This window comes from Camponotus vicinus, unplaced genomic scaffold, assembly GCF_025532165.1.
Source record: "Camponotus vicinus isolate PSW18456_S1 unplaced genomic scaffold, iyCamVici1.0 SCAF_8, whole genome shotgun sequence".
NCBI lineage: Eukaryota > Metazoa > Arthropoda > Insecta > Hymenoptera > Formicidae > Camponotus > Camponotus vicinus.
In genome coordinates, this window is record NW_028141980.1 from 1,212,228 (window position 1) to 1,284,316 (window position 72,089).

At 41.5% G+C, this 72,089-nt stretch overlaps 7 protein-coding genes across 7 annotated transcripts; 3 read left to right on the forward strand and 4 right to left on the reverse strand.

Annotated features, from left to right (window-relative positions):
* Positions 1–12,914: 12,914 nt before the first annotated feature.
* Positions 12,915–13,334, forward strand: LOC145975948 (uncharacterized). Its single transcript, XM_083106713.1, has one exon. The coding sequence runs from the start codon at positions 12,915–12,917 to the stop codon at positions 13,332–13,334; it is 420 nt and encodes a 139-aa protein (XP_082962839.1).
* A 2,009-nt stretch (positions 13,335–15,343) lies between these two features.
* On the forward strand, positions 15,344–16,063 carry LOC145975949 (uncharacterized). Its single transcript, XM_083106714.1, has one exon. The coding sequence runs from the start codon at positions 15,344–15,346 to the stop codon at positions 16,061–16,063; it is 720 nt and encodes a 239-aa protein (XP_082962840.1).
* A 3,619-nt stretch (positions 16,064–19,682) lies between these two features.
* Positions 19,683–20,688, reverse strand: LOC145975950 (histone-lysine N-methyltransferase SETMAR-like). The gene is made up of 2 exons (XM_083106715.1): positions 20,200–20,688; positions 19,683–19,967 (listed from the first exon to the last, which is right to left on the reverse strand). Exons 1-2 carry the CDS (start codon positions 20,686–20,688, stop codon positions 19,683–19,685), a joined length of 774 nt encoding a protein of 257 aa, XP_082962841.1.
* Positions 20,689–21,032: 344 nt separating this feature from the next.
* On the forward strand, positions 21,033–21,905 carry LOC145975951 (uncharacterized). Its single transcript, XM_083106717.1, has 2 exons — positions 21,033–21,188; positions 21,684–21,905. Exons 1-2 carry the CDS (start codon positions 21,033–21,035, stop codon positions 21,903–21,905), a joined length of 378 nt encoding a protein of 125 aa, XP_082962843.1.
* A 1,729-nt stretch (positions 21,906–23,634) lies between these two features.
* LOC145975952 (uncharacterized) lies at positions 23,635–24,453 on the reverse strand. Its single transcript, XM_083106718.1, has one exon. It carries the CDS (start codon positions 24,451–24,453, stop codon positions 23,635–23,637), a length of 819 nt encoding a protein of 272 aa, XP_082962844.1.
* Positions 24,454–24,565: 112 nt separating this feature from the next.
* Positions 24,566–26,294, reverse strand: LOC145975954 (uncharacterized). The gene is made up of 2 exons (XM_083106719.1): positions 25,569–26,294; positions 24,566–25,486 (listed from the first exon to the last, which is right to left on the reverse strand). The coding sequence occupies exons 1-2, from the start codon at positions 26,292–26,294 to the stop codon at positions 24,566–24,568; spliced, it is 1,647 nt and encodes a 548-aa protein (XP_082962845.1).
* A 76-nt stretch (positions 26,295–26,370) lies between these two features.
* LOC145975955 (uncharacterized) lies at positions 26,371–27,756 on the reverse strand. The gene has a single exon (XM_083106720.1). The coding sequence runs from the start codon at positions 27,754–27,756 to the stop codon at positions 26,371–26,373; it is 1,386 nt and encodes a 461-aa protein (XP_082962846.1).
* Positions 27,757–72,089: the final 44,333 nt, after the last annotated feature.

The window sequence follows — 72,089 nt, forward strand, 5'->3', positions numbered from 1 at the left end:
TACCGCCATCACCGCCGCCGCTGCGTACGCTACCGTACGATACGCACGAGCGGCCCTAAGGATGATGGGCCGATGCGCCCTCCTTAGCAGCCCCCTGATGCTATTGGACCTCGAGGCCGCACCCGCCCAGATCGGTGCCCCGTAAAGGGCCACCGAGGCGACCGTGCCCACATACAATTTGCGGACACGGCCGTCCGGTCCTCCGAGGTTGGGCAGCAGCCTCGACAGTGAGGCCGCCATCCCTCCTATCGTGAAGGCCAACCGGGCGAAGTGCTCCTCGAAGTCCCATCTGTCGTCCAGGTGGAGACCCAGATACTTCATCCGGGTCCCCACCTGGATGTCACATCCGTCTACCCTGAAGGTGAGCCCGGGGGGGGCCCCCGGGTGCCGTCATGGAAAAAGATGGCTTCCGTCTTCCGGGGGGCCACCCCCAGGCCCAACGCCTTTATACCTCGCACCACCCCGGCCACCGCGATACTCCCTTTCGCGGTCGCGTCCCTCCAGTCCCTCCCCCCGACTACCACCAACGTGTCATCTACATAACAGATGACACGGCAGCCGGGGGGGAAGGACCCTCCCCAATACCTCGTCGTACGCAATGTTCCACAGGAGGGGGTCCAATACGGACCCCTGTGGAACACCGCGCACGATGGGTGTCCTTCTGCGGACACCCCTCGCGTCGCGGTAGGTAATGCTCCTCCCAACGAAGTAGTCCCGGATTACCCTTATCAGGTAATCCGAGATCCCGTGCCCCGCCCCTATCCTGTCCCACGGGAGGGTGTTGAATGCGTTGGCTATGTCCAGGGACACAGCCAACGCCACCCTCCCGTCTTGGACAATCTGCTCCGAGCAGGCCCGCAGACCATCGATCGCGTCAATGGTCGACCGGCCCGCCCGAAACCCGAACTGGCTCTCACTGAGCCCCGTGCCCTGTCGCAGGTGCTCAGTGAGACCCCTCACCAGTACCCTCTCCATCAGCTTCCCGACCTCGTCCAGCAAACAGAGAGGTCGGTAAGCCGATGTATCCCCGGGGTCCCTCCCGCCCTTAGGAAGGAGGACTAGCTTTGCCTCCCTCCATAGGGAAGGAAAGATCCCCTCCTTGAGGCACCTCGTAAAGAGGTATCTCAAGGCCCCGCCAGCCTCCTCCCATCACCAGGGCCCAAACCTTGCCAGGGATGCCGTCCGGCCCAGGAGCCTTGTTGGGCTTCATTTTCCGGACAGCATCCCTCATCTCCTCAGCTGTCACCTCCCAGCCCTCCCTCCACTCGGGCATACCCGAGAGGGGGAAGGGCATTGCGCCCCCGGCTTCCCCGGGGAAGAGGGTCTCAACCACCTCCCCGAGGAAGCCGGGGGCCAAGGACTCCGTGGTCGGAGGCGCCCGCGGCCTCAATTTCTTGAGAACCATCTTATACGGGCGCCCCCACGGATCCTCGTTCAGGGAGGCGATCAGCTCCTCCCAGGCCCTGGTTTTGGACCTCCCAATGGCAGCGCCGAGGGAGTGCCGTGCGTCTCGGTACTCCCCCCGCGCCTGCTCGATGTACGTCACACTAGCGCTCCTCCTACGGAGACACCGTTGGAGCCGGCGCCTGGCCCGGACCGAGGCATCGCGGAGACCCGCGATTTCCTCGGTCCACCAGTACGCCGACCTCCTCCCGCATCCCTTCCTTACCCTTGGCATCGAAGCATCACAGGCCCCCCAGAGCGCCTTGCGAAGCCTCGACGCCAAGTCCTCCACACTGAGCCCTTTCCATGTTTGGGGCTCCTCCCCCCATGCCCACAGCGTGGCGTGCATCGACGCCATCAGGAGGTCCGGGTTCAGCTTTGTGAGGGACCACCTGCGCTCCTCCTCTGTGCCCGAACCGGTAGGCGACTGGCGGGCGGCCAAACTGAGCTCGATATACCTGTGGTCCGACAGAGTCTCAAGCTCAGCGGCCACCCTCCAGCCTCCCACCATGCGCAAGGCCGCAGGGGAGGCCCACGTCAAATCGACGATGGATTCCCCCTGCGTCCTCACGCACGTGGCTACGGACCCCTCATTGAGCAGGGTCAGCCCCAGTGACCCTGCCCAATCCCTCAGCACCTCCCCACGCCGGTCCTCGTACGGGCAGCCCCAGCTCCTGGATTTGGAGTTGAAGTCGCCCATCACGAGGACCGGCCCAGGGAGGCCGTTCCTCACCACCTCCTCCACCTCACCGAGCACGACCTCGAACTGGGCCATGCTCAGCGAGGGGGGAGGTATACCTCTACCACGCAGAGGGTCCCCCACTCCACCGCTGCGTAATGCCGGCCCCCAGCCACCATCTTGCAGGAGGGCGTCCTATCGTCGCCCCCCCCGCACGATGGCCACTAGGGGGGCCGCCCCCCCAAGCACCCGCCCGGGAACCAGGACGGGTGGTCGGGGGGGACAGCATACGGCTCCGCAACCGCGCCCAACCAACAACCACGCTCCGCCATTGTGTGCAAGAAAAGATCCTGCGCACGGCGGGCGTGGTTGAGGTTGGCCTGCAGAATTAGTAGGACGGACTCACCCCTAATCATCTGCTTCTTCCAGGTCCATCTTCTGCGGGTTCCTCCTTACAGTCCGCTCTCTCAGTGGGGGTTCCGGTCGCGGCTGCTGCGGCGCCTCCTGCAGCTGTTGCTGTGGCTGCTGCTGTTGCTGCTGCCTCTGCCGCTGCCGTGGGGCAGACGGGGCGGGCGAGGCCCGTCCCAGAGGCCGCCCACAGTCGGCTCCTCCCATCCTGTGGTCCGCCCTCCTCCCCGCCTCTGCACAAGGCAAACAGCGAGGGACCGCACGGCACGAGGAGGCAGTATGTCCCGCCACACCGCATCTATAGCAGACGCGGGACTTGTCCTCAATGCTGCTGCATCTGGCCGCGACATGCCCCCCCCAGCACTTGAAGCAGTGGAAGGGACGCGCCACGGCCAACTCCACCCTGGCAAAGGTCCAACCAATCCGGATGCGGCCCACTCCGGCCAGGTCGTCCGCAGCTCTCACCAGGCATCGGACCCAGGCTACTCCCATGCCGTTAGTGGGTCTGCTGATAGTGACCCTGATCTCCTCAGGGCCAGCAACGCCCCTGTCCACAATCGCCGTTATGACCTCCGCCACCGTTACCGCTTCATCGATTCCACTAACTCGGATCGCTGCCGTCGGTCTCCCAATCTTAACAGTGGGATCCTCGGCGAAGACCCTCCGCATCTCAGCGGCCAAGGCCTCCGCCTTGGACTCCTTTTCCTCTTTAACAGGGCCCGGGATCTCGAGGACATAAGAGCCCGTCAGCCCGCGACGGGCCCGCATGTCCCCGATCTCCAGGCTGCTAAGCTTCTCCGTTCCGATCTCCTGTCTCGCCGTGCGCAGGACTTCCGCGTACGATCCATCGGGGGGCGTGACGGTGATCGCAGCAATGGAGGGGGCCCTTCTCCCCCTTACAAGGGGAGAAGGATCCCCCACCGCCGCCCCGTCCGGCTCCCGAGTTCTGGCTCGGGCCCCCCGACGGTTGAGAGGAGCGGGGGAGAGTCCGCTGACCTCCCCCCTCCTCCCGGCCACCGTGGTCCACATGGGTCCTGACTCTTCCTTCTTCTTCGCCACCTCTTGGCGCTGCTCCGCCCCCGGCTCCCGCCCGGGGTATTCGATGGCGAGGGTTGTAGACTCCTTCTTCTTTTTCTTCTTCTTTTTCTTCTCCGACGCCCTTTCGGCGTCAGAGGCCCTCGGTATGGGGGCCTCAGGCACCGGGAGGTCATCAAAAGCCGCGGGTCGCCCAGTAGCCGGGAGGTCGTCAAAGACCACGGGGGGCCCAGCAACCGGGGTCATGGGGGGGACCAAGGAACCGAGTGATCCCCGGATACCCAGCCTCCCCACCACTTCGTCCACTATCCGGCCTATCACCCCCTCCATCCGCTGGAGGAGGGACAAGCTCGGATCAAGCAACCCAGCAGCCCCCTCCGCGGGTGGGGGGAGGGGCGCGGGCCGACTCCCGCAACTGAGGGGGGACGCCCGCATCCTCCCCCCAGCGGGGGGTGACAGCTGCAGGAGGGGTGGTGACGTGCGTGTCTGGGAGGGAGCTCTACCTCCCTGGCCCGCCGACTCCCCCCGTCCATCTCCACGATATACCTGTCCTTAACCTCCTGGAGTTCGTCCTCCAGTCTTCCTATCTTCTTCCTCAACTCCTCGCTCTCACGCAGAGCCTTCTCTCCCTCCTTTCGCGTTATGGCCGCCTGGTCCACCTCCCTCTGCAGACGCTCATTCTCCATTCTCATGCCCCTAATTTTCCTTCTAAGTTTGGCAGCGATCTCCTCATCCCGATCGCTCTGCTCCGCTTGGGACCTGTGCGCTAGGATATTAAGGCCGGCGTGGACTGTTAGGGCTGTGGACCTCAACAGTCTCACGTACTGGCCATTCAGGTTCTTCGCCGTCGTGGCCACCTTTTCTATCACTCGCACCGCCTGCATGATCTCGGACGTGATGTCAGGAGTCGGTTGATTATCCAACTGCTCCATCACGTCCTCCACAGCAGGCAGGCTGGCGGACGGTGGATCACGAGGTTGGGATCCGCCATCCTTCTCTCCTCCCATTCGTCTCTCTCCCTTTTTTTCTCCTCCTCCCTTTCCCTTTCTCTCTCCCGGATAGTATCTATAATGTTCGTGGTTCTAGGTCTATCACGCTTCCTTCTGTGCCTCGGTTCTGCGTCCCCCGCTGATCCCTCGTCCCCAGCCGAGAGAGCCGAACCATCCGATCTAAGAGGGTCCTCCCTACTTCTTTTGGGCGCCTTGGAGGGGGCGAAAACTGATGAGGAAGCCTCGCTGGTCTCTCCCCCTCCTGGATCAGGGTGGGCTCATCCACGCAGATGGTCGGGTCCACCTCCGACCCGGTAACATCCAACGGTGTGGAGGCCCGTCTGGCCCTGGTTTGTACTGTAGAGGATGTCTCCATCTTCTCCAGCTGGACGACGGGCAGCAGATTGCCGCCCTCCAGAAGACCTCCTATCCCCGGGGGCTCCGGAAGCGAGCCCGCCCTCTCCAATCTTCCGCCAGGAGGGGAGCGCATCGTAATGTTGCTCCTTCTGAAGACAGCATCCTCGTCCTTGCCGCGGACAGCCTCCACGACTTCAGCGAACACCGCCTGTGGGATGTCCCCGGTCGAACTAGACTTCCGCATGCCTGGAGGATCCAAGTACGTAGACGCCCTAGGGTCCAAGGTGCCCCTGGCTCCTTTCACCGGTGGCGACGCCACCGCTTCCTCTCCTCTTCCAATCGACATAAGTGTGAAGAATTCATCCATGATATCTATAACAATAAAACCGGTTCGGCCATCATGGCAGCCCCACCGCGGTGTGGCTCCTTCCCCGGTGAATATTAGTCCCTATTTAAGGGAAGGGAAACAGAGAAGCTGCTTTCGGTTAGCCAGGCCTATCCCTCCCTATGACTCTACAAAATAAAAGGGTTCCTGGAGAGGGCCAGGTCCAAAATGATGCTACAGGTTTTACGTCACCCCTATCGAGTGAGCCCCGTGAATCCGAACCACGGGTAACCCAAACCTCGGTCTAGACGGCGCCGGGAATTACCCTGCCCAGCTTCAGGTATGAGGAAATACTGGCCAAGTAATCCTCCATACACCCGCCCGGTTACCCGGCTTCAACCCCGTCATAGGCTCCACCAGCTGGGAGGGAGCGGTTTTTCCACATTAAACGTGGCCATTCAGGCCGGCTTTGCCCGCACAAGTCCGGGACTTACATTCCGACGTCTTCCAGGCCAGAGGTCAGGTACCGACGTCACCTCTCCACCGCGGTCGGCCGTGTCTCAACCACGCACCCACTCATTCATCCACACACTCACGCACACCCCGTGTGTGTCACAGGCCAAGATAATCCCGCCTCTAGCCCGGTCAGGTGACTAATTCACCCAACCACTCCTTCGGGCGGGGTCCCAGCCGGCACCCACTTTCCCAATTGGGGGACGCCTCACGGTAGGAGCATCTACCGCTCGGCACCCTCCTCCTACGGGATCACCCGTAAGTCAAGGACAGAGAGCAATCCTCCCCATACGGTGCCTTGCCACCGGGCGATTGAAGTCAGGGCCGCCAACCCCTATGCGCATCAGGCCATAATGCCCGGAGGGAGCGCAATCCCCCTTCCCGACTCCCGCCGGCCAGCGCCAACGAGCGACGAGGAAGTGCAATGGTGTACTCTTAGACCCATTCTCCAAGGAGAATGGGAGCCCTTCCACCACGACAAGGTGGTACACCACGCAGAGGGACCTGCGAGTCCTCTCTCTGTCTGTCTGTCTGTCTGTCTCTCTCTCTCTCTCTCTCTCTCTCTCTCTCTCTCTCTCTCTCTCTCTCTCTCATTCGCTCACTCACCTGTAATTTTTTTTTTTTTTTTACGAGAGGGGAAAATGCATTTTATGCATACCCACCGGTCGATCCAGTGAGTTATGTGGGACTCGAGTACCAAGTCGAATTACCAACTCGGTACTCCCTACCCACTAAAAACACCTCTCTTTTCACGAATTTCCTTTGACACACTGTCCCTCTGACTTCCCGAGATCTGTTTTCACATAACGTCAAAAAATAGTTATTATTACCTTGTTCGATGACTTTTGGTGTATTGCTGTAATTGCTTGAAGGAGAAATGAATTTTCCGATATGTCGTACGTTCTCAAATTTAACGTAGATATCACATTGCAAAAGACAAGAAATACACACTAAATTATTAACTGAAAGTTTTTCTTCTTTTATGAACTGTATTCTTTTATAAACTTTAACGTAATCACATTTATTTACTCACTCGATGAGACGAGAAATTTAATGATGAACTAATGACTCTAACCTTAACCTACCGCAACCTACCATGACAAAAAACTGCTTGCAGTCGCCGAGTAATTATCGTCGCGTCGTCGCGTCGTGTAGTAACGTGTCCGCGCGTGTTTCTTTCATCGAGTGATTTTTAATCGCCAACAGTTATTATTCGACAGTGATTAATAGTGATTAGTGATAGAGTCATTACTCGAGTCCCACATAACTCACTGGATCGACCGGTGTGTATGCATAAAATGTATTTTCCCCTCTCTCGTAAAAAAAAAAAAAATTACAGGTGAGTGAGCGAATGAGAGGGAGAGAGAGAGAGAGAGAGAGAGAGAGAGAGACAGACAGACAGCCCTTCCGATGGGCGCCACCTTGATGTGGTGGAAGGGCTTACGGGGTCCCGGTCGTCTGGGGCGGTTCAGTTGGCCACTGGCTGCTGTTCCGACCTGGGCGGGTGGGGCTCTACTAAGAGCGTCCATTGCACTTCCTCTCCTCGAAAAGGGAGAGAAGGGGGGTTGCGCACCCTCCGGGCACCTTGGCCTGATGCGCAGGGGTAGGCGGCCCTGACTTCAATCGCCCGGTTGACTCCGACCGTTAGGGACGACCTCGCTGCTTGCGGCGGGGCCTACCGTCCCGGGGTTCGGTGGGTGCTCCCACTTGAGGGGTGGCGGCGTATGCTGCGAGGGGGGATGGGGTGAAGGGGGGCCTTGAGTCTGGGGATGGCGTCCTTCTCGGGGCGTGCATCCTGGCTTGGGGTCTTCCGGATCCCCAGTGTGGGGGATGTGGTGGACGGGAGTCGTCCCTGTGTCCGGGGGGGCACCCTTGCGGTGTCGACTCGGGTGCAGGGCGGCTCTTTGACGTCCCACAGTGGGCAGGTGGAGGCCGTCCGGGCTTGCCCGGCGGATGGGCCCTCTGTCCTGGAGGATGTGGGTGCTGGTCCTCCCTGCGTATGGGTGGCGTCCATAGCTGGGCGTCCCCCTGCGCGAGGTGGATGCAGCGTCCCACAGTAGAGAGGTGCCTCTACCACCCGGCAAACGGCCTGGGGTGTGACCCCAGGATACGCGCCGGATAGGGGAGGCGACGGGTCGGTAGCTTAAGTCCGGAGATATCCGGACAACCGAGCTTGCCCGGGCTACCGACCTGGGTCGCACCGGGCCACTCGGACGTATTCCGAGCCCGGGTCGGTGCGACGGAGGACGCAACGGCTGGGTGTCCTTGGGGGGGGAACTTCCCTCCTCGGTGGTCGCCCGCCGCTGCCTGCCGCCAGAGCCGCTTAGGCATATTCCAAGGTCTGGGTCTGGCGGCGAGTTGGGTACCCGGTGGTTGCCGTGACCGTCTCCCTTTCCGAAACGGCAGTCACCGGGACGGCGCAGTGTCCCGGGTCTCGAGGACCCGGGACTGGACTTTAAGCTAGTCGCCGCGGCGGGTAAGGCGGGGTAGGGGAGCGGCTGCCCCGTCCCAACCGTCCGTGGGGCCCCCTGGGTGGCGCCACTTATCGCTGGTACCCCAGAGGTCGGAGGCTGGGGACCCCTGAAAGCCTGTGGGGGTGTCACAATCCCCACAGGGGAGTAGGGGGCTGGAGCTCCGTGTCGGGAATGTTCTTTCTCTCGACCTGAAGCATATGTTGACCCCCCGGGGGAACTTAGGGCCCGATCGGGGGGGTGTGTCCGGTCATGTTTCGGAGCACCCCCCCGGCCGGTGAGGGTACACCCGGTCAACGGAGCCGCGATAAGGAACGGGATTGATTTAAGATGAATATTGATACTACCCAACAAATTCAAAAAAATAATAATAAGAATGATGATGGTGACCATGAACCCATGGAACATGAGTATATGGAGGTTTATGAGGATTCCTCGGAACATCATGAGGAGTCTAATTTGGCTGGGCCTTCCTCAAAACACTATGAGGAAGTCTGAGGGGTCTTGCTGGACCTTCAATTGAGGGTCTACGAGAGGAGAAGTGGCGAGGAAGAGTGACACGCAATGTTGCGCTCAAAGAAAGGGGGCTTAGACGCCTCTCGGTCTCTCTGGTTAGATTACCAAAGAGAAACTACTCTTCCCCGAATCTTGCCATACTTGGGGAGAAGACGAAGGTTGACTCTGATATAGAGTTGATAGAGGGGGATGTTGATAGCATTCTCCCTCCCAAAAGAGGCCGCGGAAGACCGGAAACAACAGGAGAATTCCGCAAAAAACAAGAAAGGGAGGCCAAACTTCGTCTTCTCCAACAGGAGCAGGAAGAAAGGGAATTATTGGGAATGATGGAGGGATCCATCGATGTCCCCAATCCTGCCCGGATAAAGGCTGCCCAGAAATGGGCAGATGCGGAGGAGAAGCGGACTGAATATTTCCAGTCTGTCTCCACCGAAGAGGCAGTGAGTACAGTTCTCTCGAGAATGAAAGGAATGTATGCTCTAGCAGATCGTTCCAAGGGCCTCAATGGGATCTTTCAGAAACAGATAAAGGAGACCACTGCTACTGTAATAGGTGCTATAACAGTGTTGCACCAGAGACTTGCTGGCATGGAGGTTAATGATCAATTGGAAAGTTTCTCGAGACAGATTCGCCGGTTAGAGGAAGAAAACAGGCGAATGCGGGAAACAATGGAAAACATCCAGGCGAGGGAAAGTACTAGGACGGGGGAACGACTCTTAAATACTACCAGCCCGTGGGGAGAGGAACTTAAGGAGCAAAGGATCCCACGCAGGATCCCGCAGCCACCCAGGGGGGGGAGACCTTGCATGAGGTAGAGATGGGAGACCCGAGCAGCTCTCCTCCACCTAAAGGTGGGGAGCCGCTCGAGGGGAGGAGGAAACAGAAGAACTCACCTCCACCAAGTGGTGGGGAGCCCTTGAGTCTCCAGAAGGGAAAAAACCTGGAGGAGGAGAAGAGGAAGAAGGGAGAGAAAGCTGTTGTTTCAACAGCAACCTCAAAGGCTAAGCCATCTCCCAAGAAGTCCGTAGTAACCAGCAATGTTATGATTGTTGGTCCTACGCAGATGAGCAAGACGCAGGCCAAGAAAGTGCAGCGTATCGAAAAGGAGATGTCCCAGCTATAGGAACAGCTGAGGGAAAAGACCCAAACACTGAGGGACATGCGAGGGGGGAAACAAGTATCCTCAATCCCCAATGAGAGTAGAGCTCAAATGCGAGCCCAGCAACCAATGAAGACCGCTGGTAAAAAGAAGGATAAGGCTCCGACAAGCTCTAGTACCTCTACCCCCAAAGAGGCAATTCAAACTGGAGCTGAAAAACACGCTCCTGTTTCCTCGGAGACACTTGTTGCCTCCGGGGAGACCTATGTAACGGTCGTCAGGAAGAGACGGTCAAAGGGTGCTAAACCCGCACCCCCAGTATCGGGAGACACCGCCAGTGCTGGAAGTAACCCGAAGACTCAGGCTGCTCCTTTGGAGAAAAAGATAAAGAGGCGTAAACCGCCAAGAGTGGGTATAATTTGGCCACGTTCGAAATGGCCACGGATAAATTTGACCACGTTCAAAATGGCCACGGATAAATTTGACCACGTTCGGAACGGCCACGAACGGAACGGCCACGTTCGAAATGGCCACGGATAAATTTGACCACGTTCGAAATGGCCACGTTCGAAACGGCCACGTTCGTAATGACCACTCGTTCGTAATGGCCACGTTCGAAACGGCCACGTTCGGAACGGCCACGTTCGAAATGGCCACGGATAAATTTAACCACGTTCGAAATGGCCACGTTCGAAACGGCCACGTTCGAAACGGGCACGTTCGTAATGGCCACTCGTTCGTAATGGCCACGTTCGAAACGGCTACGTTCGTAATGACCACTCGTTCGTAATGGCCACGTTCGAAACGGCCACGTTCGGAACGGCCACGTTCGAAATGGCCACGGATAAATTTAACCACGTTCGAAATGGCCACGTTCGAAACGGGCACGTTCGTAATGGCCACTCGTTCGTAATGGCCACGTTCGAAATGGCCACGGATAAATTTGACCACGTTCGAAATGGCCACGTTCGAAACGGCCAGGTTCGTAATGGCCACTCGTTCATAATGGCCACGTTTGAAACGGCCACGTTCGGAACGGCCACGTTCGAAATGGCCACGGATAAATTTAACCACGTTCGAAATGGCCACGTTCGAAACGGCCACGTTCGAAACGGGCACGTTCGTAATGGCCACTCGTTCGTAATGGCCACGTTCGAAACGGCTACGTTCGTAATGGCCACTCGTTCGTAATGGCCACGTTCGGAACGGCCACGTTCGAAACGGCCACGTTCGAAACGGCCACGTTCGAAACAGCCACGTTCGGAATGGCCACGGAATGGCCACGAAATGTTGGAAGCACTACCCCTCACACACGCACTCACACACACACACACACACACACGGGGGGGTGCAAGGGGGGGCCTTCGGCCCCACCCTGTCCCCCTCGCTTCGCGTGAAAAGTTGCAAAGTGAACCCGTGCGCTATCGGGTTGGTGCGCTATCGGGATTGTGCGCGATTTACTTTGTGTGCTATCGGGTTGGTGCGCTATCGGGAATTGTGTCAATTTTTCGTGTGCTATCGGGTTGGTGCGCTATCGCACCGTGCGCTAACGGGACCCTCCCGGTCGTTTCGAACGTGTGGCCGTTTCGAACGTGTGGCCGTTTCGAACGTGGCCGTTCCGAACGTGGCCGTTACGAACGTGATCAAATCGAAATTTATTTAATATTTCCCGTGGCCATTCCGAACGTGGCCGTTTCGAACGTAGCCGTTTCGAACGTGGCCATTCCGAACGTGGCTGTTTCGAACGTGGCCGTTTCGAACGTGGCCGTTTCGAACGTGGCCGTTCCGAACGTGGCCATTACGAACGAGTGGCCATTACGAACGTAGCCGTTTCGAACGTGGCCATTACGAACGAGTGGCCATTACGAACGTGCCCGTTTCGAACGTGGCCGTTTCGAACGTGGCCATTTCGAACGTGGTTAAATTTATCCGTGGCCATTTCGAACGTGGCCGTTCCGAACGTGGCCGTTTCAAACGTGGCCATTATGAACGAGTGGCCATTACGAACGTGGCCGTTTCGAACGTGGCCATTTCGAACGTGGTCAAATTTATCCGTGGCCATTTCGGACGCTCCCAACCGCCAAAGACGGCGGCTGTTATTGTCACCTGCAATAATGGCGGGTATAAGGATCTCATGCAGGAGATTAGAGCTAAAATTAAGCTGACTGATCTTGCCATAGATGATACCAAGATAAGGCCGGCTATGAATGGCGGCCAGATGATAGAGGTCGCTGGCACTGAGAAAGATTCCAAGGCTGACCGATTGGCGTCTAAGTTCCGATGGTCATAAGACAGGAAGGAGTGAAAATCTCCAGATCGACAATGAGGGCAGAGTTACGGGTACGTGATATCGATGTATCCGTGACTGCTGACGAAATACGGGATGCACTGGCGGCTAAGGGCCAGTGTAGCCCTGACGCGATACACATGGGTCCCATCCGTAGAGCATTTAATGGAATGGGTACCATGTGGTTCCAGTGTCCACTCGCTTCAGCCAACAGGATGACTGAAGCCAGGCGAATACGAGTCGGTTGGACGGCATTAAGGGTGGAAAGGCTACCCGCGCGCCCCCTCCAGTGCTTTAAATGCCTGGAGGGTGGCCATGTTCAAGGCAGATGCCCCAATAATGTCGACCATAGGGGTCGATGTCATCGATGTGGTGAACCGGGCTATATCTCGAGCGCTTGTACTCGAGAAGTCCACTGTATTGCTTGTGCTGAGAACAATTTCCCGGCCAAGCACCGACATGGGAAGGCTGCTTGTCAGTCAGCAAAAAGGAAGAGGCGGGGGGAACCGGTGGCTGTTACACCTACTCCGGACCCCCCACCTACCATCTCTACGAGAAAAGAATCGGTCACGTCCATCTCGACAGCAATGTCGGATGGAAAGAAAGTGGCCGAAAAAAGGAAGTTGCCACTAGAGCAAACTACAGATACGGAAGTATCGGACAAAGAGAAGACGCCGAAACGCACCCTCAGCCAAAACAGAAGGGTAGGTAGGAAGGCCCACAGCGATCTGGGACTGAAGACTATCAGGACGCCTGATCCTGAATTCGAGGCGGATGTAGAAAGCCCGTAGGATGACAGGCATCCTACAGGCCAATTTAAACCACGCCTGCCAGGCACAGGATCTTTTCCTTCACAGTCTGGCAGAACGTGGTTGCGGAATCGGGATAATTGCGGACCCGTATAGATTTCCGCCCAATCACCCTTTATGGGCGGTATCTCAGTGCGGCAGAGCCGCGATTACGTGGAGGACAGTCACGAATTACCCCCCCTGCACCCCTCTCATGGCAGGGGAGGGTTACGTGGCTGTTCGTTGGGGGCTCATCGTTGTGATCAGTATATATCTGACACCGGCGCTGATCCTCGCCCAATTTCGGAGAGGGCTGGACGAAATCGGCGAATGTATCAGGAGATACATGCCGAGTCCAGTCCTTGCCGCGGGGGACTTCAATGCGAAGTCCCCTACTTGGGGACCCGAAGGGTGGGGCCCTTGAAGCATGGGCGGCGGGGCTCAATTTATGCCTCGTTAACACCGGGGCAACGAACACCTGTGTCAGGTCGCGGGGGGAGTCCATTGTGGATCTCACATGGGCTACCCCCTCGGCCTGGCATCTGGTGGATGAATGGGGGGTGGTGGTGGACGGCGAAACATTGTCGGACCACCGATACATTTTCATGACCGCCACCCCCACCCCCAGAGAGGTGTTGGCCCGCCGCCGCGCGGCTAGGTGTGGATCACGACGATGGGCCCTAAAGAGGCTCGATGAGGAGACTTTTTTCTTCTCGATCTTCGGAGCATTGTGGGCGAGGGGTAAACGAGAGGAGGACGGCGATACTGACCTGGGGGAGGAAGTTGGGTGGATCCGGCGTACCATCACAGAGGCGTGTGATGCCTCAATGCCCCGAGTCCGCCCCTCCCCCAGTAGAGCCGCGTATTGGTGGACGGAGGAGATTGCCGAGCTACGGCGCTCCTCCGTCCACGCTAGCAGGACCCTCGCTCGGACTCGCAGGTCCAGAAATACCCGAAACCTGGCTGCGAGGATCGAGGAGAAGCTTAATGCGTATAATAACGCACGAGTGGCCCTCCGACAGGCCATCAAAAGGGAGAAGGCCAGGGCCTGGGATGAGCTCTTGCACACCCTGGACGATGACCATTGGGGTCGCCCCTATAAGATCGTTTTCAAGAAGATGAAGGGGGGGAGGACCCCGGTCACAGAGATATTGGATCCCCAGTTCGTCAATACTGTGGTAGAGACTCTCTTCCCCGATGGGGAAGGAATCCAGAGTTTGCCCCCTCTGAGAGAAATCCCGGAGTGGGATGAAGACGAGCTGGGGGTTACCCAGGGTGAGCTCAAGGACGCCGTCGATAGAATTAAGTCTAGGAAGGCTCCTGGACCGGACGGCGTCCACGGCAGGGCCTGGGTCCTGGCCTTCAGCGAGATGGCGGAGGACATGAGGCATGTCTTTGGGAAATGCCTGAAGAAGGGCAGCTTCCCTCTAGCGTGGAGGAGGGCAAAACTTGTCCTCCTCCCAAAGAAGGGTAAACCGGGGGACTCACCATCGTCCTACCGGCCCATCTGCTTGCTGGACGAGGCTGGCAAAATCCTTGAAAGGATAATTGCCAATCGCCTCGTCCGGCACCTATCCCGGGAGGGTCCCAATCTAAGTGCGGACCAGTATGGCTTCCGAGACGGACGTTCGACTATCGACGCAATTCTGCGCGTAAGGTCCGTCTCGGAGGCCACGATTGAGGACGGCGGGGTGTTGCTGGCTGTATCCCTAGATATTAGGAATGCCTTCAACACCCTGCCGTGGAGATGGATAGCGGCGACCCTCGGACACCATGGGGCCCCGCGCTATCTGTCCGCGATAATACGGGACTACTTCCGGTACAGGATACTGGAGTACATAGATAGAGATGGGTTGGTACAGGAGAGAGGCGTTGGCTGCGGGGTTCCACAGGGCTCAGTATTGGGTTCGCTCCTGTGGAACCTCGCATATGGCCACGTCCTCCGGTGCGCCCTCCCCCCCGGCAGCACGGTCGTCTGCTATGCAGACGACACGTTAGTGCTTGCCGGGGGAAAGAGCTGGGGGGAGGCTGTTGCCACGGCAAACATGGCCGTGGCAAACGTGGTGCGCTCTATCCGCGCCCTGGGGCTGGAAGTGGCGGCTCAGAAGACCGAAGCGGTCTTCTTCCATGATGGTTCTCATGGCCCGCCGCCTCCGGCTTTCATCCGTGTAGGTGAGGCTCGTGTCCAGCTGAGCGAAAGTATTCAATACTTGGGGCTACAGCTGGATGCGACCTGGTCCTTTGGCGAACACTTCCGCCGTCTGGCCCCGAGAGTCTCTATGGCTCTCTACCGACTACTCCCAAACCTCGGGGGACCGGGCGGGAGGGTTCGCCGCGTATACGCCGCGGTGGTTGGCTCGGTGTCTCTATGGTGCCCCAGTCTGGACTGAGGATGTGACCGCTACCCGCCGTCTGCGCGATCTCCTTAGGAAAATGCAGCAGCGGGTGGCAATACGAGCGGCGAGAGGCTATCGAACCGTTAGCCACGCGGCGGCGACGGTCCTATCCGGGATGCCCCCGTTCGACCTCGCGGCCCAAATGTACCAACAAATGTACAGGAGGGTTCGCGAGGTTCGAGAAGCGTGGGTGCCGATAACCGGCAGAGTCCGTCGCATTATTAAGGACCAGGCTCGACAGTCGCTTCTCCTCGAGTGGCAACAATCGCTCGAGGACCCGCATGTTGCGGGGAAGCGAACTGTCGAGGCCATTCGACCCCATCTGCCAGCTTGGGTGAATGGGGTTCGACGCGAGGGGATCACCTATCGGGTGACACAGGTGCTCACTGGACATGGCTGCTTCGGTGAGTACCTGTGCAGGATAGGGAAAGAGCGCACCGAGAGGTGCCACCATTGCGCCTGTCCGTGCGACTCGGCGCAGCACACGCTGGAGACTTGCCCAGCGTGGGCGGCCGAGCGCGCGGACCTGGTGGCTATTGTAGGGGTGGATCTCACCCTCTCGGCCATAATTGCGGCCATGGTCGAGAGGGCTGAGGCATGGAGGGCCATGTCCTCCTTCTGCGGGAAAGTTATAACGCAGAAGGAGGACGCAGAGAGGGCCCGGCGAGGTGAGGGTGGCCGCCGCACCGTCACCCAAGACCCGCCACGAGATGGAGGAGATATGCCTTCGCCCCTGGGGGGGCCCTCTCCCACGTAGGAGGAGGCGCCATAACCCCCACCCTCCTCCCCAGATGGGAGGAGGATGACCTCGACTGGGGGGAGGGGGTCGATAATTGACCCATCCACCCCCCATCTTGCCGAGGAGAGATGGAGGTGCCACTGATAAGAGTCTCGACTCATAAAGGTGGCACCGCCGTTGACGGAGCAAGGTACTCCCCCGGGGGTGTTGCAGGAGCACACCCCCCGGAGGGATATAAAGAAGAAGAACCCGGGGTAAAACATCAACTCCCCCTCAAATTAGGGGAGGGGGGGTTTACCCTGGGCTCGGGAGGTCGGGGCCGAGCGGGCGACTCGGACCCTGACCTTGCCCCCCGAAGCACCACGGGAGGACGCGGCGCTGAGGAGGTGCCCCTCAGTGCCGCATACAAGAGAAGGGCCGCCACTACACACTCAAAGTGGCGGTGTGTGCGACGCTCTCCATCATTCCGGGGAGCGCGCACACAGAGTAGGTCGGGTGGTAGGGGGAGGATGTCCGGACGAATGCCTCAAGGCGATTGCCGGTCCTCCCCCATATACCCGAGAGGCATCCGGTGGGGTTTTAGTGGGTATACCCGTTAAATAGGGGAGTCCCACATAACCCGCGGTCCTTCCCCGAGAGCCGCGGGTATGCATTAAGCATTTCCCCATCGTGAACAAAAAAAAAAAAAAAAGACAGACAGACAGACAGAGAGAGAATGTATGTGTTCGCATGTGTGTCTGTATGTGTATAGCGACCAGCTGATCGCAGCAGGCGCCCCGCGTAAGCACCCGCGTCTGACGGTGAATCGCGCCACCCTTGCCTGCCTCTTGTATTCGACCCGTCATACGTTAACTACTTCCTTTAATAATTCAAAAACTAAGCTTCGGACGAAATTTTGCCAAAGGAAAAATTGTCTTAGAATGGTGTCAGGAATACGTCATTTTACAGACGGACGGTTTTTCGGGATCACCCTGTATATATATATAATAAAAAATTGATTTTAATATTTACAGTTATTTATCACATCTTGTGCACAAGTTGGACTACATAAGATTCTTATTGAACAAATATCTGGTATTACAAGTCGTATAATGTCGAAAAATAATTCAAAGCAGATTCAAGGTAAATATGTTGAATAAATATATTAAAATATTATATTTATATAAAATAATATATTATGAATATATTAACCCTCCAACTGAATAAAAAGAAAAGATAAAGATCACCTTCAATTTTTTGTAAATGAAATCTATTTTTTATTACATATATGTAGAATAATAAAACAAATCCATTGGTGTACAGAAAATACATTACTTTTAAGAAAAAATATAAGACTGCATGTTGCGAGTTTTATACTTTTTCTTAAAAGCAATTATATATGTTTTCTTTATACCAATAAATTTGTCTTATTATTCTATACATAAAAGTATTAAAATAACATTATTGAAAACTGAATGTTTTATAAGATATTTTTTTTTTGTCAAAATACTGTAATTTTGAAGCTCTTGTAACTCGAAAAATAGTAAAAAAAAATATTTTATTATGTTTTGGAAAACTCACGAGGAAGCTACAAGTATATGTAATGAAAAATAGGTTTTATTTTAAAAAATTGAAAGTGATCTTTGTATGACTTTCAAACGACTATGCAAAGTTACACTAACAACATTATCTTATGTGCCCTTTGAAACTCTACAATTTTTATCTAAAACATTTTTTTCTAAAACCTCATCATTTCGAGATATTAACCTATTCTAATTAAAATGGGAACTCCTATATATATAATTATATGAATATTATTATACAAATATTATCATTAATAGCTTATAAATATGCAAATTATAAACTTGGGTTTAAATTACATAATAAAATGTGTGTGATCTTTATTCTTACTCTATAAATATCATGAACAGAGATATCGTGTAAAATCCTGATGTCAGAATTTTTCATTAAGAAACGACATAAAAATTTACAACTAAACCATTTGACAAGAGATGACATCAGTGACACTCGCGTATCGATTTTATGAATCGCGACCGTAATTCAATAACCTTTTTATTGTGTGAAAATGATGACAGATGCTTCACAGATGACAATGTGCTGTAGATTTTAAAATTACGTCTACATGAATTGTTTACGTATTGTAAACAAATATTAATAATAAATATAAATAATATATATTAAAAATATATTAATATTAATCTGTAAAATTAATATTTATATTAATATATTATTAATATACATATTTATGTTTATTATTAATATTTGTTTACAATACGTAAACAATTCATGTAGACGTAATTTTAAAATCTACAGCACTATGTCATCTGTGAAGCATCTGTTATCAATTTCACACAATAAAAAGATTATTGTGAATTACGGTCGTGATTCGATACGCGAGTGTCACTGATGTCATCTTTTGTCAAACGGTTTAGTTGTAAATTTTTCCTACGTTTCTTAATGAAAAATTCTGACATCAGGGCAGCTATTATGTAGCTTTTATGATTTCGATCGGAATCTTACGTTTCCGATCGGCTATATTCCGATCACAATTCCGTTCACGTCTTTCAGCTATTATGAATCTTGTCGAAATCGGAACGGAATCGGGTTTCCGTACGTTTTGGTAGATGCGAAATGAGAATTAATGAAACAAGCGGAATGGGCGAAACGGACAGTTTCAGCCAATCACGGTGCAAGAAAAACGCGTCATTTTTAAGTGTCACGCTGATTCCGCTCAAAATAAAGTTACACAAGCCATCAAATATTAACATTGACAGCCGTTGATAGCCTTTTTATTAATTTTTAAAAGTTTTATTTGTTTACAAAGTATAAAAAATTAAATAAAATTTAAATTTAAATTGAAGTGTTAAGTTATATTTTGTAGAAACATGCATCAAACAAAACGTGCTGCAGAAACGTGCTGCAGAAACACAACAGAAAATGTAAGTAAAATATTTATCTTTATAATAATTTTTTACAAAAAATATAATAAATATAAATAAAAATAATACACTAATCATATAATAATAATATTACACATACACACACACACACACACACACACATATATATACAGGGTGAGTCAAAAGTATGTTTTAAAAATTTGTGAGCGTGTTCCTGGATAAAAAGGAAGAACAAATGTTCATATGAACATATGGTCGCAAATGCTTTGTTGTCGAGATAATGGACATAAATCAGCAGTATCAAATAATGCTTTATTTGAACGTTTACAATTTTGTTATTGTTACGAATGCGCCACCCACCACCCCCTACCCCCCCCACCCAACCAAACCAAACCACACTACCAACCAAAAAAAACAAACAAAAAAAACAAAAAAAAAACAAATAACAATAACAAAATTGTAAACGTTCAAATAAAGCATTATTTGATACTGCTGATTTATGTCCATTATCTCGACAACAAAGCATTTGCGACCATATGTTCATATGAACATTTGTTCTTCCTTTTTATCCAGGAACACGCTCACAAATTTTTAAAACATACTTTTGACTCACCCTGTATATATATACAAAATGTATATATATAATTGCCATATATATTTGTCATATAAATGTCATGTATTAAATACGAGGTCTGTCCCAAAAGTATCCGACCTTCCTTCATATTTCCCCGCTGGTGTTATTCTGCGTCATCGGGCTGGTGGCATCCTTCGAAGTAGTCCCCATTTGATTGAAGAATACGCTCCCAACGGCCTTTCCACTTTTGGAAGCAGTCCTGGAACTCGTTTTTTGGTATCGCCTTTAGAGCGTTCGTCGTATTAGTTTCGACTGTTTCTTTGTCGTCGAATCGGTGTCCTATGAGCGGCATTTTTAATCTTGGGAACAGCCAAAAGTCGCAGGGAGCTACGTCAGGACTGTACGGAGGCTGATGGAGCTGTACGACTTTGTGCTTTGTCAAATATTGCTGCACGAGGTTCGATGCATGCGCTGGCGCGTTATCGTGATGAAGAACCACCACCAGTCACCGCTTGACCAAAGCTGATGCCGTTTTCTTCTAATTGCGTCACGCAATCTTTTCAAAACTTCAAGATAATATTCTTTGTTGATCGTCTGACCTCTAGGAGCATATTCGTGGTGCACAACACCCTCATAATAAAAAAAAACAATCAGCAACGACAACTTGACATTGCTCCGACTTTGGCACGCTTTTTCGGTCGTGGCTCCGACGACAGCTTCCACTGCGAAGACTGTCGTTTTGTTTCAGGATCATAACCATAAACCCACGATTCATCACCAGTTATAATCTTTTTAAGCAGATTTTCATCATTATTGACCATTTCCAAATTGTCCTGAGCGATTTCAAGGCGAAGGTTTTTCTGCTGCACCGTTAGCAATTTCGGAATGAATTTCGCACACATACGAACCATTTGCAAATTTTCAGTTAAAATCTTCCAAACACTAGTTTTCGGTATTCCAAGATCACATTCTAGTTCTCGCACAGTCAATCGACGATCTTCATTGATCGCAAGTCGCACACGTTCAATATTATCCGGTGTTTTTGTCGTCGAAGGCCGCCCAGAGCGTGGGTTACTATCAACAGATGTGCGGCCATCTTTGAACCGCTTATACCACTCTTTTATTTGTGTTTTGCTCATACACTCGTCCCCAAATGCCGTCTTCATCATTTTGATGGTCTCCGCACAACTCTTTTCGAGTTTTAAGCAAAATTTAATGCAAATTCGTTGCTCCGATCTTTCCGTCATTTTTTACAATAGCAAAATGCGACGAACGTAAAAAACACTTTGTAAACAAACGCACGCTGCACGTGAACTAAGGCGTCCAGACGAAAACTGCGGCATCTAGGGAGTTCGTGAAGCTTTACAGTTGACACTCGTACCCGGCAAAGGGCGCTAAAATTGTCAGGCGCGAAGATATGAAGGAAGGTCGGATACTTTTGGGACACACCTCGTATATCATATATTTTTATAAATAGAAACGGAAAAAGACTTCTTCTGAGCAACGTCTATTAATGTTGCAATATATGGAGGAACATCCAGATTTTGCGCAGAATCGAATGCAAGCTACGGATGGAAAGAAAAGAAGCAAGATGCTGTGGGAGAAACTTTCAAATAGTCTCAATAGTTGCGGAAATGGAACTACAAAGACCGTTGATAAATGGATCAAAGTAAAGATTATAATTGTAACATTAGAACATATAGAACATTATTAAAGTTCCCAACAGAGTTGAGAAGTAACGCGTTACTTGCAACGCCGTTACTTTACATTACTTTTTTTCGAAAACAAATATTCATAACGGCGCTTAAATATTATTATAATTATTATAACATCATAAATCTCTGTGTATCTTAGCTTGATTTGTTAAAATATAAATTTTACGATATTATATTAATAAATAATCAATAAATTAAAATACATAAATATATAAATAAATAAAATTAAAAAATTAAAAATAATAAATAATAAAAAATAAATAATAAAATAAATAAATGATAAATAAATAAATAAATAATAAATAATAATAAATAAATAAATAAATATATAAATAATAAATAATTTATATAAATGAATTAATAATATATAATAATATAAATAAAAATAATAAATAATAATAATAATAAATAAATAATTATTATTTTTATTTTAATAATGTTCTATATAGTCATGGCGAGATTGGCGCGTTGATGTTAAAGCGAAAGCAGCAAAATTAAAAAGTTATCAAAGAGGTACAGGAGGAGGAGGCACAAGCACAACTCCTTTGTTAGAAATAGAGGAACGATTATTATCGTTAATAGGTATAGAAGCAGCAATTGGCCATGAAAGTGTTATAGATCCAGCAGAGGTAGCTATATTTAAATTTATTTACTATTTATTATTAAATTAAAATGTTATAATTATTTTTATTTTTTATCTTTATTGTTTTATTTATTCATCCTTTTTATTATTCCTTTTTTTTATTTACAGCCAGAAGTTTGGAGAAAACACGTATTACCGTGAATTAATTTAACGGAATCCTCGAGAAAAAATACTCGAAATGATTTTACTTCATCCAGACGACAGACGACACAGACACACAGACACATTTCAGATACACAGACAGATACACATCGATCTTCTCATTCACCTGTGTTCGATAGTTTAGCGGACGCGGGAGTGAGACAGGTAGCGAGGAGTCGAATCGAACGAAAAGGATAGTCAGATAAGTCGCGCTTGATTTTAACAGTGCAGACTGTACACTTTTAATCAAATAAATTACACAAATAATTATCACAATGTTTATTGAATTAGAGATAAGAGTTTAGAGCCACCGCCGGCAAAAGATATCCGCGAGCAACGGAAACAAAGAAATCGGTTTAAAGCAGTAACGTGTTAGAAGCGAAGTACTTTCAAACAAGAAGCGGACGAGTTTCTCGGCGTCGGTTTATATATGCTCTGTCCTTCGAGAATGATCTAGGTTTTTGCAGAAAGCAACGTATTTCCGTTGACATTTTTTCATAGCATGATTTGAGATTTTGGATTACTCTCAAAGGACAAATTTTATTATCGCGGGCCCCTTTTGGGCATTGTCGCGATGGCCGCCCGTGATTGGGCGCCAGTGGCGTCGAAACCGCGTGTCGCGATAGGCGCGAGGTGACGACAATTATTGAGCTTGCTATTTGCCGCTAACACTCGCTCTGAGTACGTCACTGACGCGCCAAATACGATTGCGAATTTAATTGCAGGTTTTACTTGACTCGATTTTCAGACATTCCGCCCGCCTCGTCAACGACTGTTGTCGAAATTGTTCGGATGACTCGGGCGCATTTCCGCAGGGTACGCTCCTGCAGCCTATCAATGAAGCGCGTAAAGCTGCACGCGATTACGTGAGTGCGCGGGGGCATTGTTTAGTTTACTATGCAGTGTTACGCAGAGTGATAGCGTTTATCCGCTAGTTCCCAGGGTGCAGGCAAAGTGCGCGAGGGGAGTCGGAAGCGAATGTCGTGTGTTAATTACGGCGGGAGAGCGGAGTCCAAACCCGTAGCTACAGATCGAGAATCTCGTGCAATTTCTCAGTGGACAATCCGCCTAACTTGATGCAGCGAGCATGCGAGCAGCCGGATAAGCCGGCGTGAGGCGGGGACGGACGTCGCGCCGAAAAGGGTAAATAACAGCTGTGCGATTCCTTTTATAGCATATTCACTTATTTGATTGAGCGGAATCGTGACTTCGAGCTGTCGTTTATGAATAAGCAATAATGTGAGCTATGACGCGATCATTTCGCAATTGCCTTATCGTAATCATTAAGCTATAATTAGAGAAAACAATCGACACAGGAAAAAAAAAGTACAAAAAAAAAAATTGAATATATATAAGGGAATTATTAACGGCAAAGGAATAGCAGCTGGAAGTGATAAATTCCGTTCTGATAACTAGCGCAAAATTAAAGCGAGTATAATTCACCGGCAATATTAAGGTGAATTATTGTAAGATATTCTTTTCCTCCCTTTACGGTGTTTTTGATGGCTTAGGCGTAAACGTAAGGTAACTGGTAATCTAATTTCCCTTTTTCCTTTGCAGGGTTTTTACAATATATACAACGGAGTTCTTCGGTACCGCAACGAACCCGACCAAGTTTATCGGTGAGTTTCAGCATCGTCTACGTTGCCGTTCGGTAGCAGGACGATCTTGACGACGGGACGCTTGAGCTCGGAGGCCGCTGTGCGGACGGTGACGACGCGGACGAGGCCATCGTTTCCTGGGTGGACTTCGACGATCCGGGCGAGAGGCCAGCGTGTGGGCGGCGTGGTCTCATTGCGGATGAGACAAAGGCGGCCCGGCTGAATCTCGTCCGTAGAGGCCTTCCACTTTGGTCGAGACAAGAGGGAGTGGATGTACTCTTGCGACCATCTCTCCCAGAAATGATCGCGCATCCTCTGGAGCATCTGCCACCTCGCCAGGCGGTTGCTGGGCACTGGAGCGAGGCTGGCCTCGGGCACGGCATTAAGCGCAGTCCCGATAAGGAAGTGGCCCGGAGTCAACGCCGCAGTGTCGTCCGATAAGGCCTGGAGTGGCCTTGAATTTAAGCACGCTTCCACTTGTGCAAGCAGCGTGCTTAGTTCCTCGTATGTTAACGAGGTTTCGCCTAGTACTCGGCGAAGATGGTGCTTCACCGATTTCACTGCCGCCTCCCAGAGCCTGCCGAAGTGCGGAGCGGAGGGAGGGTTGAAACGCCAAACGATCCGATCATTGGCTAGTTGATCGGCGATGCGTCGTAGCTCTGGATTCCCAGTGGAGAAAAACTCTCGAAGCTGCCTGTCCGCTCCTACAAAGGTAGTGCCGCAATCGCTTGTGATGCTGTGGCACAGACCTCGGCGAGCCGTGAACCGCCGCAAAGCGGCGAGAAAGGCATCTGTAGAGTAGTCCGAGACTGCTTCAAGATGGACGGCCCTCATGCTCATACAGACGAAGATTGCGAGGTAGCCCTTGTATGCGCGATGGCCGCGCCCTTTCGAGGTCCTCAGCATTAGCGGTCCGGCGTAGTCGACGCCAGTATTGAGGAACGGTCTAGCTGGAGTGATCCGACGCGAAGGCAAGTCGCCCATCAGCTGCTGTGGGGTTGCCGCCCGCCATCGCACACAGGTGGTGCACCGATGCAGAACGGCCTTGACCAAGGCCCGACCGCGAGGCACCCAATAAAGCTGTCGGATGGAGCCGAGGGTTAACTGCACGCCATGCAGTCTTTCGGTGGAAAGCCTCAATGATGAGCTTCGTCAGGTGTGAGCGGCTCGGCAAGATCACAGGGTGTTTCGCATCGTAAGCCAGCAATGAATGTCTCAGCCGCCCTCTGACTCTGAGATTGCCTTGAGGATCTATAAAGGGAGTAAGTTTTAAAAGAGAGCTCCTTCTTGCTATGGGTTCCCCTTTGGCTAAAGATTTTAATTCGTTGCTCCAATGTTTAGCCTGGACCATGCGGATTAGAGACTGGCGAGCGTCATCCAATTCGTCAGCGGAGAGGGCAACAGCAAGACGTGGTGCAGCTGCAGGAGCTGGTGGTGCCTGGCCTCTACGGCGCCAGCGGAGACACCCGGCGATTACCCGGGTCAGACGAGTGAAAGAGGAGAATCTGGTGATCTCCTCGGGTTCAATGGGTTGCGGTCTGACGGCGGCGGCTTGAATTCGGACTCGCCTCTCCGGCAGCTCGTCATCCTCTGGGTTGAGGACTTCCGTGGACCGCGGTGGAGCTCCGAGCCGCAACCAGGAAGGACCTTGCCACCAGAGTGGATGAGCGATCAGTTCGCTCGGCGAGATACCCCGCGACGCAGTCAGCGGGGTTGTCCGTTCGAGGAAGATGATGCCATGAGGCGCCTGGGAGAGCCGTCTGAATCTCTGAGACTCGGTTGGCCACGTATGTTTGCCACCGCGAAGGATGCCCCTGGATCCAGCTGAGAGCGACGGTGGAGTCCGTCCAGAGGTGAACTGGCGCTTCTTCCGCAATCATAGGGCAAACATGGCCTACCAGGCGGACTAGCAGAGTGGCGGCACATAATTCCAGTCGAGGTAGAGTTACCTGTTTAATAGGCGCCACTTTAGTCTTAGCTGCGACTAAGCTCACCTGTTTTTCCTTGTCTCCAGTGTTCGTCAACAAGTAAACCACATCCGCAAAAGCCCGCTCTGATGCATCGGCGAATCCGTGCAATTCGACGGAGGCGGCTAGAGGTCCGACAGGCAAGTGACGTGGCACTCGAATCTCCGCTAATCTCGGCAAGTCTCCTTTGAAGTCGTCCCAGAGTTGAGACTGGCGATTATCCAGAGGAGTATCCCAATCGACACCCATGAGCCAAGTGGATTGAAAGAAGATTTTCGCACGCGCCACTACTGGAGCCAACCACCTTAGAGGATCGAACAGGCGAGTTGTAAGCGACAGGACGGACCGTTTCGTGGCTGTTGGCATGTCGACCATGGGAATCGCATACGAGAAGGAGTCGATGCTGGGATGCCATTGGAGTCCCAGCGTGGCATGGCTCTCGTTAGATTGCCAATGGCGCAGGTCGCGCTGCAACCGATGTTCCGCCGGACCGCCCTCAAGAAGCTCGGCGTGATTCGCGGACCACTTGCGCAGGGGGAAGCCGCCCGCCCTGCACAACTCTGTTAGCTGCCGTCGGAGCTCCTGAGCTGCCTCGAGGGAATCGGCCCCGGTGAGGATGTCATCCATATATGTGTCGCGGCGCAAGGACACGACGCCTTCCGGATAGTTACTCTCCTCGTCGATGGTGAGCTGCTGCAGAGTTCGCATGGCAAGGAACGGTGCACAGGCTAATCCGTACGAAACGGTGTTCAGCTCATAGTCTGTGACCTCTTCGACCTTGTCGTTACGCCAGACTATCTTTTGCATCCTCCGGGCTAACCAAGATCTGACGGTACATTTTCTCTATGTCCGTAGCTAGGACATAGAGATGACGGCGCCAGCGTAGAAGTACGTCCCCCAGGGCAGGCAGTAAGTTCCGACCAACCAGTAGATTTTGATTGAGGCTGTCTCCCTGAGCAGTGGTAGCAGAGCCATTGAAGATAACCCGTAATTTTGTTGTAGCGCTTGCTTCGCGCAGCACGCCATGATGTGGGAGGAAGCTTCGATCTCTTTCTTCGGCTGCCCTGGGCGTCGCGGACATGTGTTCGAGCTCTTCGTACTGCCTCATAAAGTCAGTATACAACTGCTGAAGACGGCTGTCGTGCCTGAAACGGCGCTCCATGTTCATTAGAAGACGCATGGCGGTGCGTCTTGTCCCCGTGAAATTTGATAGAGGCTTGATCAACAGGAGGCGCACCACGTAGCGACCGTCAGCGTTTCTTTTGTGTGTGTCAACGAAGATTTCTTCGCAAGTCTGCTCGTCGATGGACAGTGGAGCACGGGTGGGCTCTACTTCTTCTTGCTGCCAAAACCGCTGCACCAGACCCGTGAGTTGCTCATCCCCTTGGCACACGTAAGATTGAGACTTCCCTGTTACCTTCGATTGCCGTCCGACGGTTCCCGATAATATCCATCCCCATATGGTTTTTTGTGCGACAGACTCCTGAGGTCCTCCTCGACAAAGTCCATGGAGGAGGATGGAGGCGTAGACATCAGCGCCGAGAAGTAAGTCCACCGGGCCGGTGGACAGGAAGTCAGGATCGGCTAGATCCAATCCCGTAAGGTGACTCCAAAATTGCTTCTTAGCCCGGCTGCAGCCGTTATAGATAGTGAGCTGCGGGAGGATCAAGGCCGACACCGTCATCGGCGACCTTCCCTCCTTCGAAGACACCTCCAGTTGCACCAAGCCGCGAGCGACGCTTGTCATTTTGCCTCCGACGCCGAAGACCGAAATCGAGATATGTTTCCGCGGTAATCTAAGTCGCTGAGCCAACGACTCGGAGACCAGAGAAGATTCGGAACCCTGGTCGATTAGCGCGCGCGCAGCGTGTAGTTTCCCGTGCCGGTCGGTAACGCAAACGCGAGCGGTGACGAGGAGTACTGTCGTAGGAGGTTTGGCTGGGTGATGCGAAACGTGTGTTGTCTTCACGGTGCCTACTTCTAGACAAGCATCGTGCAGAGACGTGTGGTGCCGGGCGTTGCAGACAGAGCAAGTCTTCTTGGACGAGCAGTCGACCAGAGGCGACTCCCATCCTGCGGTGGGGCCTCGGGATCCTCCACCTCGCAACAGGAAGCGAATCCTGGGAGTCAGCGTTCCCACGCCTGCCGTCAGGAGCGTCAGGAAGGTCATTTACGACCCTTCCCTGACACCGAGCATAAGGCGTGTAGGAGGACGATCCCAGTCTTTCCGCCGCTCAGTAAGCATAGTCCGGCCTCACATCAAAAGGAGGCCTAGCGGGCCCAGGAGCGTCATCCTGCCAACGGAGCCGACGAGTTTGCCACTATCGACCCCGGCCCCTGTACACTTCGTGGAGGCCATCCAGTGGTATACGCCACCACGTCTGTCTCCAGTACCGTCTTCGCCGGAGGTTGCCTGCGCGCCCAACTCTATAACCACGCAGACCCTTGCGGAAACCAAGGTCGCGATGACACAGACCTCACTAGAAGTTAAGTCAGTGGGGACTCAAAAGGGCTCCAGTAGGAGCAGGATCCGGAACGCCAGTACGCAGACCGAGCCCCCAGGAGCACGATTTTACTACGCCAACAGAAACTCTCCTTACAGACGTTCTCGCTACCAATGTTAAAAATACTTGACATATTTATGCACAACGTAAAATAAATGCTCTTTTACCTATTCTACCGTGTGATCAATAAGTAAGAACCAGACATATTCCCAGCGGTTCCCTGCAGCTGTACTGCTTCGTGTTCATTATTATCTTCCAAAGCCATGATGGCTTCCGCAGGCTCCGGAGGATCAGGCAACCTAGCCTGTATGCACATGTTGTGCAATACTGCACAAGCATTTATAATTTGTGCTGCTTTCTCAGGTGCATATTCCAAAGTTCTATATCTTAAAAGGCATCTAAATCTTTTTTTTAAAATACCTATGCAACGTTTTACAGCATTTCGTGAACTGCTGTGACGTTGATTAAAATGATCCTCTGGTGTACCAGGTTGCGCTTCAGCAAATGGTGCTATTAACCATGGTTCTAATGGATATCCAGAATCTCCTTGAATTGAAATAAAAATGATTTAGTAATTTAAAAACTGTAATTAGCAAAATTAAACAATTACCAAATATCCAACACTGATTGCCAGCTTCATATTGCGCTTGTACAAGACGCCTTACATAGCAATGCCTCCACACAAATGAATCATGAGTGGAGCCAGGATATCTTGCCACTATATTTATTATTTTTAGATCTGTGTCGCATATCTAAGACAATATTATATGATAGTAAGTTTAAAATATTTTTATCTTATTAAATATTGATTGTATTAAAAATTAAAGATATATTTACGATTTGTACATGTTGTGCATGATAACCTTTCCTATTAACGTATAATCCTTCATGCAAAACAGGAATTTTTATCGCTATATTAGTTCCGTCTACAAATCCCAATAATCCCGGAATTCTGGAATTGTTGTAATTCCTATACGAAAAACATAACTTATTAAAAATTATTTTATCTTTTATGATTTTTGCAGATGCAGAACAGTTTAATAAATACAGAAAGAAATAATGACTAATATGAAGATGTAAAGAAGAACATTAATTGTGCTATTAATGTAATGATGCAATAATGTGTTATTAGTGTGACTTAAACAAGAATGTGTTATTAATTTATATTTATGTGTTGTTAATGTTGTTTATGTGTTATTATGTTACACTAGAAGAAAAATGTTAATGTGTTATTAATATAATGTTTATGTATTGTTAATATGTTGTTTGTGTGTATTATTATATATTAGACTTGAAGAAGAATGTTAAGGTGTTATTTAACTAATTATATTATGTTAATTTAATTCATTATTAATTTCTTGAATAAATTTTTTAAATATGTTGCACATTAATAATTATAATATATTTTTCGCAATGCATTTTCTATAGTGTTTTTTAATAAACACTTGCCAGTTAGGTCGAATTAATAAATTATTTCGTGTTTAATAATTATATATTATTATATATTATATATTATAATAATATATATATTATAATAATCATAATAATTATTATCATAATAATTATATATTATTTTACTCTTGCAATTTCCTGAATCTCTTGTTGAGTTGTAGGAAAATGTATCCATCGTCTCAACATGTATTCGTTTATAGCAGATGTAACTTCTTTTAAGATTACACTAACTGTAGACTGTGCTATACTTAATCTACTGTCGACTCCAACAGATTTTTGATAACTGCCTTGACCATAAAAATTCAGAGCACACAATACCTAATATTAATAAAAAATTTACATTATTATATTATTACATTACATTATATTATTACATTATTATTTTTTTATTGCCACTTAAATAATTGTTTCTTTTATATAATTTATTAAATATTAACTTTAATATGTATGTATAAAGATTTACATATATTAATTATATAAAATATTATATTGTTACGTCCAAGGGACTTCACGATTCTTTTCTTTCCCATAACTGGCGCACACGTGCATGACTTCCAAAAAATCGTTAATGTCAGTTAAATTGGAATAGGATTCTCAGTAAGTGCTCCAAAAACGACAGACAGATATTAACGGGCTATAAAATCATAAAGAGTAGCATCACAGTCAAGGCGCCAGCCAGTTAGCCGAATTTGATATTTTCCGATCACTTGAAAACTCATAAAATCTAAGAAGCTATAGAAAGTAAAAGAAACTATTCATGAAAACGCGAGTGACCGGATGTCGCGACGCGACACATGTACCCATTTTAATTTCAAGGGGGTAGTAAAAGTCATCCCTTGTCTTTAGCAGACGCATCCTGCAAGACATAAATTACTACCACCTCCGATACTGAGAGGTCCTCCGATACTGAGAGGTCTCCCCGTTTTGGAAGATGCTCTCCTATTCGCGAACGAATGTAATAAAATTCTGATTTGTTACATTTGTTCTAAACGCTCATAAGAGGGGGCAGGGAAGAGACGATGGAAATCTAATGAGAGTTTCTATTCGTTAACTTCCCTGGGTCCTCACTCTAGGAGAGGGTAATCCAAAAACGATATATAAGCGCGAACTTCGAACAAATGATGACTTCTTAAGTATTCTTCATCCTTAAGTCTTCATTAATCAGTTATTCATTTAATCGGCTATTCATTCAGTATCTCAGCATTTTTGCATTACTCAGTCACTATTCTCAAAAATCTCAGGGTTATTTGTATTAACAAAAACAGTCAGTAACCCCATCGAGTCTGTGCGCGTTTGCTAAATAACAGTGCAACTATCCTGTCATTCTCGACGCCAAGAGGCCCAGCAACAACCACCAGCTAGCGCTAACCGCAATCGCGTTCTCTGAAACAAATAGTAAGTCTTTTCTTTTGTTTATGATCTACCTCCGCTTTCTTCTCTTTACTTATTATAATCGCTTCCCTAGTGGAACCCGTTTCGAGGAAATCCACTAGAGCCAAAGCAAAGCGACTCCGATACCGTCGCAATCGCCGAACCCGCAGACTACTGGCTCGGGCTGTGGCCGACCCTTCTTTTACATTAGATTTAAACGAAATAAATACGAATCTTCCTATCACCCGAATCTTCTTGAGTAACATCCAAGAAGATATGCGAGACTCCTCATATCTCCCCCCTCAAACCTCTCCTCCCAATTACTTCCCGTATCTGTCTCCTGGAACCCTTGCTCCTAGTTACTCTCCCGTGTACGACACGGAACCCGACCATCCGCCTGAATTTCCGCAATTGTCGCCCTTTCCTTCTCCAGCCCACGAAACAACTCCTGATTCTCATCTCTTCTGTCCTCCCGCTCTTCCTCCCCCTATTTTCTCCTGGATCAATTTTAGTGATCGAACCGTCGCAACAATTCTCTCCTTAACCTACCCTGAATACACAGATCCCATTCTACCAGGTTCTTTTACCTTGGGACCTGGCCCCATACACATTCCTAGCCTTAAGGCTTTTACCGATAAGCCCATAGCCTTTCCTATAGAATACTTTCGGGAAAGGTATCCTCCTGATTTTGATTAGATCCTCTTCGTCTCGCATACACACACACACTCACGTACATACACATACTCACTTAATATTGTTACAGAATCATGTACTAGACCGTATCGATTTATGATTAAAATTTTTATATAACCTTTCTTTATAATGTATAATAAATTCATTTAAATTTATTCTTTCGCGTTCAACTCAATTGATCCCTCACTTCTCCCACGCTCCTTGTCGCACTTGGTCCCGTCCCGGGTAAAAAGGATTAAATTCCTTTACCAAAAAGGGGACCGTCGAACGATCATTTGGACCAGAAATAGCGTAAGATCGACCCTTGCGGTCATTGACCTATCTTTGGCTCTCCCGCAGGCTCGCTCGACCCGAGACATCTGCCCTTAAGGCATCTGTTCTCGGGATACGAGTGTCACGTCCTTCCTTCGGCCCATTCTTCCTCGGGCCTGGACGTAACAATATTATATTATATTATATTATATATTATATTATTATTTAAGATATTTTTTAATATAATTTTTTAACTTTTTACTTTAATGTGATTCGGGATTGCGACAGCTCTTTCTCGTAAAGGAAGATATGGCTCTAAATATTGTATTAGATTGTGTGCCAAAGGTTTGGACAATCTGTATATTTCCCATAAATTCTTTGTCAGGAAGAATAAATGGATTATACATGTCCCTAATAATTCTTCTCATAAGACGACTTTGTCGAATTGCTGCAAGACGTTGTCTTTCTCTCTCGCGAAGTATTACAGCTAACTGTAATTAATATCAAAAAAAGGAAAATATAATATGAATAATTAAATAATATGTATGCAGTAAATAATATGTAAAGTAATAATATAATATATTGTTATGTCCCTGATGTTCGTGATCGTCAAATCGGCATCGCAAACGATGAACATCTGGTTGTCGAGGATTGTTGATAGAAGAAGAACAGCTGAGTCGGAAAATAGCTATCAAGCTTATACGGACGCGTTCTCGCTTACGTGCGATAATTGTGTTATAAGACCCGTTGTGTTAATCTGTTGTTCGAGTGTGTTCTGTGTTCCTGATTAAAGTTCTTTGTTCCCCTTTAAAGTGTCTCGTCATTTAACGCGATCCGCGACGGCCGTTCTTTGGTAACGCGCGCGTTCGATATATATCGCGAAGTCGTCGCCCGCGGGCGTAACATTTTGGGGGCTCGTCCGGGATCGACCGGACTGTGATCTTGTTGACGCTCTGAGCTGGGACGAAAGTTTATTTTGTGTGGTAATGGCGACGACGACGACAGATTTGCAAGATTTGGCGACGGGCGTTTCGACCAGGAAGAGAGTCCGGATGGCGACTCCGCTTCCGGCTGCGGCTCCAGGGGCGACGATGGAGTCGGCCACGCTTCAGGCGGCGATGAGGGAGATACAGCAGTTGCGCGGAGAGCGGCTGCACGAGCGAGACGAATTTGAAGCGCAACTTCGCCAACGCGATGAGATGCTCCGCGCCATGGAGGAGAGACTTCGGCTTCATTCGAATATACAGTTAAGTCCCCCCAATAATAGAGCGCGAGATGCAAATTCTAATTTACCTGAACTCGGTTATAAATTAAAACCCGACAATTACGACGGAGGTGTCCCCTTGCGCGAATATCTTACTCAATTCGAGCTGATAGCGCGGGCTAACGGATGGAACAACTCCCACAAGACGATAGCGCTAGCAGCTTGTTTAAGGGATAAAGCGCGTTCGGTTTTGGATGGGGTATTTGAAATCGAGAATTTGAGATTCGAAGATTTAAAGTCGAAATTAGAATTACGATTTGGGGAGGGGCATTTGGCCCAGACTTATTATTCCCAGTTCACTAATAGGAAACAGAAAATTTCGGAAGATTTGGCAACATTGGGCGCGAATTTGGAAAGGCTTTCGCGTCTAGCTTACCCCGAATGTTCCCATGAGGTGAGAGATAAAATTGCTTGCGCGCAGTTTATAGCCGCGCTAACGGACGGTTTTCTTAAGAGAATTTTACAATTAAAAAACATTACTTCCTTAAAAATTGCGGTAGAAAGAGCGATGGCTGTGAAAGTCATCCAAGAAAATAGTTTTCCGAAAAATAGATTTAACCAAAATGATAATAATAATTAATATTACAAATTTAATAAATTTAACAAATTTAACAAACAAAAGAATGAGGAGGATAAAACAAATGAAAAGGAAAGTAAAAAAGGGAAATTTGAAAATAATAGGAATAATAAGAATGATAGATTTCAAAGAAATAAATTTGACTCTAAGAAAGAATGTTGGCAATGCGGCGCTGAGGGACACTTCCGATCGGAATGTCCGTCTTTGGCGAAAAACAAGAATTAGTCTAGCTTTTCGGGGCGGGTTCGACTGGAAGAATAAATACCCCGGAAAATTGTTGTTTAAATAAAAAATGTTTTAATTTAAGTAGGATTAAGGAAAACTTGTTTTATTATAAAGGATTAATTGACAGTAACAATTGTAATTTTAAAATTGACACGGGCTCCGATATCTCAGTTTTAAATAAAAGTCTGGTTAGAGTGCCAAGACGGCAGTATGAGATTAAAGAAAGCTATATAAAATATCCAACGGGAGAGATTGTTCCGGTTCAGTTTAAAGTCATTGTTCGAGTTGAGTTAGGAAAGTATTCTTTAGATGTTCCGATGCTAGTTGCAGACATTTCCGATGAATGTATATTGGGTGCTGATTTTCTTTTAATGATAAATTTGGAAAAAATTTTCGACCCTATTTTCGGAAATTCGGTAAATGCTATTGAGTTTCCATGTAAACGAATAGTTTCGGAAGTTCCTTGTTCTTTGAAAACATTATTTGAAGAAAATTCTGAAGACTTGAATTCTTTTCAAAAAAATCATTTTGCTGAATTCCTGAAGGAATTTCAGGATATATTTTCGGAAGATTTAATTTCGAGAAATTGCGGAATTTTGGAACATGTTATTAAATTAAAAAATTCTAATCCCATCAAACAGGCTCCTCGCAGGGTCCCTTTACATCTTAAAGAAGAGGTGAATCGAATCATTCGAGAAATGAAATCTCAGGGTGTTATCGAAGAGTCGCAAAGCCCATGGGCGTCCCCTGTAGTACTTGTAAAGAAAAAGGATGGATCATTGAGATTTTGTGTGGATTATCGGAAGTTGAATGCTGTTACCATCAAGGATTCTTTTCCATTACCATGCATCGAGGATATTTTGGATCAGATATCAGGAAATTCATGGTTTTCCACCCTAGACCTGAAAAGTGGATATTGGTAGGTTAAAGTTTATCCAGAGGATAGGGAGAAGACGGCGTTTTCCGTAGGAAATGGATTATGGCAATTCAAAGTAATGCCATTCGGTTTATGTAATGCTCCAGCTACCTTTGAGCGTCTTATGGAAAAAGTATTACAGAACATCCTGTCAAAAATTTGTTTGGTATATTTAGACGATGTTATTGTTTTCAGCAAATCTTTTGAGGAGATGTTATCAAATTTAAGGGAAGTTTTTCTTCGCTTTCGTTCGGCGGGCCTGAAAATCAATTCTAAAAAGTGTTCCCTCTTTGGAAGAAAAGTAAAATATTTGGGACATATTGGACAAGGTATTACTACTGACCCGGAGAAAATTTCGGCGGTAGAAAATTGGCCTATTCCTCGGAATAAGAAGCAAGTTCGAAGTTTTCTGGGATTTTGTTCCTACTATAGGAAATTCGTAAAGGGTTTTTCTTTAATAGCAAAATCTCTGTTTTTGCTTACTGAAAATCAGTATAAATTTGAATGGACCCTGGCATGTCAAGAAGCATTCCAAAAGCTGAAGCATAAGTTGATCTCTTCTCCGATTCTTTCTTTTCCCACTCAGCTTGGGGAATTTATTCTGGATACCGATGCTTCGAATCATGGAATCGGGGCGGTTTTATCACAGATTCAGGACGGCTCCGAAAAGGTGATTGCGTATTATAGCCGAGTTCTTAATAAAGCTGAGAGGAATTATTGTGTGACCCGACGAGAACTATTGGCCATTGTGGAATCGCTTAAATCTTTTCATCATTATTTATATGGAAGGAAATTCCTGATTCGCACAGATCATATTTCTCTTCGCTGGTTGATGTCATTTAGAGATTTAGAGGGTCAATTAGCCCGGTGGCTTGAGAGAATACAACAATTTGAGTTTGAGATAATCCAACGGAAAGGTCAGCTACATCAAAATGCTGATGGATTGTCGAGACGTCCTTGTACAAAAAAGGGTTGTACTTATTGTGCTAAAGCGGAATTCAAGGAAAATTCGGTTGCCCGAATAGTTTTTGAGGAGGAGAACTTGGAGGAATGGCGCAAGAGATAATTAGAAGATCCTGTGATTTCGATATTTTTACGGGGAAAGGAATTAGGAAGACGTCCGCTTCACGAGGAAGTTGCTTTGCAGGATGTTTCGGCAAAAATTTACTGGTCATATTGGGATTCTTTAGTTTTTAAAGATGGTGTCCTTTTTAAAAGGTGGGAGTCTCCAAATTTAAAATCTATTATTCTTCAAATTATTGTTCCCAGGAAGTGCATCAGTCAAATACTGGAGCTAGCCCACGATTCTGCTACAGGCGGGCATTTTGGAGTGAATAAAACTTTGGATAAGATTCGAAAACGCTTCTATTGGGCTACGTGCAAACATGATGTGGAAGACTGGTGCCGTTCTTGTGGAATTTGTGTAGCTAAAAAGGGTCCTTCGGAAAAAAGTAAATCTCCAATGCAGGTTTATAATGTGGGAGCTCCATTTGAAAGAGTCCAAATGGATATTCTCGGTCCACTCCCTACTACTTCAAGCGGAAATCGTTATTTATTGGTTACGATCGATTGTTTCACGAAATGGGTTGAAGCTCTTCCTTTGAAGAATATTAAAGCTAATACGGTTGCGGAGGCTTTTGTGAAACAGATAGTTTCTCGCCATGGAGTACCTTTAGAAGTACATACAGATCAGGGTAAAAACTTTGAATCAAAGATTTTTCGGGAGATGACGCGCCAGCTGGGAATTAGAAAAACTAGGACTACTGCTTTACATCCTCAGTCTGATGGGCAGGTTGAACGTCACCATCAAACGATTTTAAATTATTTAGCTAAATTTGCTGCGGAGAATCAAAAAGATTGGGATAGTTGGATTCCTATGTATTTACTGGCTTATCGTTCTTCAAAGCATGAGACCACGGGCGTCTCCCCAGCAGAATTGTATTTCGCTCGAGACTTAACATTACCATTAGATTTGTTGCGAGGAAGCCCCCCCGAGGAAAGTAGGGAGAGTTCGATTGGAAGTTATATTCGGAGGTTAAAAGAAAAGATGCAGAATATCCATGAATATGCTAGACAACGCATAAATTTACAATCATTGCGTTCCAAAGCACGTTATGATCGCAAAGCTAGGCAAATTCTCTTCGAAGCAGGTCAGGATGTTTGGTTTTTTCAATCCCCGAAGATTATTAGGGAGAACTCCTAAATTACAAAGTAATTGGGAGGGTCCCTATAAAATAATGAAGAAACTTAATGATGTAGTTTTTGTAATTCAAAAATCTAATAGACATAGACATAAAATAGTTCATGCCGACAGGTTAGCTCCATTTTATCATAGGCAGGATTTGAATTGAGGAAATTTCGGAGCCCAAACTTTTGAAAAAATTATTACTATTAATTTTTATTACATAAATACTGCTGTCTTCTTTTATTCTTTCAAAAGATTTAATCGAGAGCAATGCCTAAGGATGGAATTGACAGTCTCGGGAAGGAGGAAGAAACTTTTCTTGATCTGCCTCTCCCACGGTTTTTGACCTGTGGTTTTCCCGTGGGACTTGGGGCAAATGCCGAGGCAGGGGCTTGAGGTGTTCTCTTAAGGGAACGGAGGGTCCACGGGAAGATGCCCCCCTCTTGCCTGAAGATCTCACATTGGGACATCGGAATATTTCCGGAACCAATTAAGTCGATTAGACCCAAGATGTGTCGTTCGGTAACCTGCAGCAGGAGCTCAAGGTAGAACAAGAGGACACATTGGGTATTCTATATTCGACGAGGAGATAATTGGAGGAAATCCGGAACCAATGGAGTCGATTGAGCCCAGAAAGATGTGCCGTCCGGTAACCTGCAGCAGCAGCTCAGGGTAGGACAAGAGGACACGAGAACTCTTCATCAAGAAACCTTCTGCCTTTTATTGTCGGGACGACAATTCATGAGGAGGGGGCAAGTGTTACGTCCCTGATGTTCGTGATCGTCAAATCGGCATCGCAAACGATGAACATCTGGTTGTCGAGGATTGTTGATAGAAGAAGAACAGCTGAGTCGGAAAATAGCTATCAAGCTTATACGGACGCGTTCTCGCTTACGTGCGATAATTGTGTTATAAGACCCGTTGTGTTAATCTGTTGTTCGAGTGTGTTCTGTGTTCCTGATTAAAGTTCTTTGTTCCCCTTTAAAGTGTCTCGTCATTTAACGCGATCCGCGACGGCCGTTCTTTAGTACGCGCGCGTTCGATATATATCGCGAAGTCGTCGCCCGCGGGCGTAACAATATATATAAATAGTAGTATATATGTATATTTATAATATAAAATATTCAATACTTACCATAATTAAATAAAATAATTAATTTTAACTTTAACTATAATTCAATTCAACTCTAACACTTTTATTTTTATTTAAACTTTTTTAACTTAATTGATCGACACTTTAAAAGATTGTCAACGGCTGTCAACATTAATGTTTCAAGGTTCTCGTAATCTCATTCCGATCGGAATTATCTTTCCGCCTGATCGCGAGGTGACGAAATCATTTCGATCGATTCGGAATCATTCCGAATGTTCATAATAGGACAACGTCAGAATACGGAATCATTCCGATCGTTTCGGAATTTATCTGCGTGTCCATAATAGGAAAATGAAAAACGGAATTATTCCGATCGGAATCGTTTCCGAATAAGCATAATAGCTGCCCAGGATATCTATTATGAAACTGTTCGGAAACGTTTCCGATCGGAATAATTTTGTTTTCCTCTAAATACACAATAGAAAATCTAGGGAAAAACAAAATTATTCCGATCGGAAACGTTTCCGAACAGTTTCATAATAGGTACTCAGGGTTTTACATGACATTTCCGTTTATATTTATAGAGTAATAATAACGATCATTTTATTATATAATTTAAACCCAAAAGTTTTTGATTAAATTTAACGAAAACTTAATCGGCTTGTTATTACTGTACATTTATCTGTTTGTATGTTTATATGAGGGTTTACTTATTTTTCAAATGATGAGTGTTAATTAATTCATATGTATTGCGACGTTTCTTATTTTTATGTAAGTTTCCTCCTCGAGGTGTTAGAGAGGAGGATGCTAAAGGGGGAGCGAAAATGCCGTCAAAAACACAAGGCGGATAGAGAATACTCGCGCTCGGAGGAACTAAGATGGAGGGTGTTCTCGCGCGAGCCGCGGCGAAGCGGAGGCCGTCTCGAGATCTCGAAGTTGGGCGCCAGATACAGTCTTTCACGTATCAGTTCGCTAAAACGCCAGAATAACGCGAAAAACGTTAGCCTATTTCGCCACGGGCCGACTAGCTTACCTAACGGTAGAGGGGCAGGGTCCGTTGAAAAGGATATTGAATTATTTTATGCGAGGTTGTCGGTAATTACGAAAATTGACAAACACAACGGAATTTAACACTCACGAAAAACGAACACTCAAATAAATTACGCGAATTTGATAAAAAAGAAAATATAACAAATTTATTCAAGAAAAGAAATATAAAAAAAAGAATATAAAGTAAAAGAAATAACGAATTCAAGAAAGAAATAATAATGACAATAATTAGCCAATTTGAAATGGCGAAATATAACAGATGCTAACAGAGCTTAGACAATTTGAAATAACGGAACGTATAACAAATAATACTTCGATAACGGTGATAACAATAACAATACGAAATCGAGACTATAAGAAAGCTTTGATATTTGTAGTTTTTCTGGCCCGTTTTTATGGCCGGACTTTGCGAGACCGAACGGCGTTTCGAAAACGTGACGGAAATTTCGACAGCCTCCTCGTCAAATTATTATACTTTTCCTTTTGTTCTTTCACTCGCTCTTTTAATCGACAGCACTATGTTCGAAAAGAGGCTTAATAATTGCGCGAGGGTAATCAAGCAATTTGCGAAGACGGAAAATCTCGCTTGCGACGAACACGTTCGATGCGATCGAAAATCGACAGCCGTCGGACGCCGTTTACTTTCTTTTCGGCGGAACGCTTTTTACTTACGCGAAGCCCTCGAATTTCGGCGATTTCTTAATTCGCTGTAATCTCTTATGCACCGCGACACACTCACACGCACGACAAATATCCCGTAATAAGCGCAAATCCTACAAGTAACAAGCGTGACAAAGATAGCTCGACATTCGCAACCTCACGATACGCACACGGTCACACTCTCACATACACGCTAATTACTAATGAAAATTGCCCGAAGATCGATTGCGGGGATGTCTTACGCGGCTTCGACAACTCTTTTCGACAGCACGGATAGCGAACGCATTTCCCGCGATTTACCACGCACGTGGTCGATATACGAGAGCCGGTCACTACGCGTTTTACGACACCCCGAATCCCGGAGAGAGACGAACGGTTCCTTATCAACTACGGCCGACGTTACGATCCTTGATGCCTCGGTCGCTTGTCTCCGGTCGCCCGAAATACACGAAAATCGCGAGCTCGGTACAAAGCTCGAGCGACAACGAGACACGAAAATGGCGACGGCGACAGAGCGGCCGGTCCGCGCACGTGGCTTACAATTAGCGATGGGCAACCTCATCGATACTTTCTCCCGTGGCCAGGGGATGATCCTCGGCTTGTCCTCTCGCCTTGACCTAGGCTGCGACACACGAAACGACAACGACGATACTCTTAGACGAACGACTATACGCTGAGAGCGCCCGCACCAGAATGTCTCCTTGGATCTCGCGATCCAGGGTCGATAGCGGCGTCAATCCTGCGCGCAGGGGTGCGCGGATTCGCGGCCAATAGCGCCGCGACACGCGAGGTATCAATGCGCCCCGCGACAACGCCGTATCGGGGGCCGTAACGGCCCCGATAATTTGAAATTCTGAATTTCGGCGACCCTGCTATCTGTGGTCTTCTGGAGGCAGATCTTTCGTCCTCCGTCCTCGGAGGGTGGCGCCGATCCGGCCCGGTTATCTCGATCCAAGACAGCAGTTTCTTTGTCGCTTTTCCTCTTTTAACTGCAGGGGCGAAATCCACCCGTGACTCTGCGCTGTCCTGATTCTCAGGCGCTACCTCCGCTCTCGGCTCGAAATCCGTGAGCGCCGTGTCGGTTGTCGCAAAAAGAATTCCTCTTCTTCCTCTTCCGGTGGTTTTCCGGCGGGTTGCCCGACGTACAAAATAATACAAAACAAAAATAAATTAATAATAGCGCGAAATATGACAATGGCTCGTCTCTCCGGGGATTTCGATACGGCTCTCGCTATTTCTTTTCTGGCGCGGCCGCTCGGCTCGCGCCCCGTAAAGATTTCCGGGGCGGATGGATGTGCGTCGAGACGGCAACGTCACAGTATATAATTATTTTAAATAAATCAAAGGAACGAAAAGTTGATACTAAAGGATCAAAACAAATTGCAAAAGAGAATGCAAATGAAATGGATACGAGCGATATATTATACACGTCAAATTTTAGTAAATCTATTGAGTAAGTATATTAATATTATTAATTTATATATTAATTATAAATATAAAGATCTGAGTTTGACAATTCTATATGAGACAATTAAAAAAAGATACTTTTGGCAATTATTTGTCTGTTTATTTATTAATTTTTAAAATAAAAATTTATTAAATAATTCATTAATATTAATATTTATTTAATTGTTGATTATTTATTAATTAATTTATTAATATTAATTTTTTTATATTTTATTTTATTTTTATAATTATACAGGGTGATATAGTAATGATCAGAATGATATGGGGACTAAATTTGTATACAGGTAGAGCGGACCAAACTAAATCGAAAAATCCTCTACCATTTTGCAATTTTTGCAATAGTTAACGAGTTATTAATTATTAAAAATCGCCACATTAGCCCAGTTTACTGTCAAATGTAAGCGCGCGGCAAGATGCGACCGCCCAACGATTGAGGTTGCTAGGCTTCTAATTTGTAATAAATATTACCACTTATAATAAACAACTTCTCGCACCTAGCAAACTCGATCATTGGATCTTGCCGCGCGTTTGTATTTGATAATAGGCTGAACTAATACGGCGATTTTTTATAATTAATTTGTTAACTATTGCGAAAATTGCAAAATGGTAGAGGACTTTTCGACTTAGTTTGGTCCGTTCTACTTGCATACGAATTTAGATTCCATCATTTTGAGATACCCTGTATATTGTACATCATTTTATGTAACATATTTTAATGTTTGATATTTATATCTTGCTTGTTAATTTATAGGTCATCGAATAATAAACAAGATGTCATGATTTCATGATTGAAATAAAAATGATGAAATGGAGATGATTACTTTTGCGACAGATGAGATGTTAGAATCAGTTTAACTTGAGGACTCCACTGTGTAAGTTTTTTACTTTTAATTTATGGTATAAAAAATACACACGTATTTATATTTATCTACACATTTTACTTTTTTAAATATAAATATTGTATCTCAGTAGTTAATAAATTCTAATACATTGTTTATATAAGTGTATGTGTGCGTACATATACAGGGTGTCTCACAACCTCAGTACAATATTTTATTAGTGTGTTTTAGAGGTAAAATAGAATAAAAAATTCTAATATAAATATGTTGAGGTTGTAACAGTTTTTGAGTTATAAGCGATCAAAGTTTGCCAATGATATATACAGGGTTTGTCAAAAGTGTGGAAACCCCTAAATATCTCACAAACGGTGCATTTTAGAAAAAAATGTTTCAGGCAAAAGTTGTTTGGTTTCAAAGGGGCCATAAGACGGTACCATTGGTTTGACCTTAAAGAGTCATTTGAAGGTCACGTGAAGGTCACTTCAATTTTTTTAAACGGAACACCCTATATATTTTTGCACACTCTTGTAGCTTATCTCGAGAGCTTTCCAAAACACTATAATTAAGTACCTTTTTGTTAAGTACTTTTTGAGTTATGAGGCTCGAAATAATTTCTTAATTTTACATAAACCGTAAAATATCTTGTAAAATATTCATTTTTCGACTATCTTACCTTAATACTTTTATGTACAAAATAATGAGAGGAATCAATTGGTGTAAAGAAAACACATAGTTGTTTTTAAGAAAAAATATGGAATTGTTAATTGCAAATTACATATTTTTTCTTCAAAACAACTATGTGTTTTCTTTACACCAATTGATTCCTCTCATTATTTTGTACGTAAAAGTATTAAGGTAAGATAATCGAAAAATGAATATTTTACAAGATATTTTACGGTTTATGTAAAATTAAGAAATTATTTCAAGCCTCATAACTCAAAAAATACTTAACGAAAAGGTACTTAATTATAGTGTTTTGGAAAGCTCTCGAGATAAGCTACAAGAGTGTGCAAAAATATATAGGATGTTCCATTTAAAAAAATTGAAGTTACCTTCACGTGACCTTCAAATGACTCTTCAAGGTCAAACCAATGGTACCGTCTTATGGCCCCTTTGAAACCAAACAACTTTTGCCTGAAACATTTTTTTCTAAAATGCACCGTTTGTGAGATATTTAGGGGTTTCCACACTTTTGACAAACCCTGTATATGCACTGAACTACACATATACACATGTATCGATTTGTCATTTATTATTGATTTTATTTTTAAAATAAATTAGCAGAAAGGTCAATCACACTAATTTGAAAAAATCAATAACAGATGACAGATCGATAGACGTGTATGTTTAGTTATGGGCCTGAGCACGCGAGTTCTCTATGCTATATCATTCAAATTTTGATCATTTATAATTCAAAAATTATTGTAGTCTCAACATTTTTATATTAGAAATTTTTACTCAATTTTATTTTTAGAATACACTAATAAAATATTGTACCAAGGTTGTAAGATATCTTGTAAATATATGTATATACATATATTTAAATTTTTTAATATTTTGAAAAGTAAAAAGATGATTTTAAAATCTTTTTTAGAGAGGTTATTGGTTTCATTGATGAGATTGATGGTCCGAAAATTGTTGGCAAAGCACATTATCGATTGCTAAAATTTATTTTTATTTGAACGGATTCAGTTTCACATAAAACCGAGTAAATATATTTAAAATCGAGTAAATATATTTAAATATACTTTTTATTCTTATTTAATTTAATATACAATAATAATAATAATCCCGATAAGCAAAATGCGCGCAATTTGCTAGCAGATTGGCATCCGTTATGTCCGCAATAGGCTCACAATTTGCTAGCAAAACCTGCTCACAGAATCTGACAGCAGATTGTCAGCAAAAACCGAGCAGGATCTGCTAACATCACTTGACGTCAAATTGTCGGCAGAAACCGAGCAGGATCTGCGCGCGCGTAATCTAACGGCAGATTAGCAGCAGATCCCGAGCAGAATCTGCAGCTTCTAATCATTCATATAAATAAGTAATATAAATACAATAAAATTAATTATTACAGATGCTAAATAAGACTATCGGCGAGTTATCGGTTAATTACAATTTTCTTCTAATACAACATATATGTAATATGTTATATCGTAGTTATATCTAATAGTAAAGAACTAGTTCAATTTAATTGAATTAATAATAAAGTAAATGGTGAAAATAATTAAATTTAATTTATAAAATTTGAGATATAATTTATTTAGAATTAAATTCTTCTTTTATGCTTCAAATAGGCAGTAAATGAATAATTTTTCATTTATCCTATTGATTCCAATCAGTTTAATATTCTGAATCTTATCTACTTGTATCACATATCAGAAATTAAAGTGATAGAAATAGTTACTATATTTTTGATCTTCTATTAATAATCGCGACTTTATATATATTTCTGACAGAAATTTGATTGCGAGAAATACATCACATAGCGGTAAGCGAAGGAACTATCGAATCAAATGCAGATTGTTGCCAATTTGCCATCAGATCATGCATGCAAACTCTGTTGCACTTCTGCTGTCAATCTGCAGTCAAATTGCGCGCACGCAGATTCTGCTTGATTTTTGCCGATAATCTGATATCAAGTCATGTTAGCAGATTCTGCTTGGTTTCTGCCACCAATCTGCGTCAGATTCTGTGAGCAGGCTCTGCTCGATTTTTAACATCAATTTGTCAACTTAATTAGTAATAACAACTTCAGTATTAAATTTGTAGCCTTTTTGCTAACATTAGTTGATAGCAGACACTTGGCATAATATGCTTTCTACAGACTTTGCTATCTGGGATAATTATATATGTTACTTTCTAATCTAATTTTATATATCTTATTTTATATATCTTATTTTATATTTTATATATTTTCTAATCTTATTTTATATACTTTACAGATTATTTATATTGATGGAGCGAAAGCTAAAAAAACGAAAATACCAAAGTTTAATTAAGGAACTCTTCCTTACGAACTTATTATTCGTTCGAATACAATTATTAATAATTTGGGATCGTTTGACCTTAAAAAAATAATTCACGCAGTTCAACCTAAATTGATAGAACTATCAAATATTCCGGACCATTTGAATTCATGTGTTCGTAAGTAATTTTATTATTATTTTTTCTTTTGCGTCTAAATTTTCTTCATAATTGTTAATATAGTATATATAATTTAATATTGTCATATACAGGGTGTCATGAAAGTGAGCATGATTTTAAAAAGTTAAGGTAGATTGGCTCAAAATTAGAAGAAAAGTCTTGTACAGTTATGCAATATTCGCAATAATTAACGTGAAATAAATTAAAGAAAATCGGTCAATGTGCGTGGCTAGAAGTGCGTGGCGGTGAAGGCGGTCTCACTGTAACATAATGGCGGCGCGCGGTGAAGCAGTGATTGGAGAGGGGAAGAGCCTTCGCCGCGCGCCTACACACTCATCGTTCCTCCCCTCCCCAATCACCATTTCGCCGCGCGCCGCCATTATGTTACAGTGAGACCGCCTTCACCGCCACGCACTTCTAGCCACGCGCATTGGCCGATTTTCTTTAATTTATTTCTCGTTAATTATTGCGAATATTGCATAACTGTACAAGACTTTTCTTCTAATTTTGAGCCAATCTACCTTATTTTTTTAAAGTCACGCTTACTTTCATGACACCCTATATAGTGTTGGCAAAAAGTTCGGAGACGGTTAAAAATTTTGAAAAATATTGATTTATTGGAAAAATGTTTAACACCATGAAATAGACTTAAAAAAATCTATTAGATGATGGTATTCATTTGACCTTAGGATGATCTTGAAAAACACGATTCTCGTCAACATAAAAATCTTAAATGGAAATCCCTAATTTTTACATATTCTTGTAGCTTATCTCGAGAGCTTTCCAAAACACTGTAATAAAGTATTTTTCTTTTACGTACTTTTTGAGTTATAAGGCTTGAAATTTTTTGACATAAAATGTAAAATATTCAGTTTTTGGTCATCTTATCTTAATACTTTTATGCACGGAATAATGAGATCAATTAATTAGTGTGAAGAAAACACATAATTAATTGAAAAAAAAATAAGTTGCAATAATTGAGTATCCTGACTTTTTACATTTTATATCAAAAAATTGAAAATTTTAAGCCTTATAACTCAAAAAGTATTCAAGAAAAAAATGTTTTATTATAGTGTTTTAGAAAGTTCTTGAGATAAGCTACAAGAATATGTAATAAAAATTAGGGATTTCTATTTAAGATTTTTATGTTGACGAGAATCATGTTTTTCAAGATCATCCTAAGGTCAAATGAATACCATCATCTAATAGATTTTTTTAAGCCCCCTACTCCATGGTATTAAACATTTTTCCAATAAATAATTATTTTTTAAGATTTTTAACCATTTCTGAACTTTTTGCTAGCATTATATATAGTATGTTCTAATATTTATGTATATGTTTTCTTCTATTACATTTTCTTAAAATAAATACTTTTAATAAATACTTTAAATAAAATATTTTTCAGTTGTACGAGGATATATTAAAACAAGATTTAATACTTTATCAAATAGTTTCAAGACTATTGGAACTGGATCGATTACAGATGGTAATTTCAAATTAGATTCAAATTGCTGAATATGAAGCAAATGATGGTTTCGAAAAAGGAGAAAATGTAGAAATAAAAGGATATGTGAAGAATTCAAGTAAATTATATTAAAAATTTTAATTTCGTAATAGAATATTGTATCATTTTTGGATTTTTATGAATTATGTATTTATTTTACAGATGATATCTTTTATCTTGATGTGGAAAAAGTTTGTGACATTAAATTGATAGGAAACCAAACGTTATCATTGGCACTGTTATTGCAAGGTACAAAACCTATTATAAAAAGATCTTTTCCAAAAGAAGATGAAACTTTTGATTCGCTAACTAACAAGATTATTCGTAAATAATTTGAAAAGTATTCGTCATGTTTTCAGTGAGTTTTTGTTTTTTATTTTTAGTTTATAAATAATTTTTAATTTATTAATGTTATGTGAACTTAATTAACTCAACGGTTTTTGCGAAGCTATCGAATCTACTGGTGAGATTTTTAACTATAATAAACTTGTATAATAACATATTTTAGTTTACTTGATTTTCTCTCGATGTCTATAACTAAATCCCTATAAATTGTATTATTGTACATGTATATTGTATAATTTATTTATACAATGAATAAATTACATATTATATTATTATAAATAAACAAAAAATATAATTATATTATTATTTATTTATACAATAAATTATATATTATATTATTATAAATAAAAATATTATATAAAATATAATAATATTATTTATTTATTTATATTTTTTATTTGTATTATTTACATTGATTCTCAATTCCGATCACTTCACTTTTGACTTTTTTTGCATAATCCAAGTCCTCGTTTGTTGTGTGTAATTATTCGATAAATTATATGTATGTGAAACGCTAAAAGAAAAGATAATGTATTTACATTAATTCATCGTTCATATAAGATTCAAGTAAAACATTTATTATTTGCTTATCAATATTCAAGTTTTCTCTTTCTTTTAAAAATAATAGTGAAATCTTGAATGTATAAAATTTATTGAGTTATGCGGTAAGCTTCACGAAATGATGTGTTTTGTTATGTGATATGACAGTTTGTGTTATGTTGTGCGAGGTTAAAAAAAGTGTTACGCTTTAAAACTTCTGCAAATTTATACAAAAGTAAGTGTGTAGAATATTAAATTAAAATTAAATTTTTTTTATTGTTAAATTAAAATTAATTTTTATTTCTTTTGTTAACTAATAAAAAAATACAAATTAACTTTTATATATTACAACTTATATGTACAACTTCTTTCATTAAATACATTAAATAATTAAATACGTGTAAAAAATTAAATATTAATTAAGAATGTAGTATACAATTTCTATTATAAAATCTTTAATTATAATATTAAATTTCTTCACGTACACAGAGAAAAGTATTTCTTTACATTTAGTATATCTATTTGTTTGACTTATATTTGTCTCGCTAAAGAAAAAATTATTTTATACAAATATTATTTGTTTGAATAAAAATTTGATTGCTTCGTTGCATTAATTTATATTGTTTAACAGAAAAATGACAATTATTTGAAATAATACTGATTCAAATAAAAGTGTTGTTTGTTTCAATTAATTTATTATTTGGAATAGCCAATAGTATGTGGCACATGTTTCTTCGCTTGCCGTTACGCGGCGCACCAGTCTTAACTTTTCTTGTATTCAATATTTATCATGAAATGTATATAAAGGGCTAGTATTAAACAGTAAAATCTAAAGTATATTTTTTCCCTCTTAGCACTAGTGCGAGAAAGAGGATGCTACTCACATGCAGGTTCTCTGACCATGTTGAGCATCCTCTTTCTGACGTATCACTGTTTATCAGTTTAATTTTAAACTGAATTTAAAATAATTTATTTAATAATCTGGGTTCCTTGTTGGGATTTAGAATATTAAACAGATTATTTGAAATCAGACAGAAAAAAACTTGTAGACGGCATGATGCTGTGTGGGTTAATATAATTGTTAAAGATTAAAGTCAAAGAAAAAGTAAAATTCTTCAAGATAAAATTTTATTTAAAATAAACATATACGTTATTTGAAAGTCAAACAATCGTATTTGTTAAATCGAATATTAATTTGGTTGGACTATTCCAATATTTAAATTTATTTGACTTCAGCAAAATTTGTTATATCCAAAGAAATATTTCTCTTTGTGCACAGGCAAGAAGCACAATTGCAAAAAAGAAAAAAAGTATATCATGTATACCGTATCCGTTCTAATCTGACACACGCCAGTATCAAGAAAGTATATAACGCCTCGATCGATCTCGGTCGATTGCAACTATCAACAATTTTTGCCTTCGGTGAGAGCAACCGCATCTCGTTTCATCATACACACGAGTATAAAATCGACGCGACTAGGCTCGACTCGGCTCGACTCATCTTGGCAGCGCGAAGCAAGTATACTAATACAGATGCTCGGCTCAGTAATAAACACGAAAAATAAAAAAAAGTTAAAAATCTTTATCATTATCTTAAGTCCCCCTTGAAACCATACAATTTTTATTTGAAACATTTTTCGTATCTTTTGTTTTTCAAGATATTTGCTTGCGGAAATTAAAATCCCTCTAAAAAAACCTTACAAAGGTAAAAAGAGTACGCCAAGTACATAAAAAATATTCCACCTTGTATGCAACAAAACGTTTAATAAAAAAATATCGCTAAAAATAATTTATAAAAATTTTCCCTCAAAAAATATATATAATTTTCCTAAAAAGAAAATCAAAACTAAATATGAAATCAATAATTAACTAGCCAAGTACATTGAAGCAATTGATAGGATTTGTAATTTGAAATAAATTTATCACAAATTCTATCTTGCATTTATGTATTATAGATTCTCGACAAAATGAAACTGATTTTCAAAATAAGTTCAATACTTTGTATGATATATAAAAATACATTATTATGTGTGATCCAAATAAATATTTGTACAAAATATGAAATAGCACTAATATATTGCGGCTTTTATATTAGATTACAAATAGTAAGTCATGAAACTATTTAACACTTACTGCAATAACATCGACTATATTAATTGCCAATTTTGAATTTAAAAGAGAAAAATTAAATGATTTGTTTTAAGATCATAAGTTTTACTAAGTAGACCTGGAATTAAAGGATTTAAGAAAAGTTACATACATAAATTTTAACCGAGTTGTATTACAATTTACACATTTTTATTATTATGAAATATTTAATTTTGAAATTAATCATAAGCTTTGCCAAGTAAATTCGGAACTAAAAAAAATTAAGATCAAAGCGATTTACAAAAACTTGGCGTGCTCGAGTCAAATTATAATACACATAATTTTACAAATTTACAAATTTTACAAATTTTGCGAATTATATACATGTAATTAATTTCAATTATAGATTAATACGACCCGAGCACGCCAAGTTTTTGTAAGTCGCTTTGGTCTTAATTTTTTTAGTTCCGAATTTACTTGGCGAAAAGATCGGAAGAATAAACAATTATAAACATCATATTGAAATGATCGACGACAGAGCGTTCAAAAAAAAAACGTATCCCGTTCCAGAAATACACAAAGATAAAGTCAAGAAATTAATACAAGACTGGGAAAAGCAAGGAATTGTGAGAAAAACGGCGACTCAATACATAAGTCCGTTAGTCACAGTTATCAAAAAATCTGGCGACATAAGACTATGCCTCGACGCCAGAGAATTAAACAAGAGGATGAAGAACGACCATGTGCAACCACCGACGATCGATGAGATATTTAACAAAATCGCAAGCTTTCTGGCAAATACTGCTAGACAAAGAAAGCCAGAAATACACCGGTTTTATTTTCAATAATCACACATACGTGTTCAAAAGATTACCATTCGGTCTTAAAACGGCAGGAGCATCATTTACACGCGCAATGAACAGAACATTACACGACGAATCGCTAGATTTCGTAATCGTGTATCTCGACGACATATTAATAGCGTCGAATTCATTAAACGAACATTTGAAATACATAGATATCGTGTTAAACAAATTAAAAAAAGCGGGTTTTAAATTGAATAAAAACAAATGCGAGTTCGTCAAGAAAGAAGTCAAATTTCTCGGTCATACATTCGACGAGATAACGGCTAGTATAAACGACGAAACTAGATGCGCAATCAAAAGTTTCCCGAGACCAAAAAACATAAAAGCAGTTCAAGCGTTTCTGGACCTAGCGAACTGGGACAGGCGATTTATAAAAAACTTAGCAAGACTGACAAAACCGCTGGAGCGGTTGTTGAAGAAAGACGTAAAATTCGAATGGAACGAGGAAGAACAAAAAGCGTTCAACGCAATCAAGCAAGCATTCGAAGACGCACCGACATTATATTTGATAAAGGCGAACATGTACTTCGGAATCGACGTCGACGCATCGAAAACAGGAATAGGAGCGAGATTGTTCCAATACAGCGATAGCGAACCGGCGAAGAAAGGACCCCGCAGAAAACATATGGAAAATGGCCTTCGGTAAAATTGGCTGAAACTTTGCCATTTTGTACTTCAAGTAATGCTGATCAAAAGTTACCATTGTCACAAGTCAATCCTACGAGCCGTTTTCGTTCTGGAAAGGCTCAAAGTTCGATAATAGTACCTATGATACTTTCTCGCTTTCAGCGTTATCCAGGATCAACGACATGGACGTAGCGAGTATCTGATCCCTTTGTGTGTATGCGTGTGTGTGTGTGTGTGTGTATGTGGTGTGTGAGTGTGTGTGTATGTGGGTGGGTGGGTGGGAGGGCGGGTGGGTGTCAGCAGAGATAAGGACCCCACGGTTCGTCACTTCCGCGGTAGTTAACGACTCCAAACCCTCTCTGCTGTGTGTGTGTGGGGGGAGGTGTATGGGTGTGCGTGGGTGCGTGCGTGCATGATATATAACATATTATGTGTATGTGTGTTAATTATTGCGTTTTTATCACATCTATTGATTAATAATGTCAACATTCCGAGGATCATCTGGAGATTCTCGGTCTGCGGCATCCAATGTGATATTGAGCAACGACGTATCAGGATATTTGATGTTTCCCTGATGTCGTGCAAAACCTAGGTACCATAAGACGCTGGCAACGTGTGCGCATGTATCTACTTCATATGTCCAAGATAAGTTACTAAGGGATAATGATGAGGAATTTCAAATTGATCAACATATTAATGAGCCAGGTTTTCTAAGAATTAGATTGTATTCCAGATTTCGTAATGCAACAAGACATCAGATCTTCATTTCATATGAGATCGATAATAGAATGAAAATGCTGCTGACAATGCTAATGATCCAATTAATGGGTATTATTGTACATGTTAATCTGGAGCTCGCACTTTAGGTACATGCGCACACGTTGCCAGCGTCTTATGGTACCTAGGTTTTGCACGACATCAGGGAAACATCAAATATCCTGATACGTCGTTGCTCAACATCACATTGGATGCCGCAGACCGAGAACCTTCAGATGATCCTTGGAATGTTGACATTATTAATCAATAGATGTAATAAAAACGCAATAATTAACACACATACACATAATATGTTATATATCATGCACGCACGCACCCACGCACACCCATACACCCCCCCACACACACACACAGCAGAGAGGGTTTGGAGTCGTTAACTACCGCGGAAGTGACAAACCGTGGGATCCTCATCTCTGCTGACACCCACCCGCCCTCCCACCCACCCACTCACATACACACACACTCACACACCACATACACACACACACACACACGCATACACACAAAGGGATCAGATACTCGCTACGTCCACGTCGTTGATCCTGGATAACGCTGAAAGCGAGAAAGTATCATAGGTACTATTATCGAACTTTGAGCCTTTCCAGAACGAAAACGGCTCGTAGGATTGACTTGTGACAATGGTAACTTTTGATCAGCATTACTTGAAGTACAAAATGGCAAAGTTTCAGCCAATTTTACCGAAAGCCATTTTCCATATGTTTTCTGCGGGGTCCTTTAGAATTGGATACGCGAGCCGAAGTTTGAAAAACGCCGAGAGAAATTATACAATCACAGAACTCGAGTACCTAGCATTGATATTTGCATAAAGAAATGGCACACGCTACTCATGGGAAGAAGAATCAAGATCAACACGGATCATCGAGCGTTGCAGTTTGTAAGCTCGTGCGCCAATGCCAGCGAAAGAATAGCGATGGATGTCGTTTATGCAAGAATTCGATCTTCAAATCCAACACATCCCAGGAAAGGAAAATACGACAGCGGACGCATTATCGAGAGAATTTGACGAAGAAACAAGCAGAACGCCGAAAGAAAACGTGTTTGAAATTTGTCCAATGTTACAGGATGAAGAAAATCATAATTCCCGAGAGTGGTTTGAGATTATAAAAAACGCGCAAGAGACAGATGATTACATAAGACAAGAATTAACGAATCCCGAAACGGATTATCGCGAACGCGACGGACTCGTGAGAAGAACAAAAATAAACGAGGAAAAAATAATAGTACCCGACACCGTTGCATGGAGACTCATCGAGTCAATTCACAAATTTTTATTACACTTCGGTACAGATAAAGTCGTAAATTTCGCGAAAAAATATTTCGAAATCAATAACATAGATAGAATAACAAGAGACGTAGTCGCGTCTTGCAAAACATGCATCGCGACGAAATATTATACAAGACCGACAAGAGGCGTCGAATACCAGACGATAAAGATAAAACAATATCGTTAGACATCTTCGGCCCATTGCCGAGAACGCAGAGTAGTAATAGATACATCATAGTAATGATGGACCAATTTTCAAAATTAATAAACTGTTATCCAGTAACAAATCAAAAATTACAAACAATAACCGAGACAATAGATTCGGAATACTTGGAAGAAATGCCAATACCGGAAACAATTTTAACAGACAACGGCGGACAATTCCTGACGGAAGAATGGAAAAGATATGCCAAAAGAAAAGGATTTCAAGTGAGAAAAACATCCCCCTATAATCCACAATCTAACCCAGTGGAAAGGGTAATGAGAGAATTAGGAAGAGTGATAAGGGCTTACTATCACGACAAACACACACAGTGGGACACAATCATAAAAAGATTTGTCGAAACTGTAAATAATACGCAGCACTTCAGTACGGGAGAAACACCAATGGAGTTATATCCGGAAAAAGAGAACAAGCTGCAGATAGACGAGAGAATACTTCCTGTAACGCTTCACGCGAAAGATAGGCGAGAAACAGTCGAAGAGATAAGAAGATATCTCAAGAAAAAGGCCGCCGACAGGAAAAAACAAACGGACAAGCATGGAGAAGCAAAAGAATATACGGATGGAGATCTAGTCTGGGTCAGACTTCATAGGAGATCGGATGCCAGCCGAAGAGTAACGAAAAAAATACATCTCGTATACCAAGGACCGTACAAAATTAAGGAAGTAATCAGAAGAAACGCATACCTGATCGAAGATTTAAACGGTCAGACGATAGGAACGTACAACTCGAGACAATTACGTCCGCGAACCGAAATTTAAAGAAAACCGCGAAGATACGCGCGACGAATCAATAGAACGACGAGACATTAGATCGATACAAGTTATAAAACTAAGACCGATAGAATCGTTAAAGCGCGAACAATCAGTTCAAACCGCGCAAAACCAAACGACAGTAATAGAAAAGATATCCGAAAATAACGAAATGGATATCGAGGTAAAAGAAGAAATCGCGAGCGACGAAGAACTCGAAAACACAAACCAGTACGCATTAAAGAGATACGATGAAAGATTAGTCGAGATTGATGGCATGCCATTAGCGTATAATTACAATAAACAAAAAGCGAGAAAAATCCAAGCGGAAAATAAAACTGACGAGGAAGAAAGAAAAAATACCGAAAAATCACCGTCGTCACAACCCTGGTTTACCTACATACAGCCCATTCGATCGGCATGTTTCCCGCCAAATAACAGGCTAAAGAAGAATACCAACGTAGATGGAGAAGAACAAACCGCTAATAAACGGATAATTATAGAAAATAATTCAAACTCAATAGAGAAGACAGAAAAATACGCGATACAGACAACGAACATAAATTCGCGATAAGATAGAACGGAAAAGAATGAACGCGGAAGTTCTCCGGCGGAAAATTATCAAAGAAGCGTCAGCAGTAAGAGTGGGGATAGCAAGCGCCCCGCGGCACCAAAGAAAAAGCGCGAGCGCCGTCGAGTCAGTAGCGCGGAAGATTCCGAGCGAGTGACACGCGACAAAAGACAGAGCGTTAACAAAGAGACCCACGCGAAAAACGAAATACCGACAGAAACAACAAATTCGAACTCGAAGAAGCGAAAGGCAGTGAACGAAGACATCGAGGTCGACGACGTTACAAAAATGGAAGAGAAATTAAGAGAGTTAAGCGAAAGAGAAGAACAATTGAAGGAAGAAGCGAGACGACTAATGGACGTGAAGAGAAAAACGTGCCAAAGTATCGCAAGAAAAAGAAACCGAATAAGAGAACTGGAAGGTCTAGTTCGAATGTTAAAGGAAGCACCAACGATCGATGAAGACAGCGAAGGCGACGAACAACTCATTGGAATAATGAGAACAGTCAACCAACTACCAAAGGAAACGGAATATGTCGCTGAAAAACATATCGTCATCGACGAAGAAACCGGAATGCTAATGACAATCAATTCGTCAACAGCGATCAGCTCAAACATCCCGCTACATCTAAGGGATGAAAAACACGTAATAATCACGCAAAATGTGAGAAGAAATACCATCGAAAAAGTAATTGAAGCGGACTGGGCAACCAAAATAATAAGATGCGAAATGTCCAAAGACAATAGAGAAATTCCAGGCACAAGACAAATACTTCCAGTGCTAAAAACAAACATGAGAGAGCCGGATAGACCGACAACGATGGAACAACCGGACGAGGAAGACATAGACGAACAGCCAACGGAACCAGAGATCGAGATAACCGAGGCACAAATAACGGAAAAGCGACCGGTTCAACGAACAGACAAAGAAACGAATAAAGAACCAAAGGTCCAAGAAATAAAGATGAAAGAAATGAAAGTAATTAAATCCAAAAGAACTGAAACAACTAATCGACTCAGCAAACAATGAGACGATTATTCAAGAAAAGACAAGGCGTACGAAAACAACGAAATCGTATGCCGAATCATCGTCGGATAAATCAGACGACGAGATATGCAGATTCCGAAAGCTTTCCAGGAGAAAGCATTGGAATAAAGGTTCTGCAAAAAGACCAAAATCATCAAGAGCGACCGACACCCCAGCACATCCAGAGTCGGAATCGTCGGAAACCACGATTCCCGACGCTCCCGAAGAAGGGGGTATGCGACCGACAGCCACATGTGCGGCCGAGGACCCGGCAGGCGAAGCGACGGAGCCGAGACCATCGACCAGCACAGCCAAATCACCATGATAATTGTCTTTGTAAATAGTTAGAACCGATAAGAACTCGTTTTAAGATCGTTAGATATAGGATCCGGGTGATGAATGGAATGCGAACGGGAGATCGCGGTAGTTGCATGCCAACACATACAACTCAGGTTAGTCGAAGAATAACGCGGCCGAACATCCATCGCGCGAACAAGGATTAATTAAAATCGAGATACAATACTTTGACCTATTGGAATACACGGGTTACGTGTTAACGACCCGTTACCAGGTAACGACAACCACCGATCAAAGATTATAGGTAATGGAATCGCGATACTCTCGTACAAATAATCAGAATTGCCGCTGGAGACAATCGGATGATTAGATTACGCATATTGAAGTCGCGTGAGTTCACCCGGTTAGTATTTAAGTCTGTATATAGTAACATAGTAGAGAATAGTTCTGATAGCGGAGGAACAAAGAGGGTACACGAAATACTGGGAGGCAAAACTTTTGTAAAGGAGAGACAGAGAGGAACCATCCGGAAAAAACGAGTAATAATAATCTATTGTAAAATAGACAAGCGAAAGTTAGTTAAGTATTTTCCTGTACTCTGGACTTCGCAGAAATAATAAGTTTACATGTAAATTCCTAGAGCTATGAATTTTATATTAAATAATAGAACTTTTGCTTTTCGGAAATAGGAATAATATATCATTTAATCGAACGGCAAGAGCCGAATTATTTTATCCCTCACGTAACGCAAGAGCGTATAAGTTTTTTACTATGTACATAATTTTATATTTAGTAATAAGCTATCATAGATTAATCCGAATAATATTTATGTTGGTTTATATTACGCGAAGCGTAAGAAATTTTCAGTTTATTACGGACATAAATAAAATAATTAATTTGATTCGATTAGCATGTATAATTCATATTATAAAAACAATGATTTTATTTTCCTTTGCGAATTCTCGAATAACGAGAACAATTAAAAATATTATGTTACGATATAATTTTAATATATATGACACAGCTATAGATATCGTGGAGGCACGGGAATCGCATTCGGTAGTAGAAACGCGGGAAACACTCCAGGCAAATACCAGCAGGCCTGGATTACATGCAGAAACGGCGAAACATCGCGACGGGATAAGTCCCAGAGCTAATCAAGACAATTTAGCAATTAACGCGAGGAGCGAAGCAATCGCGGGGACGCCAGCCCGGCAAATGACGCCATTGGCCGAGAGCGTCGCGGCGGGAGCGTCGCAACGATTGGCGAGACGGCCGATGATGGGGCGCCCGCTGAAGACCGAGGGTATAAGAGGCGACGACGCGGGAGCTCGAGAGCTCAGTGCGCGACGAAATCTCAATACGTTAAGATCGTTGAAAAGAATAGTCGTGATATATAACCCGTTCGCATTATCCGCGAGATCAATATTGCGCGTCGATACGAGTGCGAGAAATAGCCGAGTGCTTATATGCGGGAAATTGTAGCTCATTATTAAAAACTGTACAAAGCATTTTGATTAAAGAATTTATTGACTATTAAATTCTGTGTCTCTGTGCTTGTGCGTGTACAACCTTGTTCTCCTCTCCACGTTATTCCTGGCGAGTCAGAGTTGGCCCTGACGAGAGCAGAGAGTCGACCCGAGACAGCCGTAGGACGAGCGAGACCTGGAAACCCCGTTAAGGAGATTCTTGAGGGACTTCTACGTGGACCGGCGAGAGCGGGACTTACACCCTAGTGGAAGGACGCCTGCCCCCGGAGGATTGCAATCCTGTACCTTGTTGTTTGATAAGGTGAAAACAACAATTGGCACATGCCATATATATATTTGACGCATGCGCAAAAGTGCTAAAATAGACTAACTGTGTGAGAGAGAAGGTATCGTCTGCACTGTTATGTTTTCACTCACTCCTCCTACTGAGTTAGCACTATAGGAGTACTATGTATATGATCTATAAATTCTTTGCGTCCTTTCCTCCAATCTTGGCCACTCCCCACCATGCCTAAACAAAGGGATAGCAAAACCACGTGGAAATGTTCTAAAAATACGATCGGATCATTTCGCACCGTCCTCACTGGAATGACCGACTGCCTAGCCACACGTATCACGCGATCATTAGCCGAACCTCTGTAGTTAATTCCTCGTTAATTATTGCGAATATTGCAAAACAGTAGAAGACTTTTTAGTTCAGTTTAGCGAGATCTATTTATGATTTTTTTTGGACGAACGATAGCTGAGACACCCTGTATATAACTTTACTATATTTCTTTACGTATTATATTCCTGTATTCTTTTATTTGTTCTTTTTAATTTATTAATTTATTAATTATATTTTATTTCCTTATAAAACGTATAAAAATGTAATAATAACGTATGAAATAACGTATAAATAATAATAATAAATAATAATAAAGCAATAATCAGGCTAGGTAACAAATTTTAAAAAGTATATTATTTTATTAGAAATATATTAATATAACATAAAATAGTAATAATATAATAGAACATGAAATTAAAGGAAAGAATTTTTCGAGAACTTAATGAAACTTGCAATTAATAAATATGTAATTAAATTTTTTGTTGAAACTTGCAAATAATAAATACGTAATTAATAAAATTTTCAATATAACTGTTTAATTATAAAATTTATATTGAATTTCTTTTATTCTGCATCTGAAAAAAATATTGTTTGTTAATATATAGAAAATGTTTTTTAACTAAAGAAAAGAGAACATAAAAAGTTTAAAGCAATATAGTAAATGGAGATTAAATAAAGAAAAAAGAAATCATAAAAATAAACATGGAAAATTATATAAAAATATATAAAAAATTATCAACAATTATAAAATTATTAAAACTCCTTACTTTGGAATATATACGATTATAAATAATTGTACATATATAAATTTTTTAAAAAAATTATATTTTTGCAAGAAAAAGTAAGCATTATAAACACAATTGAAAATATCGGAATTATTTATTTTTGCAACAAAAATGTAAGTAAGGTAACTATTTAATTAATTTAACAATTTTAACGTAAATATTTTATGGAGTATTATATAATTCTGAAATTTTTATTCGGAATGATTTATTATGGTTATTTTTATTCTTTTAAGAGAAAAATTACGTTAGTTTTCGAAAGTTATTTCTGTATATAATTTTTAAATTTTATGTTTTTGGGGAACATACTCGTTTTTTCATTTACTCGTCTTATTTGGCGTGGTGGTACTATTTACCTGATTATCTTCTGCTTTTCTTTTCAGAGGTATTTCAACAGCTTTTATCAATTCTTTTAAGGGCATTTTTCCAACTTTCTGATGTATATCTGTGATATTATTAACAACTAAATATGGGGGAACAGCTATAAAATTAATATATTAATTAGTAAATTAAATAATTCAATATGAAACATAAAGATAAGGAAAAAAAGAGAGTTACAATATGTAAAAATCATAAAAGAAATAATTAAAAATTGACTTAAAATAATTATAATATCAAAGGAAGTAAATTATTTCGTACTGGACTTTTTATAAGAAATTTTTGCATGATAATAATTTAAAAGATAATAATTTAAAAAATTTAATTTAATTTAAGGAATAAATATATTCGAAACAAAGCATAAATATTTATAGGCAAAATATTAGATGTGAACAAAATGTATAAATGATTGTTGTAAAAAATGATATTCTATATTTATAAGAAAAAATAATAATGAAAAAGATCAAATAAATTTAAATTAATTAAATTTTAATTTATTATTTATTTAAATTAATTATATTTTAATTAATTATTTATTCAAATTAATTAAATTTTAATTTATTACTTATTTAAATTTAAAAAGTAAATTATTTCGTACTTAATACTTAAATTTAAAAAAGATCTATTTTGTCGAAGTGTTTGCATTAAAAATTATTCAAAATGATATTTAATCTAATTAATTTATTTTTAATTTAATTTGCTTTATAAACATAAAATTAAATAATTAAAATTAATAACTGTATAAAGCTCCAATAATAATAATCAAAAAATTAAATAGGTAAAGAGAACCAACGGAATAATTAATTTGTTTTCTTTGTTATATTAAATTAATATTAAAAAGAGGAAAATGTCTCATATAAAAAAAAATTTTTTTAAATTTATAAAATTATAAAAAAAAATTTTAAATTATAAAATTAAAAAAAATTAAATTTAGAAAAAGATTTATATAAAAAAAAAATTAATTCTAAAAAATAAAACATTTATAGATAATATATTTTATATAATTATTATAAATATTTTTACCTGAACTTTGCATAGTTCCGATTATTTCAATTTTGTCACCTTTATTTAAATTTAAATTTAAATATTCATCATCATCAAAATTTAGAATACTAATTTCTAATTTAAATTTGCCATCAGTAATTGAACCACAACCTATGATTTTATTTAATCTATTGTTCATAACCGATGCAATATTTGTTTTTATATATGCTTCTAGAACTGAGATATATATAATGTTAAAAATATGTTAAATAATTTTAAAGATTAAAAAGTAAATTTTTACTTTAAGTTACAGTACGAAAAATTTTTATTTCGATATATATTGTAGAAGATACATTCCTAAATAAAATATTATTTGAATTTTACGGCGGTCTCACTTCGTTCAAGAGATATACGAATTAAAATAAAAAAATTACTTGTATCATCTTTTCGTTATATTCTATTTATGCTTTTATATTTTTTGTTTACATTTGTTCGTCACGGTTTCATGTTATATTTTACTTGAGTATTTATATTTTTTTAAATAATTTACCTTAACCACCAATCCCTTCATCCCACACCACGCCTGAGTCAGCGCGAAACGAGGTCTATTATTGTATAATTGCACATGGGTTTGCAACTTTTTATGCGAAACGAGGTCTACCATACACAATCCCAAAGTCAGTGTGAAACGAGATCTATGGTTCCTTGTTTCGCATGGAAAGTTACAAACACATATGGAATATATAATAATAAGTAGACCTTGTTTGCGCTGACTCAGGTGTGGTGTGGGGTGGACCTCGCTTCTCATTGAAAGTTGCAAACCAATGTGGAACCAAACAATATAGATCTCATTTCGCATTGACTCAGGGGTGGTGTGGGGTAAACCTCGTTTCGCATGGCAAGTGCCAAACCCATGTGGAACTATTCGGAAAGATGACCTCGGTAATGTTTTAAACAAAAAATATTAACATGTTTAGGATATAATGAAAATATGATATAAGTATGTAATTTCAAAATCGTATATCTCTTTCAGGAACGAAGAGAGATCGCTGCAAAATTCAAATAGTGTATTACTTAGGAATGTATCATCTACAATATATGTCAAAATAGAATTTTTATGCTGTGTCACCTAAAGTAAATATTTACCGTTTAAAATAATAAGCACACATAAAACTTACTAATACATTCGGAAGTATTAATAGCTTCACTTAATAAAACTTTTTGCGGATTAAATGATACAAATTTTGGATTATATTTTCCCAAATTATTAATCAATGTGTTTTTTCTAATTAATAATTCATACGGTACATTACCGTTGTTGTATATACTCATTTTGGGCATTCTCGCTTGTACTCCATCTAAATGAAGAACCTATTCAAGATTATATTAATGTTAAACTATATTCATTTAATTAAAAAAAAAGGAAAAAAGAAAAAATTATAATAAAAAAAAATTATAAAAAAATACAAAATAAAAAATTACAAAATTGCAAAAAAATTACATAATTTGATGTAATAAAATGCTCAATCCGATCTATATCTTCGTTCCACGCGACAACCTGTATCCTTCTTCCGGCTCCATTGTTTAGATAGAATTTAAAAAATTTATATTGTGGACTTCTACCAACAATACGAGACGCCTCGATGCCATCAACATAACCGATTATTTCACTATATAAGAATTATAAAATTATATACTTTCTTTTTGTACACAAAAAAATAATGCATTTGAAAAAATAAATCATAGAAAAACGTAAAAAATAACCATAATAAAAAGTGAATCTACATTAACTATGTTATTTAGGTAGTGACATGAACACTATAACTAAAAAATTAATTAAAGAATTATAAAGAACGAAATTATTGAAAATAAAACACAATATTATTATTATTTGAAAGAATTATTGTTATTATTATTATTATTATTTTAAATTATTATTAAAAAGAATTTATTTATGAAGTTTATTTAGAATATAGAATTTTAAAACTGAAATAAATAAATTAAAAGAGAGAGAGAGAGAGTGTGTGTGTTTGTGTGTGTGTGTGTATGTAGGTGTGTGTGTGTGTGTGTGTGTGTGTGTGTGTGTGTGTGTGTGTGTGTGTGTGTGTGTGTGTGTGTGTGTGTGTGTGTGTGTGTGTGTGTGAAATATATATAATGTAATATTTATAATATTTGTATATATAATCTGTATAATAATTTGTATATAATAATTATAAAGAATACGTACACTGTCGAATCAAAAATTTGAATTTTATCCAATATTTCATTTGGTGTTAAACAGTCTATTAATTCATCAATTTCATTCTCTCTTCTTTCGGATATAGCTGCGTTTAAAACTTCTTGAAAATCTGCTTCAAATTCCATTTTAAATTTTATTGATGTATATTTAATATTTTATGACTATATGTCTGTGAAATGTTTATAATAAAATATTATTGATGTAAATATTATTAGGTTGTCATATAATTTATATCCTGTTGGAACTCGCTTGAATTCGAGCGGACCAAGTTCCGACTTGCGCTCGTGCCGACGGCGCTGCGTTCTGTGTCGATCTCGAAGGAATTGATATTAAAGTTAATCATCTATGTTAGTTTTACACTCTGTGTTCTCTATCACACGTTTTTTCTCATGGCGAACTATTGTTGTACTCGAGTTGTCTTTTTCTTATATTAAATGTCGAGTTGCCTTTTTCTTATATTAAATGTATTGTGCTCTTATTGTGCTTAACTCTCGTCGTTCTTTTTCCTACTCTTTCATTGCCCAACGAATGGCTCTGCCCTCCGTACGTCAATATATCCTTTGTTCGATTGTTTTATTCAGAGAAGTACTTTGTGTAATATAATAGATGAAAATCAATAGGACGATTTTACCTATTACGATATTGACTATCTTAAACATTTTTCTAAGTATAGTGATATCAAAAATTTATAATCAAGCATATCATTTTGGAATATTGGAGGCCTGCCCCGGCCCTATCTTAGGGTCCATCCGCCACTGCTATTTGGTACAGTGGGGATTTTAATATATACTAGAGGGATCTTGGGGGATGTGGTCACTCTACGGCGTTGTGCTCGTCGGTGCCGTTTTATACGGAAGGCCAGTCGGAAGCCAGCATGTACGCGAATACCTCCACCGGCACTTATTTGGTCAGCGAGCGACCTTTTCAAGGATCCTCCATGGCAATCGGCATTGCATCCATCGAGCAAGATACCAACATCGCTCTGGAGTCGCATATCACTGTGTTAAAAAGCAGCATTAGGTGTGAGGTCTGGATAGCTCAGTGGTCTAGAGCAGTTGCCCGGAAAGCGAAAGACTCGGGTTCGATTCCCGATCCAGCCACTTGCGCCTCACATATTTTTCTAGTCTGCGAATATTGTTTTCTAGCAATTATTCGTTAGGCTGAAAAATGTGTGCATGCTCTCTCCACAGGATATGCGTCAATGCCGTTGCCACGGATGGATTCTGTCGCTCGTTGATCAAATGGGCGTAAAGACACGTCCGACCTCCTCCCACATACATCCCTATCTTTCTCTGGAATAGATCGTATATTGGATCGATAGTATATTGGATATTTGTAGATAATAGTAAATTTTAAACATATTTTAAATTTAAAAATTATTGAATATATTTTTAACATTGTATATATTTTATAATTCTACAAGCATAAATGAAATTTTACATCCATTATGAAGAATAATCGAAAGAATAAGATAAAGATCAATTACTGATGGCATATTTAAATTAAAAAATAACATTATAAATTTTGATGATGACAAATATTTAAATTTAGATTTAATTAAAAGAAATATAATTAAATTAATAAGAACTATGCAAAGTTCAAAGAAAAAAGAATTATAGTAATTTTTTAAATTCATTAATATTACTTTGTTGGAAAACGGCTTCAAATTAAATTATGCTGTTTAAAATTTTTAGGATATATATCCATTTAATGTATCTAATGAAATGTGACTATAAATGGATTTATTTATTACTTTTCAATATAATTTATATCCTTTTGTCAACAATTTTATTATATTTTAATGATAAATTCTTGAACGTCGCCAGTAGATAAAATAAATGAAAGTAATTTAATCGACCACACCGGCAATATTTATTGATGGAAAATGTATCACAACGTTTCGACCATGGGTTTTGGTCCTTATCAAGTGAAATTATCTTAGGTAACTAATACGTGGTGAGAAATAAAGAAATCACTGTGTCAAGTCATGTCAACCTCTCGATCCAACACAAAGAGAAAGACTAAACCACCTTTATTAGTCTATCATAAATATCGTTTAAACTTTCAGTGTCCTTTTGTAAGTTAACAGTGTTGTCAGACTTTTTGATGAAAAACATTTCAGCAATTTCTCTCTTTCTCACATGTCTCTCATTATGCAGAATAACCGGTGTTGACCAATCGAAGTCATGATTAAGTTCCAATTTATGTTTGCTAACCACAGAAAGATTGCTTTCGTGCAATTTAATGTTGTTGCAATGTTCATTGATACGAGTGCCTAAATGTCTTTTTGTTTGGCCAATATATGACATATTACAATTTTTACGGTTTAACTTGTAAATAACTTCAGTCCTGTTATTAATAGGCAATCTATCTTTTCCACGTTTAATTAATGAATTCAGTTTATTAGGTACATTATAGACAACCTTAAGACCAACATTTTTGAAAAGGCGACTAATCTCATCACTCAAGCCCTCTACAAACGGTAACGAAATGTAAAATGATGTAGTTGCATTATCACATTCCATATTCATATTTACATTGTTGCGGTGTTTTAAAAATTCTAGTCTTTTTTTAACGTAACGGTTAGTAATTTGAGTTGGAAAACAATTGTTGGAAAGAATCTGTTTAATAATATCGATGTTCTTAAAATGAAATCGAACGTCGGATAATAAAATTGCGCGGTCAACAAGGCTATAAATGGTGTTAATTTTATATTTAAACGGATGTTTGGAATAAAAATTAGTGTATCTATTAGAACAAGTAGGTTTTCTGTACCAATCCGTCAAAAGCCGACCATCCGAGCGAATAACAGTCGTGTCCAAAAAACTAATACGCGAATATACTCAGTTTCATGTGTAAATGTCAAACGTTGATGGTAGTCATTGAAAGTCGATATAATCTCGTCAATTTTTGAGCGTGGAACAATGGTAAAAATGTCATCAACATATCTATAATACAGCGGCACATCAAAACTCAATAAACTTAAGCAATGCGTTTCTAGATCATCCATCACGATATTTGCCAAAATAGGTGACAAGAGAGACCCCATAGGGCTACCAAAAATCTGTTCGTAAAACTGTCCATTAAACGAAAAACTAGTGGAATCCAAAACCGTTTCTATCGCGTATAAAAACTGAGATAAGTTAAATTTAGTGTTAGGCGCAATATAATTCCAACGTTTAGTAACACCATTTACAACTAAATCTTTAGGAATATTAGTAAAAAGTGCAGCAACATCAAGTGAAATCATTAAATCGTCATCGTTAATAAATTTATCTTTCAAACTATTGGCAAAAGTCCAACCATCCTTAATGTGAGATTTAGGTTCCAAAATCGAAATCTGTAGTATATCGTGAATGTATTGCGCAACATTATATAACGGACTGTCAAGTGATGACACAATAATCCGTAGTGGAAAACCCGCTTTGTGAATTTTAGGCAGACCATAACACCGCGGCAAGTTACCATTAGTAGAGTTTAATTTTCTATATGTAGTCTCATTAATTAAATCATTACTTCGCCAGGACTTAATAATAGTATTAATTCTATTGGTTAATTTTCTGATCGGATCCTTATTCAATTTTCTGTAAGTACATTGATCACCCAAAAGAGCCTCCATCTTACTCACATAATCACTTTTGTCCATGATTACTGTGACTTGACCCTTATCAGCCCTGGTGACAAACAAATCATCATTATCACGCAAGAACTGTCTACAAAGAGAGAATCCCTTAAGAATATATCTATCTACAGAGCTGATATGCTTCCTCTCACAAAGGAATTTTTGGAGAGAATTAGCGATCGAAATTCTGGTCATTTCAACGGCTTCCCTGGGGATGCGATTATAATTAATTTCAAAGTTCTTCAAAGTCTCAAGAACAACACCCATGCGGTCGTTCTTAAAAGACTGATGTACCGGTAAACCAAAATTGTCACCAAGACTCAAAAGTTCAGAAACTCTATCGGGAATATTCTTACCACTAATGTTAATCAGCCAACGCGCTGTGTCGATATTGTTGAAAGGATTAAAAGCTTTATTGTTATTACAATCAAATTGTTGAATTTCTTGATTAAATTAGATTTTGATCTGTTGGTAATTCTTAAGAACTTCCGTTCATTGAACTCAAAAAATCTAAGAACAAGATCTCGTGGTAAACCTTCACTAAGTGCTCTTTCGATCCTTTCAACGCTAGCACGCAAATAATTTAGGTTAAAATTAAGATCTTTAATTTCTAAATTCAGCAATCTATAGCGGAATTTCTTAGTGGTTTTTTCAAAAGAACGGTTGATGCTGCTGCTATGAAATGTGATGTTGGCCTTTAACTTGTCAATATGGGACGGAATTAAATCGTGGCTTCTGCATCGAAGTAAGAAAATAAGTTGTTGATTAGCGGTACAGATCTTGCTCTTATTGTTAATCCATGACTTCAACAAGGTCGTGTAAATATTGCCAAACCGATTCGTAATCGTTTGGAAAAACATGTTAGATTGCGGGGGCTCCATAATTAGGTCCAGGAGCGTAAAATAATGATAAATTCTTGAACGTCGCCAGTAGATAAAATAAATTTCTCACCACGTATTAGTTACCTAAGATAATTTCACTTGATAAGGACCAAAACCCATGGTCGAAACGTTGTGATACATTTTCCATCAATAAATATTGCCGGTGTGGTCGATTAAATTACTTTCATTTATTATATTTTATTTAGGAGTATTTAGGCGATATAATTGATGACAAAATTGATGATATGATCTCCAGATACTCCCTAGATAAATGCAGTTTATTCAATATCGATGAGAGTTATTTATTTCGATTCGTGGTTGCCTCGAATGGCTGCCATCGCGGTATTTTGAGAATTTGTGTGTAAGAGGGTAGATAAATAAGATATATTATTTCATTTTATTAAAATTTAATTTAGAGTTTATTTATTTTGTTCATGTAAGAGCTCAATGGCGCGCGCGTAGCGCGCGCCTGTGTTGTTCTACAAGTAGTATTAGATGTGTAAAAAGAGTATTGTAGGATGATGACTTTTTTGAACTATCTAGAAATATTATTCAGAAGTTAAACGTATATTTATACACACACAATTAGTCATATATGTACAGGGTGGGGAAAAATTATTGGGCAAGCTTTTGCCAGTCGATTCTACTCGTCGAGATCGCCAACATTGCATCATAAACATGGTGCCGCAAAATTAACTTTCAAGGTCATTTTCAATGTCAAATTTTTTTATTGGCTTAGTCGATTCTACTCGTCGAGCTGAACAAAAGTCTCAAAGGGACCATATGCCGGAAATCAATATTTCATAGAAAAATCTTTGTTTCAAGTTTTTAGAAGCCAAAAAATTTCGTAAAATTAATTGTCATGGGTGTAAAATCTGCTTAATCTACTCTTAACGTTACCCAGGAACAACGAAGTGGGCGTGGTAGATTTTTGTTCCCTTCGGGGTATCTTGGTACCCAGTAACATTTCAACGGCTGTTGGTTCCTTAAAGCAACGGTCATTTGCCTCGGAGAGGAATAATATATCGCTCCATAAGACATTCGTTACTTGTGCTTAAGAAGCTTTCCATCCATATCCAGACCTTTTTCGTGATTATTAGAAGACCGCCGCTGATCTTGAATCAATTTTCAGTGTAAAATTAAAAAAAATTTTAATTTTTTACTAAATTTTTTCTAAGAATAACGTTGCTGTAGCATGCCTCGACGTGGTGGCCGTGATCGGGCGCATCGGGATGGGCGTGACCAACGTCTAATGCTTCGAGCAATTGATCGTGTTCGTGGTAATTACACACGAGCACGAGCTCTTTATGCTAGTTGGTTGCGACGCCAAGCTAATGGCAGACCATTATGTCCAGGGTCCGTGCCTGATCGTCGAGAATTTCAACGACTCGATGAACGATTCCATAATCAGGAGCAAATGAATTTTGCAGGTGCTGGCCACCGTAGGGCAGGTCGTCCTCGTGTGTCTTTGAGAATTGAGGAACGTGTGATTGCTCTAGCTCGAACTTATCCTGTCATGGGATCACGACGCATAGGCGCGCGAGTAGGGGTTGATCATAAAACAGTCTTGCGCATTCTCCGTGAGGAAGGCCTACGACCCTGCAAAGTGCAGGTAGTGCATGAGTTACGATCTGGTGATCGCACAGCTCGTCTTCGTTTTTGTCGGTGGATGCTTCGCAAGATCCGAAGAAATCGGCACTTTCTGAAAAATATAGTGTTCACTGATGAATCCAGTTTTTCCAGCACTTCCATTTTGAACCGGCAAAATGTTCGCATCTGGCGCAGACGCAATCCACACGCAATGGTCCAAAGAGTTCAGTAGGGCCGTTTCTCAGTCAATGTTTGGGCAGGGATACTCGGGAATGATTATATTGCTCCTGTGTTTCTCTCAAACCGATTGTGAAGCGTTGAGTATTTGCGGTTTCTACGTCATACTCTCCTGAATCGACTGCGACGTATGGTTCCGAGGAATGCCCGTAATCGAATTTTTTTTATGCATGACGGTGCTCCACCGCATTTCGGCAGACAAGTCCGCGCTTTTTTACAACGAGCTTTTGGAACTCGATGGATCGGTCGTAATCCTGCGCCACACTTATGGCCCGCCCGTTCACCTGACCTGAACCCTCTGGACTTTTATTTCTAGGGAGCTCTGAAAGCCATTGTTTATCAGGGTCAGGCAGGGCTTTAAGGACGGCTCAGGATTTACGAGATCGCATTGAAGAGGCGGTTGCTACTTTAGCACGAAATCGAGCTGTGCTCCGTAGAGTGCGAGATAATTTGGTGGAGAGACTCCAAGCTTGCATTGATAACGGTGGTGGTTACGTTGAAGCTGGCAGACAAGCACAACTGCTCAGAGCTATTGGGGCCGATGGGTTAGTTCTGTTTGTTCGTAGGCAGCGTCGACGACGATAAAGTGAGAAGCAAGGGGAACTCACAATAATCAAGTCACCCCGAAGTGAGAGGCGAGGGGAACTCACTATAATCAAGTCACCCCGAAGTGAGAGGCGAGGGGAACTCACTATAATCAAGTCACCCCGAAGTGAGAGGCGAGGGGAACTCACAATAATCAAGTCATCCCGAAGTGAGAGGCGAGGGGAACTCACAATAATCAAGTCACCTCGAAGTGAGAGGCGAGGGGAACTCACTGTAATCAAGTCATCCCGAAGTGAGAGGCGAGGGGAACTCACAATAATCAAGTCACCCCGAAGGGAACAGAAATCTACCACGTTCACGTCGTTGTTCCTGAGTAGCGCTAAGAGTAGATTAAGCAGATTTTTGACCTTGAAAACGAATTTTTCAGGGTCATTTTTGGGAGGTGATTTTCGCTAATCATGATCAGGATATTCAGAACATGATTTTAAGAACTTTATAAGCATCAGATTTATTTTCTGACTTCATAAAAATCGATTTTTTGGAAATTTCAGGCAAAAAAACTTGAAACGAAGATTTCTCTATGAAATATTGATTTCCGGCATATGGTCCCTTTGAGACTTTTGTTCAGCTCGACGAGTAGAATCGACTAAGCCAATAAAAAAATTTGACATTGAAAATGACCTTGAAAGTTAATTTTGCGGCACCATGTTTATGATGCAATGTTGGCGATCTCGACGAGTAGAATCGACTGGTAAAAGCTTGACCAATAATTTTTCCCCACCCTGTACAATTAGCGTATATATTAGCATTTAATATCTTTTTTTATAAAGTGAAGTAATCTTTAATCAATATTTTAAATATCCATTTTATAAGATTTCGTTTAAAATAAAATCAAACCAATATTTTAAATATGCACTTTTTATAAGTTTTCGAAAATCATAAATAAAAAAGTGTGGCTATAAGTGTAGTTCTATTCTGGATAATATTTTGGTATAGTTCAAACAGATACTTTTTATATTTCTATATTTACTTTTTTTACATATTACCTTGTAAATTATTGATGATTATTATAGATTATTGTATCCCTCTAAAAAACCTTACAAAGGTAAAAAAAATACGCCAAGTACATAAAGAATATTCTACCCTGTATGCATCTTTAATAAAAAAATTCCTTAAAAATAACTTTTTACAGTAATTTTCCCTCAAAAAAATATTTTCTTAAAAAACAAAACCTCAACAAATAATTTTCATAAAAAAATATTAAAAAATAAAATATCAAAACTAAATAGCTAAATAACTTACTTCGATTTAAAGACTGTGCGATTTAAAACTTACGTAAAACTTTTTTTTAAATTATATACATTATATAAAGTGTTTTAAGAATTAAAAGAATCCTAATTCTCATTAAATATTTAAAAATCAATTTTCTCTGAATAAATATAAAATGCGTTTTAATTTCTTAGGGAGAATTTATGTATAATATTTCTACTGTATAAAATTGATATTTCACGGCAAATATTATATCAAATTTACAAATTGCTGTTAAGTACTTGGCTAATAGTAATTATTGATTTCATATTTAGTTTTGATATTTTTTTATGAAAATTATTTGTTGAGGTTTTGTTTTTTAGGAAAATGATTTTTTGAGGGAAAATTACTGTAAAAAATTATTTTTAAGGAATTTTTTTATTAAAGATGCATACAAGGTAGAATATTCTTTATGTACTTGGTGTATTTTTTTTACCTTTGTAAGGTTTTTTTAGAGGGATTTCCAAGGGGTGTCTCACTGACTAAAAATTTGTACATGTATTGCGAATTATCAGGTAATTTCAAGTAATTCCATGTAATGCACCATGTACTCTAAGTAATGCGACGTAATACGAAACAATTCCATGAAATATAAAGTAATTCTATGTAATGCAAATATATTTATTTATAATTTTTTATTTTGCAAAATATACATATTATAAATTTAAAAAAATGTCTTATTTTAAACTTTGTTCCAATTATTAATTAAAAAAAAATCTTTTATTTTAAACTTACGAACATGAACACATATAAAATACAAATAAAATTAGTACAGATCGGAATAAAATCATTAATGATTTTATAAATTATAATATTTAGTTATACATATATTTTTTAATTATTCATGTATATATTTATTTTATATATATATATATATATATATATATATATATATATTTTAATTATTTATGTATATATTTATTTTATATATATATATATATATATATATATATAAAATAAATATATACATGAATAATTAAAAAATATATGTATAACTAAATATTATAATTTATAAAATCATTAATGATTTTATTCCGATCTGTATTAATTTTATTTGTATTTTATGTGTTCATGTTCGTAAATTTAAAATAAAAGATTTTTATTCTAAACTTATATATATATATATATATATATATATATATATATATATATATATATATATATATATAAGTTTAGAATAAAAATCTTTCATTTTAAATTTACGAACATGAACACATATAAAATACAAATATTTGTACAC

Coding starts and splice junctions, on each gene's coding strand:
- LOC145975951 (XM_083106717.1), top strand. CDS start 21,033: ATGTTGCAATATATGGAGGAACATCCAGATTTTGCGCAGAATCGAATG. Junction 21,189..21,683: donor CCGTTGATAAATGGATCAAA/GTAAAGATTATA, acceptor TGTTCTATATAG/TCATGGCGAGATTGGCGCGT.
- LOC145975948 (XM_083106713.1), top strand. CDS start 12,915: ATGACAGGCATCCTACAGGCCAATTTAAACCACGCCTGCCAGGCACAG.
- LOC145975955 (XM_083106720.1), bottom strand. CDS start 27,756: ATGACCTTCCTGACGCTCCTGACGGCAGGCGTGGGAACGCTGACTCCC.
- LOC145975949 (XM_083106714.1), top strand. CDS start 15,344: ATGCAGCAGCGGGTGGCAATACGAGCGGCGAGAGGCTATCGAACCGTT.
- LOC145975954 (XM_083106719.1), bottom strand. CDS start 26,294: ATGCGAACTCTGCAGCAGCTCACCATCGACGAGGAGAGTAACTATCCG. Junction 25,487..25,568: donor AAGTGGCGCCTATTAAACAG/GTAACTCTACCT, acceptor TGATTGCGGAAG/AAGCGCCAGTTCACCTCTGG.
- LOC145975952 (XM_083106718.1), bottom strand. CDS start 24,453: ATGAGGGCCGTCCATCTTGAAGCAGTCTCGGACTACTCTACAGATGCC.
- LOC145975950 (XM_083106715.1), bottom strand. CDS start 20,688: ATGATGAAGACGGCATTTGGGGACGAGTGTATGAGCAAAACACAAATA. Junction 19,968..20,199: donor GACCGAAAAAGCGTGCCAAA/GTCGGAGCAATG, acceptor AACCTCGTGCAG/CAATATTTGACAAAGCACAA.